Here is a 50,680-nt window from a genome sequence, read left to right on the forward strand (position 1 = left end):
GGTTCCAGAAGTAGCTTGTGGTGGATTACCACTAACAAAACGTTCCAACACAGTCTCGACACAAGGATGACCAAAAGAAAAGACCTTTCGACTGGGTGAGAAGACGATAATAGCAATCTCAGCCCCACATAGAGTGCTCAGTTCACTCGCCTTCTTGAAAAGTCCGGCTCGGCGTTTGGAGAAAGTGACTTGGAGATTGGTTTCATTATTCATCTTTACTATCTCAACCTTTTGTCGTCCCTTACTCTTTCTCGCCATGGTTACAAGTATTGAATATGTGCAGAGAGAAATTAAAAGAGAGACTAATGGAGAGAAATAATTGTATTGAAAGAGGGGGAAATGAGTGATATTTATAGGAGATTTAAATCAAGGTTGTTAATAAATTTTAGGTAGACATCCTGTACATATTTTTCTGTATTAATAAGTTACATCTTTAGAGTTACTTGAGAATCTTCTCTTTATTGAAATATATGGTAGGAAAAATCTGGACAATTAAAGTTAAATTTTAGCTGTACTTTTATATAATTTGCAAAATCATCATTGTTTTAACATTTATAGATACATAGCTAGATGGATATGTATGAAAATTGAACCTTCTTGAAAATTTTACATTTTTTATGTTATATATATGTATATGTATTCTCGATATTAATTTGGGATTGAGAAGGTAAGAGAGCTACTTTTAATTTTATTTATTTGTCTCTTGTTAGGAGACACAATGAATCAAATTGCAATGATAAAAATCCTTAGATTATTTATGTTAAAGTAATAAAAAATATAAAAAGGTATTATAGGATATATTAAAATTTAAAAACTATGATGAATTCTGTATAAAATTAATTGATCATTAGTACAATGGATAATTTTAATTTATTTATAAGCATTAAAGAAGGATCTAAGTTGCAAATTATAACTATCAATTGGATCACATTTAAAATTCAAAGTTTTAAATAATTAAATTTAATTATGACAATCGATTAACCTTCATAACAATAAAGTTTTAATTCGATTGCATGTGATATTCAATTAAACTTGAAATTCATATAATTCATGTTGAGTACTTTCAAAAGGTGACTTACAATTATTTTATTTGTACAACACTTCAACTTGAGCCTGCTTAAACAAAATCCAATTTCTTTGATCCATTTGATTGAAAATTTCTATTTAATACTGTTTGGTCCTAATATAAAATCTTCCTTGTTTACATACTTAACATTTAATGAAGATATTATCCCTACTTGGGATATATATTCCCAAATATATAGATATGTTTACATACTTAGATAAGCACTCTCAATAGAATATTTCCCCTGAATATTACCTAATTTCATTATTGATTTATTTTAAGATTAATTACCCACATCAAACTAGTAGAATTTTCTTAGCTAGCATTTATGTGTTGATAGAATTTTCTTAGCTGGAGCTTATGCATGTGACCCATATAGGCTTAGTATTAAATTATTTATAGGACTTTAACCAATATAATTGATTTATTATGACTAAACACTTTTCATTCATCATCATGATTTATTTATCGCATCAATAAATTGGATGAACATACATGTCACCAAGAGTGTCATCTAATAAATATATCACAACTCTTACAATGTATAAAAATTTGATCATGAAATTTAGTAGTTTGTCTATGGATGCATAATTACCATATAGTTAATTCATTTCATTTATTGTATTTCAGATTAACTCAAGATATGACTTATACCAACCATTATTTAATTGAATAGTTGGTATATTTCTTATTGTACAAGCGATTGTACTTCCTTGTATGTTTTTAATTAAATATTATTTATATTATTTTAAAATTAATGTGTGTATATTAGTTAATTAACCAACACAGGTATTTATTCAAAAATAGACTCATAATTGTCAATGTAAAAACTAACTCACATAAATATGACATAATTGAAGGTATTCCCAAAGATGATCATGTTCTTATCGAAGCACAATTATGTGACTTTAATATCTTATTTTCTTACATTTAGACGTTACCTTTGTCTTGAGTTAATGATTTAAAAATAAATTACTTAAAATATTTTCTCCTATTACAACTCTTAGAATAGCAGGTTGATTTCAACTTGAAAATAAAAATAAATGCATAGATAAAAAAATTATGTTATTATTACACTCTTTGAAAGTACCACAACCCTACAATGAAAAGGAACATGACGAAAACCCAAATGCTAAGGCACCAGATATCTAACATAAATAAAATAAAACAAACTGCAAGTATCGTGTTTACAACTCTTTTTAATTTCATCCTTCCGAGACTTAGTCAAGAAATGAACTTAGTAGAATCTTATTTATCTATTTCCTTGAATATATATATTGGGATTATTATTGAACACATTAGGTATCGTGTTTGGATCATTTAATACATGAGGCATCATGTTTAATTTGTTCTGAATTATAATCATCTCAGCTTCTTTAGTAACTTTCTTCTTCAATTCCTCAAGAGATGTCTTTAAATGCTCAAGTTGTGAGAAACTCATTTCCTGTTTTGGACCCATCCACCAACACTTACTCTCACATATTTTTTGTATTTCCTTAAGCTCTGCATTGCGATTTTTCTCGATTTTCAGTTGATTCATGACCTATTTTCATATGTTTCAAATAATAAGTACAATTCATTATAAGTTTTAATCGAACAAAAGGAAGATCAAATAAGTATAATAAGTTTTAAAATCTAAATATGGTCTACTCAAACCTGTGTGAGGATCATATTGAGCTCATGTATCCTTGAGTTGCGGTGAACCTCAATGAGTGTCATGGCTCCTGAAGTATCTCGTGGAGGATTACCACAAATGAAATCTTCAATCACTTTTTCAACACAAGGATGACCAAAGAAAAAGCCTTTTTACTGGGGGAAAAAATAATAATTGCAATGTCGACGCCACAAAGAGTGGACCATTCACTAGCTTTCTTAAAAAGACTAGCTCTTCGTTTTGAGAAAGTTATTTGGAGGTTGATTTCGTTACTCATCTTTATCATCTCAATCTTTTGACGACCCTTGCTCTTCCTATCCATCTAAAAGTGAAAGAAAAAGACGATGTGAAAAGGAGATAAAAAAGTTGGCTTATAATTTACTAAGAAGTGATAAAAAATGGGTTGTATTTATAAGAGTTATCAGATTGACATTATTATTTTCCACAATGCAACATCAAATATTATTTAAATGGATTTTCTATATAAAATTTTTTAATCTTTAATTACTTACTCATTGGGATTCATCAAATTGGAAATTTTCATTTTGTACTATCCAACAAATAATTTTATTTATAAATTTATTAGCTTTAATTACTTATTCATTTGGAGTCAACAGATTAGACATTATCATTTTGCACTATCGAATATATAACTTGATTTAGATTAATTTTCTATATAAATTTCTTAGCTTTAATTACTTATTTATTTAAAGCAGATTGCATATTATCATTTTGCACCATCTAATATATAAACTGATTTATAAATTTTTTAACTTTAATTACTTATTTATTGGGAATTATTAGGATGGACATTATTATTTTGTACTATTCAATATATAACTTGATTCATTGTGTCTCCTAACAAGAGATAAATAAATAAAATTAAAAGTAGCTCTCTTACCTTCTCTATCCCAAATTAATATCGAGAATATATATACATATATATAACATAAAAAATGTAAAATTTTCAAGAAGGTTCAATTTTCATGTATATCCATCTAGCTATGTATCTATATAAGTTAAAATAATGATGATTTTGCAAATTGTATAAAAGTACAGCTAAAATTTAACTTTAATTGTCCAGATTTTTCCTACCATATATTTCAATAAGGAGGAGATTCTCAAGCAACCCTAAACAAGTAAATTATTAAAACAAGAAAATATATACAGGATGTCTACCTAAAATTTATTAATTCACAACCTTGATTCAAATCTCCTATAAATATCACTCATTTCCCCCTCTTTCAATACAAATTATTTCTCTCCATTAATCTCTCTATTAATTTCTCTCTGCACATATTCAATACTTGTGACCATGGCGAGAAAGAGTAAGGGACGACAAAAGGTTGAGATGGCGAAGATGAATAATGAAAGCAATCTCCAAGTCACTTTCTCCAAACGTCGAGCCAGACTTTTCAAGAAGGCGAGTGAATTGAGCACTCTATGTGGGGCTGAGATTGCTATTATCGTCTTCTCACCCGGTTAGAAGGTCTTCGCTTTTGGCCATCCTTGTGTCCAGACTGTGTTGGAACGTTTTGTTAGTGGTAATCCACCACAAGCTGCTTCTGGAACCATGAAACTCATTGAGGCTCATCGAAACACTAGTGTCCGTGAGCTAAACATGCAGCTCACTCAGGTTATTTTAATTTCTTTCCTCTCTTATAAAGCGTTTTCGGTATAAATAATATATATTAATTTTACTACATGTACAGGTTCTGAACCAACTCGAAATCGAAAAGAAGCGAGGCGAGGAGCTTAACCATATGAAAAAGGCAAATGAGAATCAATGTTGGTGGATGGCTCGCAAGAACGATATGAGCTTGACACAACTTCAACAACTGAAGGCCTCTCTCGATGAACTAAAGAAGAATGTGGCTAAGCAAGCTGAGAAGATTGTGATTCATACCCAAAATAATCATCATCCTCATCCTCATCCTCATCATCATCATCCTAACCATCCTTTTTTTCTGGGAAGTTCTTCCGGTGGAGTAGGTCTTCCTTTTGAGACAAAGCCTGCTGGATTCAGTTCTAGCATTGTTCCATTCAACAATCCGAACATGATACCTCCACAGTATCATGGATTTGGCCAAGGATTCTTCTAAGAAAACTTTTGTTATTTATTTAAAATGAATTTTTAATTTTTCCGGCACAGTAAATGCCTTAGTATTAGTCTTTATATTATGTTGGGTTTTAGGATTTTAGCTTCTAACGAGTAAGGGTTTGTTCTAGAAAATAAGAGGCATCTTATTTTATGTTATTTGTTTAAGTATTTTGTAATCGTTCAGTGATACTGCATCTAGTTCTTAATATAAGTTTTTTTCCTTAAAACCATTTGCGCTTGATTATATATATATATAGATGTATATATCTCAAACATTCTACTACGCTTTTTTTTTTGTCATGCCTTGTGACACTATCAACTGCTACCTATATAACATATCGTAATATCTATTATTTTAATATATAAACAATTATTATCAAAATATTTACTCATTTATATTCACCATACAAAATATAGAACACATATATACAAGAGTTTAGCCTCTTTTATATATATATATGTGTGTGTGTGTATATATATATATAGTGACCTATTATCTCATATTTATTGTACACCATACCTCGAGAGATTGAGGAAAGTTTAGAGCTTGAGGTAAGCATACTAGAATTTTTCAATATCAAAAGCTTTCAGGTTAGAGATAGATATTAGATTACACAAGCATGAGTTTTTGTTCTTCGGGTAAATTTATGGAATAATTAGCATGCACAAGAATTAAATTACGTAAAAATTATAATCCAGTATTTTCTTATGTACAATTTAAACGTATGTATGATACTAAATGACTGTATGAATCCAAATAAAAATAGAACATATAGGTTGTCGAGAAGGTAAGTAGTAGATGTATATATAGATCAACTTTAAAAGTATAATATAGTTAATTTATTCTTATTTAACAAAAAATTTGTAAGAACGACATGATAGGGAAAATAAAAATAAATTATTCATTAAAAAGATGATGCATGTACAAAAGTGCCGTTGTATTGAAATGTATATACGTATTTAATCACAAAGCTTGCGATTACACTCCTATATTGAATTTGGTGCTATTTTGGAATCACAAATCTGCTCAGCATATTATTCTCTTTCTTAATTTTTTTCTTATTTCTATTTTCTATATTTTTACACTGGATCTATAACTCGTGTATGTCTACAATTTATATCTTTTTCACATGAAGACATCCTTCTTTGCTCTAAGTTCGGTGTAGGTATCAAATGTTGATCATATTGTAGCTATTATGTGAAGACAGCTACTGAATTTAGAATAAAAAATTTGCTGGCAATGCTTTTGAAATGCAGGGGACACTGCATATGGATTGGATAGATTGATTATATTGTTAGTAGGAGCTAGTTCCATAGAGATGTCATAGCTTTCTTGAAGACAACTATCGTGCAGTGTGCTCTCACCCGAGCACCATCTGAAGTCGATCCACAGCAGCTAAAAGATCTTTCAATCTAAAACCAATAATCTCTTCTATTTTAAGTCTGAACATATTTCTAAACCAGAGTTTCAAACATATATTTATACGGGAGAATTTGACTCTGCTTCCCGGTTCATGTGATCCATTCAATTTTGATTAACGAGGGTCTTATTTTTGTATACTTATCGTACTATTTTTTAAAAAACTCGTAACAAAGAATGAAATTTTTTCGCTAAGGAAAACATATTTCTTACCAGATGCTTAATCAATGCATATAAGTGTGATATTGAGTCTTAAAATTTTATTTCAAAAGATTTACTGTTAAGATATTTTCAGACTAATTTTGTACACTGAAACTAAATTGCTTTCAATTTTGAGAGCAAAATTAATCTTGAGAGCAACAAAGGAGGCCGATAAAGAAAAACATGCTAATAGATTTAAGATTAAATAGAAGAAAAAAAAAAGAAAGAGAAATAGGAAGGGGCTGCTGAATGATGCGTTAACATGGCAATACTATTATGATAGTTTACATTTTGAAGCCTTATGAAACACAAACAGATATGCATGAAGAACATATTGCGTTCAAGGACAAAAATAGAACAAGAAGGCTGGAATATAAAAAATATATAGACACGTTGTTTATATCAATGAGATTATGTCAAATTCAATAATAATGATACGGGAGAATTTAACTTCTCTCTTGTGTTATACCCAGTGCATGACATATTCATTATCAGATAAGATCATCTTTCTGACCATGATAAAATCGAGCCTTCTGAGTTACTTGAGAACAACTAAATGATATGTTAATACGGGAAATGCATAGAAGGGAAAAACTCTTGAACTATTTCACTTTAGTTAATTTGTGCATGATGTAAGAGCATTAGGTTATATAAATGTTCATAAACTTTCTATTTTGTGTTCGAAGATCGTGGCTATTATGATCATTTCAATGCCATTAATAAATTTCTTCTTTGAGATTGAACCAAACTTGATGCAATAATTTATTCATGAATGCATCTAATAATAAAAATAAAAAAAATACTGAAATAAATAAATAAAAAACAAATAGATAGATCATATCGACGAGACTATCAAATTTATTCAGAGTAAAAACATTTTTAACTTCCCCCTAGCGTTTCACCAAATGAACGACATATTAGTTGTTGGATAAGATCACCTTACTCACCATGATAAAACTTAACTTGTTGATTTACATAAAACAATTACATGAATTGTTAGTAAGTGAAATGCATGAAAAAGAATAACTATTGAACGTTAGTTTGTTTTAGTCAATATTAGAGAATTAGATTTTATACGCTTACGTATACTTTTCATTTTTGTATTTGTCATGATCATTAATGCGCCAAGGATGAATTTCTTCCTCAGTTTAAATCAAGTAGTAATAATTTGTTCAAAAATGCACCAAGTGATAGAAGCTAGATAAGAAGACTGGAACATAAAAAAAATATAAACATATAAACTATTTGGATAAAATTATATTAAAATTCACTAATAATTAAAGAAATTTAACTTATCTCTAGCATTATACTAAATGAATGATATACTAATACTTGAATAAGATCATCTTGACGACCGTGATGAGAACAAATTTTTTTATTTAGTAGAAAATAATTAAATGAACTATGAATAAGGAAAATACATTAAAGGGAATTTAGGTTCAACATGCTTGTGTAAACTTTCTATTTTTATATTCCAATATCGCCGCACTCATATGATCATTGACGGACGAAGAATAAGTTTTTCCCTTGAGATGTAAGCAAATCAAAATTCATAAATGAATGTTTAACTATGTACTAGTAATAAAGGTAAAGAATTCTTGATAGTATCAGAAATTTAAGTTTTGGATTATGTCAAGATATTCCTTACCTTATATTTCAATGAAAAAAGGATTGTAGCCAGAAAGGTAAATGCATAAAAGTTAAGTAAATCCACCTAACTCAACTTGGATAGCCTCAAGTGGTACCTCCAAACCTTATAAATACCTTGCGTAGTTTACAATCGTCAATTGCAATAATAGCATACTTACATCCTCTCATCATAATCTCCATTATCTTCTTCTCAATTTGCCGAGGTTATCTTTTGTTATTTTCAGTTTTAGCAATGGCAGATGAGGGGACATCAAGTAAAAACAAAAGTCATCAAAAGATCGAGTAAAAAAAGATGGAGAATGAAGCCAGTCTCCAAGTTATCTTCTCAAAACATCGAAGTAGCCTTTTTAAGAAGGCGAGTGAACTTTGCACTCTTTGTAGACCAGATGTTGGCCTTATTGTTTTCTCCCCTGGAAATAGGGCCTTCTGCTATGGCAATCCTAATATCGATATTGTGATTGATCGTTTTCTTAGTATTGATGTCCATCCAACTCGAGATCCTGACAACGACAATGATACTCAACAAACAATCAGTAGGATCACTGAGGTGTTAGCAACTTATTTGTTATCTTTTTTTTATAATATCCATTTATGATAATCCAAAAATTATCATGAGTCACTAATACTTAAATCTATGACATTACGTGATATATTTTGAATTTTTTGTTGGACTTTTAAATCTTTAGCCTAATTGCTTATCTAATGTTGCAAATACATGAATATGTGTATATGATAACAGGCTCAAGACAAGAAGGAGGCAGCAAGGAAGCGAGGTAAAGAGCTCAAACAAAGAAGAAAAGGCTTGATGAAAGAGCTTTGGTATACGCGTTCAATGGACAAATTTAACCTAGAAGAGCTTGAAGTTTTGGATGTTGGTATGAAGGCCTTGTGGAATGATGTTGCCGAACTCGCAAAGAAGCTAAAGAAGGAACAAGGTAACTCGAGTTCAGCCGAGGGTTCTCCAAGGGATGACGGGATGTTTTACTCAGATCCAGCAATGAAGACCTTGACTACTCTCCCCATGCCTAGTATGCCCAGCAACCCAACTCATGAATATGCCCCCAGCAGTACTAATTCAACTCCTCCCCTGAGTAGCTTCTGTAACCTAGACTCTGGCAATCCCAACATAATGATGATGGATAACCCGTTGAATGATTCAAGCATGGCGTTAGATCCTGTTGATGACTTGATGGCCATGCCTAGGGATCTCTTCAATAATTTAGTTATGATTGAGTCAGATGATCCAATTGCAGCACTTAATGCAGGAGATAATCCAGACATAATGTCTGATGCCTTCGGGAACCAAATTGCAACAATGGATATTAATATGTCAAATGATCCAAATATCGGGCCTAATGAGTTTTTTAATCCGAGTACTATGCCTCATGCACCAAATGATCCCATTAGCACAACATCCAATCCTCTAAATATGATACGTATTGTGCCAGATGATTCAAATCTAAACTCAGTATTTGATGGCTTCACTCTAGAGATGCTGTTTGCGGATCCATTGGATGATGAGAACTTCATTGTGGACAATCCAAATGAGGCGGCTAACGGTGATAATCCGAAAACAATGCCGCCTCCTCTTGCAGGGAATGTTCTAGGAAGCGGCCAAGGAATTTAATGACTAAGTTTGTTGATTATCTTGAAATGAATCAAGGGCTAGTTTGAAGAGTTTCAGTATCGTGCCTTTTGTTTTTGTTTGTCTTGTCTTTCAAATAATGATTTGGGAATTTGGGATTTTAATTGGCTTGAGTTTTATATTTGCTTACTTTCAGGTGGTGTTCTTGTGCGTGCGTGTGTGTGTGTTTTTTTTTTCTTTATAAATGTTGTTCTTGTTAGTCTTGGATCGAGTTAATAAGTATATGTGTGTTTCATGAGTGTTGTTTATTTTACATTCTTGTTAAGTACAATTCCGCAAATCTTTAAAAATATTTAATCTTCTATAATCACCCTATAAAGTACATTTATATAATAGTTCCGTCTCTTTATATATATGTGTGTATGTATATGTAACACCCAAAAACTCCATTAGTTGTTTTCATGATTTTTACTAACTTTTATTTCTGTGTGGGTAAGTGGTGTGATATTCTTACTGCGCTAATGTAGCTCACTCTTTCATTAACCATTTCAGATCAAGAGTACCAAGATCTAGAGCTCGATCCACATGAATGTTGCGAGTAGGATGTCCAGTTGTTTATTTTTCGTTTATTTTTTTGATTTTTCATTATTTCATTTAAGAGGGTCATTCCCGTAACTCTATTTGAGTAATCTGAATTATTGTGTAAGGAGTGTAAACCCTAACTATTTATTTCGTTTTCGCATTCAATTCATATTTATTTCCTTTCAACTTCACGAGTCATTACAAAAATTTTATTTACTTAAAAAATAATAATTATTAATAATAAAATTAGTAGGTTGAGCAGGGCTCCCCCATAATTGTTGGAGTCAAATTAAGAAATTTATAGGCATGAATAACTTATTGAGAGTCTTACTTCGTTCAATGGTTTCTTTTTAATATTTAATTCATGAGTTAAATAAATAATTATTTTTTATAAACTAATTGTTTTTGTAAATTAATAATTTAATAAGCATAATTAACAATAAATAATTATATATTTAAATTAATTAGTGTATTAATAAAAATATAGTGATTAAATCAGTGAAATTATTATGTTTATTTTCTTTTAATTACAGTATCTGTAATGGGTAAAAACATTAACCTAATTCTTTTGATAAAAAAATTAATAGAAACCATATAATAAAAGAATAGTGATTATACTTTTAACTTTTAATATTTTCTAAATTAAAGATTCCACCGTTGGTTATTACATTAGTCATACAATAGTTTATATCTATAAAAAAGTTCAACCATCAAAATCCAATGCCTATTTTAATGATACGTACTTATCATCACCAGTAAATGGACGACACACATTTATCTTTTTTAATGTTTAAATAATTTATTACATATTTTTTTCTATTTAAAAAAAATACATGTAATAATATATAATTTTGACAATTTATTCTTTTGTTTAGCACCAATTATATTTTATGTAATTAATGCTTATTATGTGAAAATATTATGTATTAATTTTCTAGACTAAAATTGAGTTGATTATGTGAAAATATTTAAAATAATTTTTATAATTAATGATTGTAATAGCACGTTCCTTAAAATAATGCCAATAACCAACATATTTAATCCATTAATTGAATAATTTATATTAACTTAGATATAATTCAATTATTTTATTTTATCATAAAAATATGATTTATGTTGGTGTTTTGTTAATTTTACATTATAAATGTAATATCCGGAATTAATTTTAATATTTTTAAAATTAATGTATAAATATAATTTTTAAATTTTTATTTAATGTAAAAATGAAGAAAAATAGGTAGAGGATGAATTGAAAATAATTTTGAGAAAAATGGGTTAAATTTTGGGTTCTGTGAGTATTTTTAAAAGAAAAATTAGAAACTAGGGGTCAAAATAGAATTTAGAAAAAATTTGCCACATACGACGCCCAGTCAGCAGCCGCGACGAACTGGAGTGCACTGCGTGGTAAGGCACTCTGACGCGGTGCCACGCGGGAGGTCACGCTTGCAATCTACGTGCCTGCGATCGGACAGTCCGGATTTGTTCCTGCACGTGTGGACGGTCTAGATTTGTTCCTTCTTTAAACGCGATCGTAAGGTCCAGATGAAATCACGATGAATGGTTTAGATTCACTTCCTATTTAAACGCAATCGGACGGTCCAGATCAAATCGATGGATGATCTAAATTAAAAGAGACAGATATAAATACCTCACCCCACACCAAACTCTAACCCAAGCCACCAGACCCCCCACCAAAGAAGAAGAAACAGTCACCGGGAACGGAGCCGACCGCCACCCGCCGCCGTGCCGGAGCTACCTCTAACAGTCAAAAGAGGTAAAGATTTTTTCATTTGCTCGAAATTTGATTTCGAACACTCCCATGGCTAAATCGGAGCAAATAGACTATCAGATGAGACAGAAACTGCAGGTAAAGTTTGGCGGTGCCGTCGCAGAAAATATCAAAAAACTGCCTCTGATGAGGCCATTCTCGATTCCCGTTTTGTGTAATTTTTCCATCATTATATTCATCATCTTGTTTCCCACAAGTTGATCAAAGAAAAACGCCTAACCGCTAAGGCGAGCTGGCGGAGCTACCGCACCGAAAAATTTCACTGTCAGTAAGTTTCTATTTTTTGACTTTTTTCGGCTAACCTAAGTCCCTTAACGTATTTTCTTGCATAAATGAGCACAAAACTAGCCGAAATCAGCCGAAACTGGCCAAAAATGGCCAACCTGAGGCAAAGTGCCGTCACCGAAGCATGGCAGCACTGCCGTGCCAGAATCTCAAAATTGGCCAAAAAGGGTTTCTAATACCGATTTTGAATTTTTAGGGTATTTCTAGGTACTTGGAACGTATTTTAATTTTTGAAAAAAAATTCAGGGAAGCCGGGGACCGCCAGTAGGTGTATGTAAAAGTTCAATGTTCGGACACCAATTTGAGTAAGAATCCCTCACTCTATTCCTGGTTATGAAATTGAAGTTTAATTATAAATAATGTGGTATTTTATACAATTTAAAAATATTGATAATTAATCACATGTCATTAATGGAGCTGGAACCAGATTATTATTCACTGTTTATCTTGTTTGATTGATTTTACAATGTCAAATGCATAATAATACACTGAAGTTGGCATGATGATTTGTTGTGTTTTCTTGATGTATGTATTGCTTGTTCTGCATGATTTACAGTTAAATTGTGAAACTGAAAATTAAATGTAAACGAGGAATTGTTTGATTAAGTGATTGAGTGAATGGTAATCTTACTGGATATCCTGGGAGATGGTGGATGGATCGGGTACATAGGGAATCCTACCATGAACGTTGCCTCATATCGGACGAGGTATGGAGGATTGGTACTTTGATGCTCATACCGGACGAGGTATGGGGATAACTCGTTTCACCCTCATATCGGATGAAATATTGAGGGATGATATTTTTGGAGCTCATATCGGACGAGGTATGGGGGCGGCCAGTTAATTGAAAATATTGAATAAGGGTTCACGCATAGTGGGGACATCTCTATGAATCCCCATGGATACCAGTAGGCAGATAAAAGGCGAAAATTGTTATTTTTACTTAATTGTACGTGAGATTATGAGATTGTTTGTGTCATTACCTCTATAGGTCAGGTTTTAAAAATTTTACTACGGTAGATGTATAATAAATAATTTATTTATGATAAATGAATTTACTTAAATTAAGAGCTTCATTAGTAGTTTTCATGATTTTTACCAACCTTCATTTTTTGTATCGAGTGAGTGGCGTGATATTCTTACTAGGTTGGTGTAGCTCACTCTTTCATTAACAATTTCAGATCAAGAGAACTAAGATCCAGATCCCGATCCACAAGAGGGTTGCGAATATGATGTTCAATTATTTACTTTTCAATTTATTTCTTTAATTTTCCGTTGTTCTTTTAAAAGGGTAATTCCTGTAGTCCTATTGTGTAAGAAATGTAAACTCTAGCGCTATTATTTCACTTCCGCATTCAAATTTATAATTTATTTCCTTTCAAGTTCTGGGCCGTTACAATAAATTTTGATAGTGTACAATAATTGGATGATCACTTAATAATCCTTTGATATGATTATTAGGTTATCAATTTTTGTTTAAAACAATTGGTTGATAAATTACTAATAAAAATTTGTTCTTTAATAAAATAGAACAAAAGACATTTGTTTATAATTGCATTTAATTTATTAGAGTAACTATGAAAATTATCCTATAACAAATAGGATACACACAAATTATTGTTGTGAATATTTGTATACATTTAGTGCAACTTTTATTTTATAATTTTATTTAGCATCATTCATAGCAACAAAATCTTACAATAATTAAAATATTCGTATTATATTTAAAAATTACGAGTTTGAATATCATTTAAAATGTAATAAAATGCCGCTTTATAACTATATTATGAATTAGTGGTGACTGATTGTGACGTCTCTGCTCTCCCTTAAAATGATTATAGTCGTCAAACACTAGATATACAATAAAAATTTACTTAACAAAATATTTATAGATTCAAAATATTCATAATTTATCTTTTGACCACATTGCAATATTATTTACAATACACGAGATTCGTGTAACAGAGTTAAGATAAAATAGATATCCGTCTGGTTACAAAATATAATTTCCATCATGGGTGCTCAAACAGTTTCTTCTCGATCCAGTTCAGGGGTAAGATCCTCCTAATCTATAATCAAATCCTCTTGATATGGTAAGATGATAATTTAATGAGATAAACAATTTTAACGCGCTCAGTAAGTATAAGAAACAAGTTACATGATAGGCATGCAACATATAATCAAACAATCAAGTAAAGATGTAAAACTTTTTTTTTTAATCTTTTTATTTGAAAACTATGAAATGCAAATGTAATCAATTTCCTATCTCATCTCTTAAACTCCCCCTAAACTTAGGTATTATCCATCAAAAGTCTCTTAGACTCATTTTTCCTCAAAATCCCTCTAAACTTTCTATTTTTATATTCCAAGATCGTCGTGCTCATACGATCAATGACAAATGAAGAATAAGTTTTTTCCTTGAGATGTAAGCAAATCAAAATTCATAAATGAATGTTTTACTATGTACTAGTAAGAAAGGTAAAGAATTCTTGATAGTATCAGAAATTTAAGTTTTCGATTATGTCAAGATATTCCTTACCTTATATTTTAATGAAAAAAGGATTCTAGCCAGAAATGTAAATGCATAAAAGTTAAGTAAATCCACCTAACTCAACTTGGATAGCCTCAAGTGGTACCTCCAAACTTATAAATACCTTGCGTAGTTTACAATCGTCAATTGCAATAATAGTATACTTACATCTTCTCATCATAATCTCCATTATCTTCTTCTCAATTTGCCGAGGTTATCTTTTGTTATTTTCAGTTTTAGCAATGGCAAATGAGGGGACATCAAGTAAAAGTAAAGGTCATCAAAAGATCGAGTTAAAAAAGATGGAGAATGAAGCTAGTCTCCAAGTTACTTTCTCAAAACATCGAAGTAGCCTTTTCAAGAAGGCGAGTGAACTTTGCACTCTTTGTAGACCAGATGTTTGCCTTATTGTTTTCTCCCCTGGAAATAGGGCCTTCTGCTATGGCAATCCTAATATCGATATTGTGATTGATCGTTTTCTTAGTATTGATGTTCGTCCAGTTAAGATCCTGACAACGACAACGATACTCAACAAATAATCAGTAGGATCAATGAGGTGTTAGCAACTTATTTGTTATCTTTTTTTTATAATATCCATTTATGATAATCTAAAAATTGTCATGAGTCAATAATACTTAAATCTATGATGTAACGTCATATATTTTGAATTTTTTGTTGGACTTTCAAATCTTTAGCCTAATTGCTTATCTAATATTGCAAATACATGAATATGTATACATGATAATAGGCTCAAGAAAAGGAGGAGGCAGCAAGGAAGCGAGGTAAAGAGCTCAAACAAAGAAGAAAAGGATTGAAGAAAGAGCTTTGGTATACGCATTCAATGGACAAATTCAGCTTGGAAGAGCTTGAAGTTTTCGATGCTGGTATGAAGGCCTTGTGGAATGATGTTTCCGAACTTGCAAAGAAGCTAAAGAAGGAACAAGGTAACTCGAGTTTAGCTGAGGGTTCTCCAAGGGATGACGAGATGTTTTACTCAGATCCAGCAATGAAGGCCTTGATTACTCTCCCCATGCCTAGTATGCCCAGCAACCCAACTCATGAATATGCCCCCAGCAGTACTAATTCAACTCCTCCCCTGAGTAGATTCTGTAACCTAGACTCTGGCAATCCAACCATAATGATGATGAATAACTCGTTGAATGATTCAAGCGTGGCGTTAGATCCTGTTGATGACTTGAAGGCCATGCCTAGGGATCTCTTCAATAATTTAGTCATGATTGAGTCAGATGATCCAATTGCAGCACTTAATGCAGGAGATAATCCAGACATAATGTCTGATGCCTTCGGGAACCAAATTGCAACAATGGATATTAATCTATCAAATGATCCAAATATCGGGCCTAATGAGTTTTTTAATCCGAGTACTATGCCTCATACACCAAATGATCCAATTAGTTCAACATCCGATGCTCTAAATATGATACGTATTGTGCCAGATGATTCAAATCTAAACTCAGTATTTGATGGCTTCACTCTAGAGATGCTGTTTGCGGATCCATTGGATGATGAGAACTTCATTGTGGACAATCCAAATGAGGCGGCTAACGGTGATAATCCGAAAACAATGCCGCCTCCTCTTGCAGGGAATGTTCTAGGAAGCGGCCAAGGATTTTAATGACTAAGTTTGTTGATTATCTTGAAAAGAATCAAGGGCTAGTTTAAAGATTTTCACTATCGTGTCTTTTGTTTTTGTTTGTCTTGTCTTTCAAATAATGCTTTGGAAATTTGGGATTTCAATTGGCTTGAGTTTTGTATTTGCTTACTTTCAGGTGGTGTTCTTGTGTGTGTGCGTGTGTGTTTTTTTTTTCTTTATAAATGTTGTCGTTGTTTGTCTTGGATCGAGGTAATAAGTATATGTGTGTTTCATGAGTGTTGTTTATTTTACATTCTTGTTAAGTACAATTCCGCAAATTTTTAAAAATATTTAATCTTCTATAATCACCCTATAAAGTACATTATATGATAGTTCCGTCTCTTTATATATATGTGTGTATATGTATATATATGTATATATATGTATATACAGTAGTCAGTTATCTCGCATTTATTGTAAACTATATCTCGAGAGATTTAAAAGAGTTTAGAATTTGGTATCAACACACTGAGTATATGAAAATATTGAAGCTCTTTAAGTACGTAATAAATTTATTATTTTTAGAAAGTTAATTATTACATTATATATAAATATATGTACGTGTAAATCTGTGACTTTAAAGAAAAAAGGTAAAAGATTATTCCGCATACTCATTTCGCTTCCCTATTCCATTATATGGAAATATATAAATCCTTGGGATATATTTAATTTGGTAGCATGCTTAAGAGTTTGTATAATTTTAACTTGTATTTAATTTAAATTACAATACAAATACCATATATCTGAATTGGAAAAGAGTTATGATTCTAAATCAAATTCAAATTATAGTTTTTAAAAATCTTTAATATGAGTTTGGATTTTGTGATTGTATTAAAAATTCTGAATTCACTGATATAATGTAAAATAATTCAATTGACGTTTAGTCTCAATATCCGAATGTTAAAATGAGAATGCTTTTGTTATTATTAAAAAATATGTAAATAATTTATTATGAAAAATTATATCTGTCATTCTCATATATATTAGTTTCAATATAGATATTCAAAAGGACAATATAGTATTCTCATTACAGTTAAATGTAATAAATTATATGATAGATATAATTTATAATGTATATATTTTTTAAAAAAAAATTATAAGCTATCCAAAATGCAATAGATTGAAAGATCGATCATTCTCTTAAATATATTATTTTTAAATTTTAATATTCAAAATAATAAATAATGTGAAAGAGGTTATGAACTATTTAACTCGTTAGGATCTATTATATTTTCAAAAAGAATTATAATAGGTTATTTACGTATATAATATTCAACATACAAAACTTAGTAAATTAAAGATTTATCATTCTCTTAACTATGGCGAAATACTTTTAAATTCTATTATCTGAAAGGAAAATATAGTATACTCATCGCAATCAGGAATAATAAATTACATGTGTAATAATATGTTAAAATTTATAAGCATTTTGCTATTTATATACTAAGCACATAATAAAATTTGAATGACGCGAGAGATTTCATTTAAGTCAATGTTCATTAAAAAAGATAATTCAATCAATTATTTTTAGTCAAATAAAAAGAATATCTTAGAAGCTCTATGTCAGATTATTTAAGAAAGATTCTAAAAACTTCGAGTGCATTTATTTAGACTACTCTAAATTAGTTAAATTATATTCTCTCCATTATTACAAAATCCTAAAGGAGTAAGTAATTAAGACAGTTAATTTAAATGCAGGAATACTTAAAAATTGTAACTGTCAAATTGAGTAGTCTATAAATATACTTCATTCTACTTCATCCTTATTCAATCATTCAAATCATAAATTAATCTTTTAATTCGTGCTAAATTTATCCATGGAGCCTCCTAAGAAGTTAAAGGGCCCCCAAATGATTGAGATGGTGAAGATCAAGAAGGCGACGAACCTCCAAGTTACCTTTGCCAAACGCCGGGCTGGCATTTTCAAGAAGGCGAGTGAAATTAGTACGCTTTGTGGCGCCGAAATTGCAGTGATTATTTTTTCACCTGTTAAGAAAGTGTTCTTTTTTGTCAGTCCTTCTGTGGAAAAGTTGATCAATCGATTCAGTGGCCCAATAGAACAACATCATTCAGCTAACAGATGTATAATCACTACAATGTCTTCATATATCTATACTATTTGATTTTTATAACTAATTCTTGAATTTTTTTTGGACATGATTATATATAATTAAAGCTTAATGCCCAACTGGATGCTAAAAAGAAGTGAAGTGTGGAGCTTAAGAAGGTGATGAAGGAGAATACAAGTAAAGCCTGATGGATGGGATCCATAGATGACATGAACCTTTCACAGCTTCAGCAATTTCAAGCTGCTCTTGAGGAATTATACGAGAATGTTATAAAAGTCGCCAAAGAAAATGATGCTGAAGAGAACAATATTAATCCTAATTCTGATGATCAACTTTTTCTTGGAAGCTTTTCCAATGGAACAGGACTTCCATTTGAATCTATCCCCTTAAATGCTATCGGTTGTCCCATAAACATGGTTAATCCGAACAAGAATAGGGTTAATTCAAACAAGGTTAATCCAAACGTGATTAGTCCCAGCATGATTAATCCTAACATGGTTAATCCTGCAGCTTATATGAAGATACTTCGTGACATGCTCAACAACAATAATCCAAACATTCCCTTGTCCAATTCCATGATTCCCAATAATCCAAACATGGTCTCTAATGTCATGCCTATCAGCAGTAACCCTACAAACATGATGCTACCGGCGGCAAATCTGATGATCAACAATGATCAAAACTTGGTTCCAGCCGATCATATGATGATGAACAATGACCAGAACATGATGGTGGGGGCATCGGATGCGATCAACGATTAAAACTTGATGTATACCAATGGTCTTAACAATGTGAACATGATGCCAGCTACAGGATATAATATGACTCAGAATAATGGTGGAAACGGGTAGGAGTTTTTCTAAATTTGAAATTTGTGGGAATGTGTTTTGATTAGTAAGGTCACAGAGTGCTCATACAGTTTGACTTTCATATTTAAGTTATATTATCAATGGAATGTAAAGTGATATATTTTATAAATAAAAGATCTATTTGCTTTCATCTTAACTCTAATTTTACAGTACTAAATGCTATGCATGCATTATAAATCTTATATAGACGTGCACTGCTTAATACACATTAGGGCTTAGATTTCACCCCAAAAGAGAGAGCGAGCGAGAGAGAGAGAGAGAGAAACAACAGATACAAAGAATCAAAATGAATTTGTATTTACATATCCAATATGTTCTATTAGATGTTATATGGGGTGGCAGGTTCTTGAAAAATCATCCATGAAATATTAATTATTTACCGATCTACTGTTAAAACAGATGTATGGTGCGTAATGGCTGTAATAATCCAATGGAAAATAGAATATATAGCTTGTGGAGAAGATATATAGTGGATATATATAGATCAACTTCGAAAGTAAAACACAATTAACTTATTCTTATTTAATAAAAAATTTTAAGAAATACATGGCAATGAAAGTAAAAATAAATAGTAAATTAAAAATGCATTATGCAAATACGGATTCAAGTGCACGTTATATTAAAATATCTATGCGTACTTAATAAATTTACTATGCAACGTGTTATAGTTTATACTAAAAATATGATATTTTAATAAATTATAAATAATCGAGTGTTGTTAAAATAATATCTCAGATTGAAAAAATTAATTGAAAAATTACAATCATGTTCTATATTTATAAAATTTTTATAAAACATATTGTGCTTTTTCATTAGCATAACTACTACTTATGATGAAAATTGGGAGGAACCCCAATTTCTTTGGAAAGCTCTCGAAGACAGATTCCTTCAAGAAAATATTAATTCCAATTGAGAATATTCGATTAAAAACATGACTATCTAAATCCTTTCATTTTGTTGCAAATTTATTGGGAAGAATGACGAGATTAATGAAAAAGCAAACATAAAAATTTAGTTAGATAATCCTAAAATTCTGACTAAAATATCTCTCGTGGAAACACTTTTAAGTCCCTATGAATTCAAATAGAGTATATATCATTTTGAATCAATGTAGAGAAGATTAATAGAGAAGATGAGCAATCATCAAAAGCATCAAGAAAGATAACATACTATGAAAGACAACTCACCATAGTGAAGAATTGAGCCAAATTGGAATAGTTTTATATGGAAGCTTCATCAAAACCTTTTATGGCTAAGGTTGAAAAGAGGAAAATTGTTATTAAAATAATTAGTAGATTAGTAATTGTATGATATTCAGTACTTTGGGATTTTTTTATAATTTTAATTTCTTTTTATATATAACATGTTAAACTTCATGGTGGTTTCGCAATATTCGCTATAATTTTATTACCAAGTTTGTAATTTTTGTTGACTAACTTATTATTCATGTATGGAGAAACATCAAAAATATTTTCATTATCTTCCCAAATTTGATATATATATATATATATATTAGGAAATAGGTTGGTAATTATATAATACTGTGTATTGGGATGTGTTCTTCAAATTTTATTTATCCGTGCATAGATGTTGACACTATTTTCATTATCTTGTCAAATTTGATAAGCAAGAAAATGTAGCTGCTAATAACTATTTCTAAGAATATTCATCTCATTTCATTCTACAAGCAATGATGATTTGGAAATGGTAAATTCGTATAACTTAAAGGTAATATTATATCAATTTTCAAGATTTTTTTACTATATATTTCAATGAGGTGATTGTAAAGCATTCCAAACAAATAAGTCTTTAAAGTCGATATATTTACAAAGAAAATTCGTCTAAATCAAATTATATATTGAACAAAATAAAATAAAAATGCCCAACTTGGTGACTCAGAACGAGTAAGTCATCAAAACCAAAAAAAAATTATATAAAAAATTCATCTAAATCAAGTTGTGTTGGATAGTGAAAAGTGATAATTTCCAACTTGATGATTCCAAACAAGTAAGTTATTAAAGCTAATAAATTTGTATAGAAAATTCATCTAAATTAAATTATGTATTGGATAGTGCAAAATGATAATGTCAAACTTAGTGACTCCAAATGAGTAAGTAATTAAAGTTAAAAAAATTTATAAAAAAAATTCACCTGACTCAAGCAATATGTTGGATAGTGCAAAATGATAAAGTCAATCTGGTAACACCAAATAAGTAAGTAATTAATTTAAGAAATTTTTATAGAAAATCTGCCTAACTCAAACTATAGGTTGAATAGTGTAAAATGATAATGCATAGCCTGATGATTCCAAATGAGTACGTAATTAAAGTTAAAAATTTTATACAAAAAATCCACCTAACTCAAGCTATATGTTGGATGGTGTATAATGATAATGCTCAATCTTGTGACTCCAAATGAGCAAGTAATTAGAACTAAGAAATTTATGCAAAAAATCTATTTAAATCAAGTTATATATTAGATAGTGCAACATAATAATGTCAAACCTAATGACTCTAAATGAGTAAGTAATTAAAGTAAAAAATTTATATAGAAAATCCATCTAAATCAGATTATATGTTTGATGGTGAAAAATGAAGATCCTTAACCTGGTAACTCCCAATGAGGAAGTAATTAAAGCTAAAAAATTTATATAGAAAATCTCTCTCAATCAAGTTATATATAGAATAGTGCAAAATAATAATGTCCAACCTAATAATTCTCAATAAATAAGTAATTAAATTTTATAAGTCAGTTTATATATTAGATGGTGCAAAATGATAATACACAATCTGCTCCAAATGAATAAGTAATTAAAGCTAAGAAATTTATATAGAAAATTAATCTAAATCAAGTTATATATTCGATAGTGCAAAATGATAATGTCTAATATGTTGACTCTAAATGAATAAGTAATTAAAGCTAATAAATTTATAAATAAAGTTATTTGTTGGATAGTACAAAATAAAATTTTCCAATTTGATGAATCCCAATGAGTAAGTAATTAAAGATTAAAACTTTTATATAGAAAATCCATTTAAATAATGTTTGATGTTGCATAGTGGAAAATAATAATGTCAATCTGATGACTCTTATAAATACTACCCATTTTCTATCACTTCCTAGTAAATTATAAGCCAACTTTTTTATCTCTTCTTCACGTCGTCTTTTTCTTTCACTTTTAGATGGATAGGAAGAGCAAGGGTCGTCAAAAGATTGAGATGATAAAGATGAGTAACGAAATCAACCTCCAAGTAATTTTCTCAAAACGAAGAGCTGGTCTTTCTAAGAAAGCTAGTGAATGGTCCACTCTTTGTGGCGTCGACATTGCAATTATTATTTTTTCCCCCAGTAAAAAGGCTTTTTCTTTTAGTCATCCTTGTGTTGAAAAAGTGATTGAAGATTTCATTTGTGGTAATCCTCCACGAGATACTTTAGGAGCCATGACACTCATTGAGGTTCACTGCAACTCAAGGATACATGAGCTCAATATGAACCTCACACAGGTTTGAGTAGACCATATTTAGATTTTAAAACTTATTATACTTATTTGATCTTCCTTTTGTTCGATTAAAACTTATACTGAATTGTACTTGTTATTTACAACATATGAAAATAGGTCATGAATCAACTGGAAATCGAGAAAAATCGCAATGTAGAGCTTAAGGAAATACAAAAAATATGTGAGAGTAAGTGTTGGTGGATGGGTCAAAAACAAGAAATGCGTTTCTCACAACTTGAGCATTTAAAGACATCTTTTGAGGAATTGAAGAAGAAAGTTACCAAAGAAGATGAGATGATTATAATTCAGAACAAATTAAACATGATGCCTCATGTATTAAACGACCAAAACACAATACCTAATGTGCTCAACGATAATCCCAATATATGTATTCAAGGAAATGGAAAAATAAGATTCTACTAAGTGCATTTCTTGACTAAGTCTCGAAAGGATGAAATTAAAAAGAGTTGTATACACGATGCTTGCAGTTTGTTTTATTTTATTTATGTTAGATATCTGATGCCTTAGCATTTGGGTTTTCGTCATGTTCCTTTTCATTGTAGCGTTGTGGTACTTTCAAAGAGTGCAATAATAACATAATTTTTTTATCTATGCATTTATTTTTATTTTCAAGTTGAAATAAACCCGCTATTCTAAGAGTTGTAATAGGAGAAAATATTTTAAGTAATTTATTTTTAACTCATTAACTCAAGACAAAGGTAACGTCTAAATATAAGAAAACAAGATATTAAAGTCACATAATCATTCTTCGATAAGAACATGATCATCTCTGGGAATACCTTGAATTATGTCATATTTATGCGAGTTAGTTTTTACATTGACAATTATGAGTCTATTTTTGAATAAATACCTGTGTTGGTTAATTAACTAATATACACACATTAATTTTAAAATAATATAAATAACATTTAACTAAAAACGTACAAGGAAGTACAATCTCTTGTACAAGAAGAAATATACAAATTATTCAGTTAAATAATGATGAATGAAAAGTGTTTAGTCATAATAAATCAATTATATTGGTTAAAGTCCTATAAATAATTTAATACTAAGCCTATATGGGCCACATGCATAAGCTCCAACTAAGAAAATTCTATTAACACATAAATGCTAGCTAAGAAAATTCTACTAGTTTGATGTGGGTAATTAATCTTAAAATAAATCAATAATAAAATTAGGTAATATTCAAGGGAAAATATTTTATTGAGAGTGCTTATCTAAGTATGTAAACATATCTATATATTTGGGAATATATCCCAAGTAGGGATAATATCTTCATTAAATGTTAAGTATGCAAACAAGGAAGATTTTATATTAGGACCAAACAATATTAAATAGAAATTTTCAATCAAATGGATCAAAGAAATTGGATTTTGTTTAAGCAGGCTCAAGTTGAAGTGTTATACAAATAAAATAACTGTAAGTCACCTTTTGAAAGTACTCAACATGAATTATATGAATTTCAAGTTTAATTGAATATCACGTGCAATCGAATTAAAACTTTATTGTTATGAAGGTTAATCGATTGTCACAATTAAATTTTATTATTTAAAATTTTGAATTTTAAATGTGATCCAATTAATAGTTACAATTTGCAACTTAGATCCTTCCTTAATGCTTATAAATAAATTAAAATTATCCATTGTACTAATGATCAATTAATTTTATAAAGAATTCATCGTAGTTTTTAAATTTTAATATATCCTATAATACATTTTTATATTTTTTATTACTTTAACATAAATAATCTAAGGATTTTTATCATTGCAATTTGATTCATTGTGTCTCGTAACAAGAGACAAATAAATAAAATTAAAAGTAGCTCTCTTACCCTCTCAATCCCAAATTAATATCGAGAATATATATACATATATATAACATAAAAAAATGTAAAATTTTCAAGAAGGTTCAATTTTCATATATATCCATCTAGCTATGTATCTATAAATGTTAAAACAATGATGATTTTGCAAATTGTATAAGAGTACAGCTAAAATTTAACTTTAATTGTCCAGATTTTTCCTATCGTATATTTCAATAAAGACAAGATTCTCAAGCAACCCTAAAGATGTAACTTATTAATAGAGGAAAATATGTACAGGATGTCTACCTAAAATTTATTAATCACAATCTTGATTTAAATCTCCTATAAATATCACTCATTTTCCCCTCTTTCAATACAATAATTTCTCTTCATTAATCTCTCTTTTAATTTCTCTCTGCACATATTCAATACTTGTAACTATGGCGAGAAAGAGTAAGGGACGACAAAAGGTTGAGATGGTGAAGATGAATAATGAAAGCAATCTCCAAGTCACTTTCTCCAAACGCCGAGCCGGACTTTTCAAGAAGGCAAGTGAATTGAGCACTCTATGTGGGGCTGAGATTGCTATTATCGTCTTCTCACCCGATCGAAAGGTCTTTTCTTTTGGTCATCCTTGTGTCGAGACTGTGTTCGAACGTTTTGTTAGTGGTAATCCACCACAAGCTACTTCTGGAACCCTGAAACTCATTGAGGCTCATCGGAACGCTAGCATCCGTAAGCTCAACATGCAGCTCACTCAGGTTATTTTAATTTATTTCCTTTCTAATAAAATGTTTTCAATATAAATAATATATATTAATTCTACTACATGTACAGGTTCTGAACCAACTCGAAATCGAGAAGAAGCGAGGCGAGGAGCTTAACCATATGAAAAAGACAAATGAGAATCAATGTTGGTGGATGACTCCCAAGGAAGATATGAGCTTAACACACTTCAACAATTGAAGGCCTATCTCGATGAGCTGAAGAAGAATGTGGCTAAACATGCTGAGAAGATTGTGATTCGTACCCCAAATAATCATCATCCTCATCCTCATCTTCCTCATCCTCATCCTCATCATCATCATCCTAACCATCCTTTTTTCTGGGAAGTTCTTCCTGTCGAACAGGTCTTCCTTTTGATACAAAGCCTGCTGGATTCAGTTCTAACATTGTTCCATTCTACAATCCAAACATGATGCCTCCAAAGTATCATTGATTTGGCCAAGGATTCTTCTAAGTGAACTTTTTTTATTTATGTAAAACAAATTTTTAATGTTTCCAACACAGTAAATGCCTCAGGATTAGTCTTTAGATAATATTTGGTTTTAGGATTTTAGCTTCTAATATGAGTAAGGGTTTGTTCTAGAAAATAAGAGGCATCTTATTTTATGTTATTTGTTCAAGTATTTTGTAATCGTTCAATGATATTGCATCTAGTTCTTAATATAAAATTTCTTCCTTCAAACCCTTTGCGCTTGATTATATATATATATCTCTCTCTCAAAGATTCTACTATTCTATTTCTTTTTATCTTCCCTTGTGACACTATTAAATGCTACCTATACAATGCATTATGCAAATACGGATATAAGTGCACATTATCTTAAAATATATATGCGTACTTAATAAATTTACTATGCAACGTGTTATATTTTATAAAATTAATTGAAAACATTACAACAATGTTCTTTATTTACAAAAATTTTATAAAATATATTGTGCTTTTTCATCAGCATAACTACTACTTATGACAGACACTGGTGAGGAACCCCAATCTCTTTCGGGTTTGAGTTTTTTCCAAAAAAAAAAAAAACTACCCTCGAAGACAGATTCCTTCAAGAAAATATGAATTCCAATTGAGAATATTCGATTAAAAACATGAGTACCTAAATCCTTTCATTTTGTTGTAAATTTATTGGGAAGAATGACGAGATTAATGAAAAAGCAAACATAAAAATTTAGTTAGATAATCCTAAAATTTTGACTAAAATATCTCTCATGGAAACACATTTAAGTCCCTATGGATTCAAATAGAGTATAAATAATTTTGAATCAATGTAGAGAAGATTAGAGAAGATGAGCAATCATCGAAAGAGTCAAGAAAGATAATGTACTATGAAAGATAACTCACCGTGGTGAAGAATTGAGCCAAATTGGAATAGTTTTATAGAGAAGCTTCATCAAAACCTTTTATGGCTAAGGTTGAAAAGAGGAAAATGGTTTTTAAAATAATTAGTAGGGTGGTAATTGTATGATATTCTGTACTTTGGGATTTTCTTCTTTAAATTTTAATTTCTTTTATATATAACTTATTAAACTTCATGGTGGTTTTGCAATATTCGCTATAATTTTATTACCAAGCTTGTAATTTTTTGTTGACTAATTTATTATTCATGTATGCAGAAACATGAAAAATATTTTCATTATCTTCCCAAATTTGATATATATATATATTAGGAAATAGGTTTGTAATTATATAATACTGTGTATTGGGATGTGTAATTCAAATTTTATTCATCCTTGCACATATGCTGACACAATTTTTCATTATCTTGTCAAATTTGATAAACAAGAAAATGTGGCTGCTAATAACTATTTCTAAGAAGATTCATCTCATTTCGTTCTACAAGCAAGGATGATTTGGAAGTGGTAAATTCATATAACCTACTTATATCAATCTTCAAGATTTTTTTACTACATATTTCAATGAGGTGATTGTAAAGCATTCCAAACAAGTAAGTTTTTAAAGCTGATAAATTTACATAGAAAATTCGTCTAAATCGAATTATATATTGAACAATATAAAATAATAATGCCCAACTTGGTGACTCAGAACGAATAAGTCATCAAAATCGAAAAAAAATTATATAGAAAATTCATCTAAATCAAGTTGTGTTGGATAGTGAAAAATGAAAATGTCCAACTTGATGATTCCAAACAAGTAAGTTATTAAAGCCAATAAATTTGTATAGTGAATTCATCTAAATTAAATTGTGTATTGGATAGTGAAAAATGATAATATCAAACTTAGTGACTCCAAATGAGTAAGTAATTAAAGTTAAGAAATTTATATAAAAAATTCACCTAATTCAAGCAATATGTTGGATAGTGCAAAATGATAAAGTCAATCTGGTAACACCAAATGAGTAAGTAATTAAATCCACGAAATTTTTATAGAAAATCTACCTAACTTAAACTATAGGTTGAATAGTGCAAAATAATAATGCACAGCCTGATGATTCCAAATGAGTACATAATTAAAGTCAAAAATTTTATACAGAAAATCCATCTAACTCAAGCTATATGTTGGATGGTGTATAATGATAATGCTCAATCTGGTGACTCCAAATGAGCAAGTAATTAAAGCTAAGAAATTTATGCAAAAAATCCATTTAGATCAAGTTATAGATAGTGTAAAATAATAATGTCTAACCTGATGACTCCAATGAGAACGTAATTAAAGGCAAAAATTTATATAGAAAATTCATCTAAATCAGATTATATGTTTGATAGTGAAAAATGATATTGCCCAGCCTGGTAACTGCAAATGAGGATGTAATTAAAGGTAAGAAATTTATATAGAAAATCTCTCTTAATCAAGTTAAATATTGAATAGAGCAAAATGATAATGTCCAGCCTGATAATTTCCAAAAAATAAGTAATTAAAGTTAAGATATTTATAAATCAGTTTCTATATTGGATAGTGCAAAATGATAATATAAAATCTGCTCCAAATGAATAAGTAATTAAAGTTAAAAAATTTATATAGAAAATTAATCTAAATCGAGTTATATATTCGATAGTGCAAAATGATAATGTCTAACCTGTTGACACCAAACAAGTAAGTAATTAAAGCTAATAAATTTATAAATCAAGTTATATGTTGGATAGTACGAAATGATATTTTCCAATCTGATGAATCCAAATGAGTAAGTAATTAAAGATTAAAAAATTTATATAGAAAATCCATTTAAATAAAGTTTGATGTTGTATAGCGCAAAATAATAATGTCAGTCCGACGACTCTTATAAACACTACACATTTTCTATCAGTTCCTAGTAAATTATAAACCAACTTTTTTATCTTTTCTTCACATCGTCTTTTTCTTTCACTTTTAGCAATGGATAGGAAGGGCAAGGGCCGTCAAAAGGTTGAGATGGTGAAGATGAGTAACGAAACCAACCTCCAAGTAACTTTTTCAAAACGAAGAGCTGGTCTTTTTAAGAAAGCTAGTGAATTGTCCACTCTTTGTGACGTTGATATTGCAATGATTGTTTTTTCCCCTGGTAAGAAAGCTTTTTCTTTTGGTCATCCTTGTGTTGAAAAAGTGATTGAATATTTCATTTGTGGTAATCCCCCACGAGATACTTCAGGAGCCATGATGCTCATTGAGGCTCACCGCAACTCAAGGATACATGAGCTCAATATGATCCTCACACAGGTGTGAGTAGACCATATCTAGATTTTAAAACTTAATATACTTATTTGATCTTATTTTTCTTGGATTAAAACTTATACTGACTTGTACTTATTATTGGAAAAATATAAAAATAGGTTATCAATCAATTGGAAATCGAGAAAAATCGCAATGTAGAGCTTAAGGAAATACAAAAAAATATGTGAGAGTAAGTGTTGGTGGATGGGTCCGAAAAGGGAAATGAGTTTCTCACAACTTGAGCATTTAAAGACATCTCGTAAGGAATTGAAGAAGAAAGTTACTGAAGAAGCTGAGACGATTATAATTCAGAACAAATTAAACATGACGCCTCATGTATTGAACGACCCAAACGCGATACCTAACATGTTCAAGGATAATCCCATTATATATATTCAAGGAAATGAGAAAAAAAGATTCGACTAAGTACATTTCTTGATTAAGTCTTGGAAGGATGAAATTAAAAAGTGCTATAAACACGATGCTTGCCGTTTGTTTTATTTTATTTATGTTAGATATCCGGTGCCTTAGCATTTGGGTTTTCATCATGTTCCTTTTCATTGCAGTGTTGCGGTACTTTCAAAGAGTGTAATAATAACATAATTTTTTTATCTATGCATTTATTTTTATTTTCAAGTTGAAATCAACCAACTATTCTAAGAGTTGTAATAGGAGAAAATATTTTAAGTAATTTACTTTTAACTCATTAACTCAAGACAAAGGTAACGTCTAAATATAAAAAAAAAGATATTAAAGTCACATAATCGTGCTTCGATAAGAACATGAATCATCTTTGGGAAAACCTTCAATTATGTCATATTTTTGCGAGTTAAGTTTTTACGTTGACAATTATGAGTCTCTATTTTTGAATAAATACCTGTGTTGGTTAATTAACTAATATATATATACATCAAATTTAAAATAATATAAATAACATTTAATTAAAAACATACAGGGAAGCACAATCTCTTATATAGGAAGAAATATACCAACTATTCAGTTAAATAATGGTTGGTACAAGTCACATCTTGAATTAATCTGAAATATAATAAATGAAATGAATTAACTATATGGTAATTATGCATCCACGGACAAACTATTGAATTCCATGATCAAATTTTTATACATTATAAGAGTTGTGATGCATTTATTAGATGACACTCTTGGTGACCTGTATATTCATCCAATTTATTGATGCGATAAATAAATCATGATGATGAGTCAAAAGTGTTTAGTCATAATAAATCAATTATATTTGTTAAAGTCCTATAAATAATTTAATACTAAGCCTATATGGGTCACATGCACAAGCTCCAGCTAAGAAAATTCTTGTAACACATAAATGGTAGCTAAGAAAATTCTACTACTTTAATGTGAGTAATTAATCTTAAAATAAATCAATAATGAAATTAGGTAATATTCACGGGAAATATTTTATCGAGAGTACTTATCTAAGTATGGAAATATATCTATATATTTGGGAATATATATCCCAAGTATGGATAATATCTTCATTAAATGTTAATTGTTTATTTAACTTATTCAATTATATGAGATATAATTTAAATAAAAATTCCCTAAAAAATGCATAGAAGTTTTTATATTAGGACCAAACAGTATTAAATAGAAATTTTCAATCAAATGGATCAAAAAAATTGGATTTTGTTTAAGCACGCTCAAGTTGAAGTGTTGTACAAGTAAAATAATTGTAAGTCACCTTTTGAAAGAGCTAAACATGAATTATATGAATTTTAAGTTTAATTGAATATCACACGCAATCGGATTAAAACTTTATTGTTATGAAGGTTAATCGACTGTCACAATTAAATTTAATTATTTAAAATTTTGAATTTTAAATGTGATCCAATTGATAGTTATAATTTAATTTGCAACTTCGATCCTCCCTTAATGCTTATAAATAAAATTAAAATTATCCATTGTACTAATGATCAATTAATTTTATAAAGAATTCATCATAGTTTTTAAATTTTAATATATCTTATAATACATTTTTAAGTTTTTTATTACTTTAACAGAAATTATCTAAGGATTTTTATCATTGCAATTTGATTCATTGTGTCTCGTAACAAGAGACAAATAAATAAAATTAAAAGTAGCTCTCTTACCTTCTCAATCCCAAATTAATATCGAGAATATATATACATATATATAACATAAAAAATGTAAAATTTTCAAGAAGGTTCAATTTTCATGTATATCCATCTAGCTATGTATCTATATAAGTTAAAATAATGATGATTTTGCAAATTGTATAAAAGAACAGCTAAAATTTAACTTTAATTGTCCAGATTTTTCCTACCATATATTTTAATAAGGAGGAGATTCTCATGCAACCCTAAACAAGTAAATTATTAAAACAAGAAAATATATACAGGATGTCTACCTAAAATTTATTAATTCACAACCTTGATTCAAATCTCCTATAAATATCACTCATTTCCCCCTCTTTCAATACAAATTATTTTTCTCCATTAATCTCTCTATTAATTTCTCTCTGCACATATTCAATACTTGTGACCATGGCGAGAAAGAGTAAGGGACGACAAAAGGTTGAGATGGTGAAGATGAATAATGAAAGCAATCTCCAAGTAACTTTCTCCAAACATCGAGCCAGACTTTTCAAGAAGGCGAGTGAATTGAGCACTCTATGTGGGGCTGAGATTGCTATTATCGTCTTCTCACCCGGTCAGAAGGTCTTCTCTTTTGGCCATCCTTGTGTCCATACTGTGTTGGAACGTTTTGTTTGTGGTAATCCACCACAAGCTGCTTCTGGAACCATGAAACTCATTGAGGCTCATCGGAACACTAGTGTCCGTGAGCTAAACACGCATGGCAATGAAAGTAAAAATAAATAGTAAATTAAAAATGCATTATGCAAATACGGATTCAAGTGCACGTTATATTAAAATATCTATGTGTACTTAATAAATTTACTATGCAACGTGTTATAGTTTATACTAAAAATATGATATTTCAATAAATTATAAATATTCGAGTGTTGTTAAAATAATAACTCAGATTGAAAAAATTAATTGAAAAATTACAACCATGTTCTATATTTATAAAATTTGTATAAAACATATTGTGCTTTTTCATTAGCATAACTACTACTTATGATGGAAATTGGGAGGAACCCCAATCTCTTTGGGGTCTGAGTTTTTTTCAAAAAAAAAAAATGCTCTCGAAGACAGATTCCTTCAAGAAAATATTAATTCCAATTGAGAATATTCGATTAAAAACATGACTATCTAAATCCTTCCATTTTGTTGCAAATTTATTGGGAAGAATGACGAGATTAATGAAAAAGCAAACGTAAAAATTTAGTTAGATAATCCTAAAATTCTGACTAAAATATCTCTCGTGGAAACACTTTTAAGTCCCTATGGATTCAAATAGAGTATATATCATTTTGAATCAATGTAGAGAAGCTTAATAGAGAAGATGAGCAATCATCAAAAGTGTCAAGAAAGATAACATACTATGAAAGACAACTCACCATAGTGAAGAATTGAGCCAAATTGGAATAGTTTTATATGGAAGCTTCATCAAAACCTTTTATGGCTAAGGTTGAAAAGAGGAAAATTGTTATTAAAATAATTAGTAGGTTGGTAATTGTATGATATTCAGTACTTTGGGATTTTTTTATAAGTTTAATTTTTTTTTATATATAACATGTTAAACTTCATGGTGGTTTCGCAATATTCGCTATAAATTTATTGCCAAGTTTGTAATTTTTTGTTGACTAACTTAATATTCATGTTTGGAGAAACATGAAAAATATTTTCATTATCATCCCAAATTTGATATATATATATATATATTAGGAAATAGGTTGGTAATTATATAATATTGTGTATTGGGATGTGTTATTCAAATTTTATTTATCCGTGCATAGATGTTGACACTATTTTCATTATCTTGTCAAATTTGATGAGCAAGAAAATGTGGCTGCTAATAACTATTTCTAAGAATATTCATCTCATTTCGTTCGACAAGCAATGATAATTTGGAATGGTAAATTCGTATAACTTAAAGTAATATTATATCAATTTTCAAGATTTTTTTACTATATATTTCAATGAGGTGATTGTAAAGCATTCCAAACAAATAAGTCTTTAAAGCCGATATATTTACAAAGAAAATTCGTCTAAATCAAATTATATATTGAACAATATAAAATAAAAATGCCCAACATGGTGACTTAGAACGAGTAAGTCATCAAAACCAAAAAAAAATTATATAAAAAATTCATCTAAATCAAGTTGTGTTGGATGGTGAAAAGTGATAATTTCCAACTTGATGATTCCAAACAAGTAAGTTATTAAAGCTAATAAATTTGAATAGAAAATTCATCTAAATTAAATTATGTATTGGATAGTAAAAAATTATAATGTCAAACTTAGTGACTCCAAATGAGTAAGTAATTAAAGTTAAAAAATTTATAAAAAAGATTTACCTGACTCAAGCAATATGTTGGATAGTGCAAAATAATAAAGTCAATCTGGTAACACCAAATAAGTAAGTAATTAATCTAAGAAATTTTTATAGAAAATCTGCCTAACTCAAACTATAGGTTGAATAGTGTGAAATGATAATGCACAGCCTGATGATTCCAAATGAGTACGTAATTAAAGTTAAAAATTTTATACAAAAAATCCACCTAACTCAAGCTATATGTTGGATGGTGTATAATGATAATGCTCAATCTTGTGACTCCAAATGAGCAAGTAATTAAAGCTAAGAAATTTATGCAAAAAATCCATTTAAATCAAGTTATATATTAGATAGTGCAAAATAATAATGTCTAACCTAATGACTCTAAATGAGTAAGTAATTAAAGTAAAAAATTTATATAGAAAATCCATCTAAATCAGATTATATGTTTGATGGTGAAAAATGAAGATCCCCAACCTGGTAACTCCCAATGAGGAAGTAATTAAAGCTAAAAAAATTTATATAGAAAATCTCTCTCAATCAAGTTATATATAGAATAGTGCAAAATAATAATGTCCAGCCTAATAATTCCCAATAAATAAGTAATTAAATTTTATAAATCAGTTTATATATTAGATGGTGCAAAATGATAATACGCAATCTGCTCCAAATGAATAAGTAATTAAAGCTAAGAAATTTATATAGAAAATTAATCTAAATCAAGTTATATATTCGATAGTGCAAAATGATAATGTCTAATCTGTTGACTCTAAATGAATAAGTAATTAAAGCTAATAAATTTATAAATAAAGTTATTTGTTGGATAGTACAAAATGAAATTTTCCAATTTGATGAATCCCAATTTGATGAATCCCAATGAGCTCAATATGATCCTCACACAGGTTTGAGTAGACCGTATTTAGATTTTAAAACTTATTTTACTTATTTGATCTTCCTTTTGTTCGATTACAACTTATACTGAATTGTACTTATTATTTAAAACATATGAAAATAGGTCATGAATCAACTGGAAATTGAGAAAAATCGCAATGCAGAGCTTAAGGAAATACAAAAAATGTGTGAGAGTAAGTGGTTGTGGATGGGTCAAAAACAGGAAATGCATTTCTCAGAACTTGAGCATTTAAAGACATCTTTTGAGGAATTGAAGAAGAAAGTTACTAAAGAAGCTGAGATGATTATAATTCAGAACAAATTAAACATGATGCCTCATGTATTAAACGACCCAAACACAATACCTAATGTGCTCAACGATATTCCCAATATATATATTGAAGGAAATGGAAAAATAAGATTATACTAAGTGCATTTCTTGACTAAGTCTCGGAAGGATGAAATTAAAAAGAGTTGCAAACACAATGCTTGCAGTTTGTTTTATTTTATTTATGTTAGATATCTGATGCCTTAGCATTTGGGTTTTCAACATGTTCCTTTTCATTGTAGCGTTGTGGTACTTTCAAAGAGTGCAATAATAACATAATTTTTTTATCTAAGCATTTATTTTTATTTTCAAGTTGAAATCAACCCGCTATTCTAAGAGTTGTAATAGGAGAAAATATTTTAAGTAATTTATTTTTAACTCATTAACTCAAGACAAAGGTAACGTCTAAATATAAGAAAATAAAATATTAAAGTCACATTATCATGCTTCGATAAGAACATGATCATCTGTGAGAATACCTTCAATTATATCATATTTATGCGAGTTAGTTTTTACATTGACAATTATGAGTCTATTTTTGAATAAATACTTGTGTCGGTTAATTAACTAATATACACACATTAATTTTAAAATAATATAAATAACATTTAATTAAAAACCTACAAGGAAGTACAATCTCTTGTACAAGAAGAAATATACCAACTATTCAGTTAAAAAATGGTTGGTATAAGTCATATCTTGAGTTAATCTGAAATACAATAAATGAAATGAATTAACTATATGGTAATTATGCATCCATGGACAAACTACTAAATTTCATGATCAAATTTTTATACATTGTAAGAGTTGTGATATATTTATTAGATGATACTCTTGGTGACATGTATGTTCATCCAATTTATTAATGCGATAAATAAATCATGATGATGAATGAAAAGTGTTTAGTCATAATAAATCAATTATATTGGTTAAAGTCCTATAAATAATTTAATACTAAGCCTATATGGGCCACATGCATAAGCTCCAGCTAAGAAAATTTTATTAACACATAAATGCTAGATATGAAAATTCTACTAGTTTGATGTGGGTAATTAATCTTAAAATAAATCAATAATGAAATTAGGTAATATTCAAGGGAAATATTCTATTGAGAGTGCTTATCTAAGTGTGTAAACATATCTATATATTTGGGAATATATCCCAAGTAGGGATAATATCTTCATTAAATATTAAGTATGCAAACAAGGAAGATTTTATATTAGGACCAAACAATATTAAATAGAAATTTTCAATCAAATGGATCAAAGAAATTGGATTTTGTTTAAGCACGCTCAAGTTGAAGTGTTATACAAATAAAATAATTGTAAGTCACCTTTTGAAAGTACTCAACATGAATTATATGAATTTCAAGTTTAATTGAATATCACGTGCAATCGAATTAAAACTTTATTGTTATGAAGGTTAATCGATTGTCATAATTAAATTTAATTATTTAAAACTTTGAATTTTAAATGTGATCCAATTGATAGTTATAATTTGCAACTTAGATCCTTCCTTAATGCTTATAAATAAATTAAAATTATCCATTGTACTAATGATCAATTAATTTTATAAAGAATTCATCATAGTTTTTAAATTTTAATATATCATATAATACATTTTTATATTTTTTATTACTTTAACATAAATAATCTAAGGATTTTTATCATTACAATTTGATTCATTGTGTCTCGTAACAAGAAACAAATAAATAAAATTAAAAGTAGCTCTCTTACCTTCTCAATCCCAAATTAATATCGAGAATATATATACATATATATAACATAAAAAATGTAAAATTTTCAAGAAGGTTCAATTTTCATATATATCCATCTAGCTATGTATCTATAAATGTTAAAACAATGATGATTTATCAAATTGTATAAAAGTACAGCTAAAATTTAACTTTAATTGTCTAGATTTTTCCTACCGTATATTTCAATAAAGAGAAGATTCTCAAGCAACCCTAAATTATTAATATAGAAAAATATGTACAAGATGTCTACCTAAAATTTATTAATCACAACCTTGATTTAAATCTCCTATAAATATCACTCATTTCCCCCTCTTTTAATACAATTATTTCTCTCCATTAATCTCTTTTTTAATTTCTCTCTGCATATACTCAATACTTGTAAGTATGGCGAGAAAGAGTAAGGGACGACAAAAGGTTGAGATGGTGAAGATGAATAATGAAAGCAATCTCCAAGTCACTTTCTCCAAACGTCGAGCTGGACTTTTCAAGAAGGCAAGTGAATTGAGCACTCTATGTGGGGCTGAGATTGCTATTATCGTCTTCTCACTCGGTCGAAAGGTCTTTTCTTTTGGTCATCCTTGTGTCGAGACTGTGTTGGAACGTTTTGTTAGTGGTAGTCCACCACAAGCTACTTCTGGAACCATGAAACTCATTGAGGCTCATCGGAACGCTAGCGTCCATAAGCTCAACATGCAGCTCACTCAGGTTATTTTAATTTATTTCCTTTCTAATAAAACATTATCAATATAAATAATATATATTAATTCTACTACATGTACAGGTTCTGAACCAACTCGAAATCGAGAAGAAGCGAGGCGAGGAGCTTAACCATATGAAAAAGACAAATGAGAATCAATGTTGGTGGATGGCTCCCAAGGAAGAAATGAGCTTAACACACTTCAACAATTGAAGGCCTCTCTCGATGAGATGAAGAAGAATGTGGCTAAGCATGCTGAGAAGATTGTGATTCGTACCCTAAATAATCATCATCCTCATCCTCATCTTCCTCATCTTCGTCCTCATCATCATCATCCTAACCATCCTTTTTTCTAGGAAGTTCTTCCTATGGAACATGTCTTCCTTTTGATACAAAGCCTGCTGGATTCAGTTCTAACATTGTTCCATTAAACAATCCAAACATGATGCCTCCAAAGTATCATTGATTTGGCCAAGGATTCTTCTAAGTGAACTTTTTTTATTTATGTAAAACAAATTTTTAATTTTTCCAACACAGTAAATGCCTCAGGATTAGTCTTTAGATTATATTTTGTTTTAGGATTTTAGCTTCTAATATGAGTAAGGGTTTGTTCTAGAAAATAAGAGGCATCTTATTTTATATTATTTGTTCAAGTATTTTGTAATCGTTCAATGATATTGCATCTAGTTCTTAATATAAAATTTCTTCCTTCAAACCCTTTGCGCTTGATTATATATATATATCTCTCTCTCAAAGATTCTACTACGCTATTTCTTTTTATCTTTTGTTGTGACACTATTAACTGCTACCTATATAATGCATTATGCAAATACGGATACAAGTGCTCGTTATCTTAAAATATATATGTGTACTTAATAAATTTACTATGCAACGTGTTATATTTTATATCAAAAATATGATATTTCAATATATTATAAATAATCGAGTGTTGTTAATATAATATCTCATATTGAAAAAATTAATTGAAAACATTACAACAATGTTCTATATTTACAAAATTTTTATAAAATATATTGTGCTTTTTCATCAGCATAACTGCTACTTACGACAGACACTGGTGAGGAACCCCAATCTCTTTCGGGTTTGAGTTTTTTCCAAAAAAAAAAACTACCCTCGAAGACAGATTCCTTCAAAAAAATATGAATTCCAATTGAGAATATTCAATTAAAAACATGAGTACCTAAATCCTTTTATTTTGTTGTAAATTTATTGGGAAGAATGACGAGATTAATGAAAAAGCAAATATAAAAATTTAGTTAGATAGTCCTAAAATTTTGACTAAAATATCTCTCATGGAAACACATTTAAGTCCCTATGGATTCAAATAGAGTATAAATAATTTTGAATCAATGTAGAGAAGATTAGAGAAGATGAGCAATCATCGAAAGCGTCAAGAAAGATAATGTACTATGAAAGACAACTCACCATGTTGAAGAATTGAGCCAAATCGGAATAGTTCTATAGAGAAGCGTCATCAAAACCTATTAAATCTAAGGTTGTAAATATGAAAATTCGTTTTTAAAATAATTAGTAGGGTGGTAATTGTATGATATTCTGTACTTTGGGATTTTCTTCTTTAAATTTTAATTTCTTTTATATATAACTTATTAAACATCATGGTGATTTTGCAATATTCGCTGTAATTTTATTACCAAGCTTGTAATTTTTTGTTGACTAATTTATTATTCATGTATGGAGAAACATGAAAAATATTTTTATTATCTTCCTAAATTTGATATATATATATATATATATTAGAATATATGTTTGTTATTATATAATACTGTGTATTGAGATGTGTAATTAAAATTTTATTCATCCTTGCACAGATGCTGACACTATTTTTATGCTGACACTATTTTTATTATCTTGTCAAATTTGATAAGCAAGAAATTGTGGCTGCTAATAACTATTTCTAAGAAGATTCATCTCATTTCATTCTACAAGCAAGGATGATTTGGAAGTGGTAAATTCGCATAACTTATAGGTAAATATTATATCAATCTTCAAGATTTTTTTACTACATATTTCAATGAGGTGATTGTAAAGCATTCCAAACAAGTAAGTTTTTAAAGCCGATAAATTTACATAGAAAATTTGTCTAAATCAAATTATATATTGAACAATATAAAATAATAATGCCCAACTTGGTGACTCGGAACGAGTAAGTCATCAAAACGGAAAAAAAATTATATAGAAAATTCATCTAAATCAAGTTGTGTTGGATAGTGAAAAATGATAATGTCCAACTTGATGATTCCAAACAAGTAAGTTATTAAAGCCAATACATTTGTATAGTGAATTAATATAAATTAAATTGTGTATTGGATAGTGGAAAATGATAATGTTAAACTTAGTGACTCCAAATGAGTAAGTAATTAAAGTTAAGAAATTTATATTAAAAATTCACCTAACTCAAGCAATATGTTGGATAGTGCAAAATGATAAAGTTAATCTGGTAACACCAAATGAGTAAGTAATTAAATCCATGAAATTTTTATAGAAAATCTACCTAACTTAAACTATAGGTTGAATAGTGCAAAATGATAATGCACAGCTTGATGATTCCAAATGAGTACGTAATTAAAGTTAAAAATTTTATAGAGAAAATCCACCTAACTCAAGCTATATGTTGGATGGTGTATAATGATAATGCTCAATCTGGTGACTCCAAATGAGCAAGTAATTAAAGCTAAGAAATTTATGCAAAAAATCCAAATAGGTCAAGTTATAGATAGTGCAAAATAATAATGTCTAACCTGATGACTCAAAATGAGTAAGTAATTAAAGGCAGAAATTTATATAGAAAATTCATCTAAATCAAATTATATGTTTGATAGTGAAAAATGATAATGCCTAGCCTGGTAACTCCAAATGAGGATGTAATTAAAGGTAAGAAATTTATAAAAAAAATCTCTCTTAATCAAGTTAAATATTGAATAGTGCAAAATAATAATGTCCAGCCTGATAATTCATAATAAATAAGTAATTAAAGTTAAGAAATTTATAAATCAGTTTATATATTGGATGGTGCAAAATGATAATATGCAATATGCTCCAAATGAATAAATAATTAAAGTTAAAAAATTTATATAGAAAATTAATCTAAATCGAGTTATGTATTCGATAGTGTAAAATGGTAATGTCTAACCTGTTGACTCCAAATGAGTAAGTAATTAAAGCTAATAAATTTATAAATCAAGTTATATGTTGGATAGTACAAAATGATATTTCCCAATCTGATGAATCCAAATCAGTAAGTAATTAAAGATTAAAAAATTTATATAGAAAATCCATTTAAATAAAGTTTGATGTTGCATAGCGCAAAATAATAATGTCAGTCCGACGACTCTTATAAACACTACACATTTTCTATCAGTTCCTAGTAAATTATAAACCAACTTTTTTATATTTTCTTCACATCGTCATTTTCTTTCACTTTTAGGAATGGATAGGAAGGGCAAGGGTCGTCAAAAGATTGAGATGGTGAAGATGAGTAACGAAACCAACCTCCAAGTAACTTTCTCAAAACGAAGAGCTGGTCTTTTTAAGAAAGCTAGTGAATTGTCCACTCTTTGTGACGTTGATATTGCGATGATTGTTTTTTCCCCAGGTAAGAAGGCTTTTTCATTTGGTCATCCTTGTTTTGAAAAAGTGATTGAATATTTCATTTGTGCTAATCCTCCACGAGATACTTCAGGAGCCATGACGCTCATTGAGGCTCACCGCAACTCAAGGATACATGAGCTCAATATGATCCTCACACAGGTTTGAGTAGACTATATTTAGATTTTAAAACTTAATATACTTATTTGATCTTATTTTTCTTGGATTAAAACTTATACTGACTTGTACTTATTATTTGAAAAATATAAAAATAGGTTATCAATCAATTGGAAATCGAGAAAAATCGCAATGCGGAGCTTAAGGAAATACAAAAAAAAAATGTGAGAGTAAGTGTTGGTGGATGGGTCCGAAAAAGGAAATGAGTTTCTCACAACTTGAGCATTTAAAGACATCTCTTAAGGAATTGAAGAAGAAAGTTACTGAAGAAGCTGAGACGATTATAATTCAGAACAAATTAAACATGATGCCTCATGTATTGAACGACCCAAACGCGATACCTAACGTGTTCAAGGATAATCCCAATATATATATTCAAGGAAATGGGAAAAAAAGATTCTACTAAGTGCATTTCTTGATTAAGTCTTGGAAGGATGATTAAAAAGAGTTGTAAACACGATGCTTGCAATTTGTTTTATTTTATTTATGTAAGATATCTGGTGCCTTAGCATTTGGATTTTCATCATGTTCCTTTTCATTGTAGTGTTGTGGTACTTTCAAAGAGTGTAATAATAACATAATTTTTTTATCTATGCATTTATTTTTATTTTCAAGTTGAAATCAACCAACTATTCTAAGAGTTGTAATAGGAGAAAATATTTTAAGTAATTTACTTTTAACTCATTAACTCAAGACAAAGGTAACGTCTAAATATAAAAAAAAAAGATATTAAAGTCACATAATCGTGCTTCGATAAGAACATGAATCATCTTTGGGAAAACCTTCAATTATGTCATATTTATGCGAGTTAATTTTTTACGTTGACAATTATGAGTCTCTATTTTTGAATAAATACCTGTGTTGGTTAATTAACTAATATATATATACATCAAATTTAAAACAATATAAATAACATTTAATTAAAAACATACAGGGAAGTACAATCTCTTATATAGGAAGAAATATACCAACTATTCAGTTAAATAATGGTTGGTACAAGTCACATCTTGAATTAATCTAAAATATAATAAATGAAATGAATTAACTATATGGTAATTATGCATCCACGGACAAACTATTGAATTTCATGATCAAATTTTTATACATTGTAAGAGTTGTGATACACTTATTAAATGACACTCTCGGTGACCTGTATGTTCCTCCAATTTATTGATGCGATAAGTAAATCATGATGATGAGTCATAATAAATCAATTATATTGGTTAAAGTCCTATAAATAATTTAATACTAAGCCTATGTGGGTACGATGCACAAGCTCGAGCTAAGAAAATTGTTGTAACACATAAATGGTAGCTAAGAAAATTCTACTACTTTAATGTGAGTAATTAATCTTAAAATAAATCAATAATGAAATTAGGTAATATTCACGGGAAATATTTTATCGAGAGTACTTATCTAAGTATGGAAATATATCTATATATTTGGGAATATATATCCCAAGTATGGATAATATCTTCATTAAATGTTAATTGTTTATTTAACTTATTCAATTGTATGAGATATAATTTAAATAAAAATTCTCTAAAAAATGCATGGAAGTTTTTATATTAGGACCAAAGAGTATTAAATAGAAATTTTCAATCAAATGGATCAAAGAAATTGGATTTTGTTTAAGCAGGCTCAAGTTGAAGTGTTGTACAAGTAAAATAATTGTAAGTCACCTTTTGAAAGAGCTAAACATGAATTATATAAATTTTAACTTTAATTGAATATCACACGCAATCGAATTAAAACTTTATTGTTATAAAGGTTAATCGACTGTCACAATTAAATTTAATTATTTAAAATTTTGAATTTTAAATGTGATCCAATTGATAGTAATAGTTTAATTTGCAACTTCGATCCTTCCTTAATGCTTATAAATAAAATTAAAATTATCTATTGTACTAATGATCAATTAATTTTATAAAGAATTCATCATAATTTTTAAATTTTAATATATCTTATAATACATTTTTAAATTTTTTATTACTTTAACATAAATTATCTAAGGATTTTTATCATTGCAATTTGATTCATTGTGTCTCCTAACAAGAGACAAATAAATAAAATTAAAAGTAGCTCTCTTACCTTCTCTATCCCAAATTAATATCGAGAATATATATACATATATAAAACAAAAAAAATGTAAAATTTTCAAGAAGGTTCAATTTTCATGTATATCCATCTAGCTATGTATCTATATAAGTTAAAATAATGATGATTTTGCAAATTGTATAAAAGTACAGCTAAAATTTAACTTTAATTGTCCAGATTTTTCCTACCATATATTTCAATAAGGAGGAGATTCTCATGCAACCCTAAACAAGTAAATTATTAAAACAAGAAAATATATACAGGATGTCTACCTAAAATTTATTAATTCACAACCTTGATTCAAATCTCCTATAAATATCACTCATTTCCCCCTCTTTCAATACAAATTATTTCTCTCCATTAATCTCTCTATTAATTTCTCTCTGCACATATTCAATACTTGTGACCATGGCGAGAAAGAGTAAGGGACGACAAAAGATTGAGATGGCGAAGATGAATAATGAAAGCAATCTCCAAGTCACTTTCTCCAAACGTCGAGCTGGACTTTTCAAGAAGGCGAGTGAATTGAGCACTCTATGTGGGGCTGAGATTGCTATTATCGTCTTCTCACCCGGTCAGAAGGTCTTCTCTTTTGGCCATCCTTGTGTCCAGACTGTGTTGGAACGTTTTGTTAGTGGTAATCCACCACAAGCTGCTTCTGGAACCATGAAACTCATTGAGGCTCATCGGAACACTAGTGTCCGTGAGCTAAACATGCAGCTCACTCAGGTTATTTTAATTTCTTTCCTCTCTTATAAAGTGTTTTAGGTATAAATAATATATATTAATTTTACTACATGTACAGGTTTTGAACCAACTCGAAATCGAGAAGAAGAGAGGCGAGGAGCTTAACCATATGAAAATGGCAAATGAGAATCAATGTTGGTGGATGGCTCGCAAGAACGATATGAGCTTGACACAACTTCAACAACTGAAGGCCTCTCTCGATGAACTGAAGAAGAATGTGGCTAAGCATGCTGAGAAGATTTTGATTAGTACCCAAAATAGTCATCATCCTCATCATCATCTTCCTCATTGTCATCCTCATCTTCCTCATCCTCATCCTCATCATCATCATCCTAACCATCCTTTTTTTCTGGGAAGTTCTTCCAGTGGAGCAAGTCTTCCTTTTGAGACAAAGCCTGCTGGATTCAGTTCTAGCATTGTTCCATTCAACAATCCGAATATGATGCCTCCAAAGTATCATGGATTTGGCCAAGGATTCTTCTAAGTGAACTTTTTTTATTTATTTAAAATGAATTTTTAATTTTTCCGGCACAGTAAATGCCTCAGTATTAGTCTTTATATTATGTTGGGTTTTAGGATTTTAGCTTTTAACGAATAAGGGTTTGTTCTAGAAAATAAGAGGCGTCTTATTTTATGTTATTTGTTTAAGTACTTTGTAATCGTTCAGTGATACTGCATCTAGTTCTTAATATAAGTTTTCTTCCTTAAAACCCTTTGCGCTTGATTATATATATATATGTATATATCTCAAACATTCTACTACGCTTTTTTTTTTGTCATGCGTTGTGACACTATCAACTGCTACCTATATAACATATCGTAATATGTATTATTTTAATATATAAACAATTATTATCAAAATATTTACTCATTTATATTCACCATACAAAATGTAAAACACATATATACAAGAGTTTAGCCTCTATTATATATATGTGTGTGTGTGTGTATATATATACAGTGATCTATTATCTCTTATTTATTGTACACCATACCTCGAGAGATTGAGGAAAGTTTAGAGCTTTAGGTAAGCATACTAGAATTTTTCAATATCAAAAGCTTTCAGCTTAGAGATAGATATTAGATTACACAAGCATGAGTTTTTGTTATTCGGGTAAATTTATGGAATAATTAGCATGCACAAGAATTAAATTACGTAAAAATTATAATCTACTATTTTCTTATGTACAATTTAAATGTATGTATGATACTAAATGACTGTATGAATCCAAATAAAAATAGAACATATAGGTTGTAGAGAAGGTAAGTAGTAGATCTATATATAGATCAACTTTAAAAGTATAATATAGTTAATTTATTCTTATTTAACAAAAAAAATTGTAAGAACGACATGATAGGGAAAATAAAAATAAATTGTGCATTAAAAAGATGATGCATGTACAGATATAAGTGCGCGTTTTATTGAAATGTATATACGTATTTAATCATAAATCTGGCTATTACACTCCTATATTGAATTTGGAGCTATGTTGGAATCATAAATCTACTCAGCATATTATATTCTTTCTCATTTTTTTTTATTTCTATTCCATTTGAATTTCTATTTTCTATATTTTTACACTGGATCTACAACTCGTGTATGTCTACAATTTATATCTTTTTCCCATGAAGACATCCTTCTCTGCTCTAAGTTCGGTGTAGGTATCAAATATTGATCATATTGTAGCTATTATGTGAAGACAGCTACTAAATTTTGTAATAAAAAATTTGCTGGCAATGCTTCTAAAATGCAGGGGACACTGCATATGGATTGGATAGATTGGTTATATTGTTAGCAGGAGCTAGTAAATAAGAGATGTCATAGCTTTCTTGAAGAAAACTATCGTACAGTGTGCTCTCACCCGAGCACCATCTGAAGTCGATCCACAGTAGCTAAAAGATATTTCAATCTAAAACCAATAATCTCTTCTGTTTTTAGTCTGAATATATTTCTAAACCAGAGTTTCAAACATATATTTATATGTACGTGTATATCTGTGACTTTGAAGAAAAAAGGTAAAAGATTATTCCGCATACTCATTTCGCTTCCCTATTCCATTATATAGAAATATATAAATCTGTTGGTATATATTTAATTTGGTAGCATGCTTAAGAGTTTGTATAATTTTAACTTGTATTTAATTTAAATTACAATACAAATACCACATATCTGAATTGGAAAAGAGTTATGATTCTAAATCAAATTCAAATTATAGTTTTTAAAAATCTTTAATATGAGTTTGGATTTTGTGATTGTATTAAAAATTCTGGATTCACTGATACAATGTAAAATAATTCAATTGACGTTTAGTCTCAATATCCGAATGTTAAAATGAGAATGCTTTTGTTATTATTAAAAAATATGTAAATAATTTATTATGAAAAATTATATCTGTCATTCTCATATATATCAGTTTCAATATAGATATTCAAAAGGACAATATAGTATTCTCATCACAGTTAAATGTAATAAATTATATGATAGATATAATTTGTAATGTATATATTTAAAAAAAAAATTATAAGCTATCCAAAATGCAATAGATTGAAAGATCGATCATTCTCTTAAATATATTATTTTTAAATTTTAATATTCAAAATAATAAATAATGTGAAAGAGGTTATAAACTATTTAATTCGTCAGGATATATTATATTTTCAAAAAGAATTATAACGAATGACATACTAATAGTTGAATAAGATCATCTTGATGACCGTGATAAGAACAAATTTTTTTATTTAGTAGAAAATAATTAAACGAACTATGAATAAGGAAAATACATTAAAGGGAATTTAGGTTCAACATGCTTGTGTAAACTTTCTATTTTTATATTCCAATATCGCCGCGCTCATATGATCATTGACGGACGAAGAATAAGTTTTTTCCTTGAGATGTAAGCAAATCAAAATTCATAAATGAATGTTTAACTATGTACTAGTAATAAAGGTAAAGAATTCTTGATAGTATCATAAATTTAAGTTTTGGATTATGTCAAGATATTCCTTACCTTATATTTCAATGAAATAAGGATTGTAGCCAGAAATGTAAATGCATAAAAGTTAAGTAAATCCACCTAACTCAACTTGGATAGCCTCAAGTGGTACCTCCAAACCTTATAAATACCTTGTGTAGTTTACAATCGTCAACTGCAATAATAGTATACTTACATCCTCTCATCATAATCTCCATTATCTTCTTCTCAATTTGTCGAGGTTATCTTTTGTTATTTTTAGTTTTAACAATGGCAGATGAGGGGACATCAAGTAAAAGCAAAGGTCGTCAAAAGATCGAGTAAAAAAAGATGGAGAATGAAGCCAGTCTCCAAGTTACCTTCTCAAAACATCGAAGTAGCCTTTTTAAGAAGACGAGTGAACTTTGCACTCTTTGTAGACCAGATGTTGGCCTTATTGTTTTCTCCCCTGGAAATAGGGCCTTCTGCTATGGCAATCCTAATATCGATATTGTGATTGATCGTTTTCTTAGTATTGATGTTCGTCCAGCTCGAGATCCTGACAACGAAAATGATACTCAACAAATAATCAGTAGGATCACTGAGGTGTTAGCAACTTATTTGTTATCTTTTTTTTATAATATCCATTTATGATAATCTAAAAATTATCATGAGTCACTAATACTTAAATCTATGACGTTACGTGATATATTTTGAATTTTTTGTTGGACTTTCAAATCTTTAGACTAATTGCTTAACTAATACTGCAAATACATGAATATGTGTATATGATAACAGGCTTAAGACAAGGAGGAGGCAGCAAGGAAGTGAGGTAAAGAGCTCAAAAAAAGAAGAAAAGGCTTGATGAAAGAGCTTTGGTATATGCGTTCAATAGACAAATTCAACCTGGAAGAGCATGAAGTTTTGGATGCTTGTATGAAGGCCTTGTGGAATGATGTTGCCGAACTTGCAAAGAAGCTAAAGACGGAACAAGGTAACTCGAGTTCAGCTGAGGGTTCTCCAAGGGATGACGGGATGTTTTACTCAGATCCAGCAATGAAGGCCTTGACTACTCTCCCCATGCCTAGTATGCCCAGCAACCCAACTCATGAATATGCCCCCAGCTGTACTAATTCAACTCCTCCCCTGAATAGCTTCTGTAACCTAGACTCTGGCAATCCCAACATAATGATGATGGATAACCCGTTGAATGATTCAAGCATGGCGTTAGATCTATTGATGACTTGAAGGCCATGCCTAGGGATCTCTTCAATAATTTAGTCATGATTGAGTCAGATGATCCAATTGCATCACTTAATGCAGGAGATAATCCAGACATAATGTCTGATGCCTTCGGGAACCAAATTGCAACAATGGATATTAATCTGTCAAATGATCCAATATCGGGCCTAATGAGTTTTTTAATCCGAGTACTATACCTCATGCACCAAATGATCCAATTAGCACAACATCCGATGCTCTAAATATGATACGTATTGTGCCAGATGATTCAAATCTAGACTCAGTATTTGATGGCTTCACTCTAGAGATGCTATTTGCGGATCCATTGGATGATGAGAACTTCATTGTGGACAATCCAAATGAGGCGGCTAACGGTGATAATCCGAAAACAATGACGCCTCCTCTTGCAGGGAATGTTCTAGGAAGCGGCCAAGGATTTTAATGACTAAGTTTGTTGATTATCTTGAAATGAATCAAGGGCTAGTTTGAAGAGTTTCAGTATCGTGTCTTTTCTTTTTGTTTGTCTTGTTTTTCAAATAATGATTTGGGAATTTGGGATTTTAATTGGCTTGAGTTTTGTATTTGCTTACTTTCAGGTGATGTTCTTGTGTGTGCGTGTGTGTGTGTGTGTGTTTTTTTTCTTTATAAATGTTGTCATTGTTAGTCTTGGATCGAGTTAATAAGTATATGTGTGTTTCATGAGTGTTGTTTATTTTACATTCTTGTTAAGTACAATTCCGCAAATCTTTAAAAATATTTAATCTTCTATAATCACCCTATAAAGTACATTTATATAATAGTTCCGTCTCTTTATATATATGTGTGTATGTATATGTAACACCCAAAAATTATATTTTTATTATTTAATATATTTTAATTTTTATTAGAATTTTTGTTTAATTTTATTCTATTTTAATATTTAATTTATAAGGTTTTAATTTAATTTAATAGAAATAAAAATAATAATGGTAATAAAATAGGATAAAATTGTTTTTGAGATTTAATTGAAATTAATTTTTGGAAAAAGGGGTGAAATTTTAGATTATGGGGGTGTTTTTGAAAAGCAAATCGAAAACTGAGGGTCAAAACACAATTTTAAAAAGTTGTGCCACGTCAGCAGCCATGTCGGCAGCCCAGTCAGTAGCCCCGACCAACCAAAACACGCCGCATGTCAAGGAAGCTGACGCGGAGGCCACGCGGGATAGAGCCAAGTGGGTGATCCGCGTGCACGCGATCGAACAATCCAGATCTCACGCGTGCGGACAACCCAGATCTCACGCGTACGGACGGCCCAGATCTCACGCGCACGGACAGCTTAGATCTCATCGCGATGGACAGCCCAGATTTATTTCCATTTTAATCGCGATCGGACAACCAAGATTAAATCGTGATAGACGGCTGAGATTAAAAGGGAAATATTATAAATAACCTCACCCACACCCAACCCCAAACCCTAGCTGCCAGTACCCTCGCCGGAGAAGAAGAACCAGTCACCGGAGGAACCGGCCTCCGCCACCCACCGCCGCACCGGAGGATTTCTCGACCGCCAAACAAGGTAAATTTTCTCCCCTTGGCTCGTTTTTCGATGCTGAGTCTGCCTATGGCCAAATCGGAGCCAAACCACCGGCCAATCGGCCGATAAACATTGCTGAAGTCCAGCGGCACCGCTGCGGCTTCCCTCAATTTTTGCCTCCGATGAGGCCCTTCCTGGTTCTCGTTCGATGCAATTTTTACACCACTGTGATCACTGTCCTTCTCTCTACAGGTTGACCGGAGTAAAATATCAAATCACGACTCGCACTGGAGAAGCTGTCGCACCCGAGAACTCCGCCGCTAGTAAGTCTCAGTTTTTCGTTATTTTTTGGCCCACCGAGGGCCCTAGGGTTGTTTTATCACAGGAACCAATGCAAGTTTGGCCGAAAATGACCAACCTGAGGCGGATCACTGCTGCAGATGGGGGTGTTGTCGCCAGAGCACGACAGAGCCGCCGTACCGGAATTTTGATATTGGCCGAAAGGGCCCTGGGTCTGATTTTAGGTTTTTTGGGGACACGTGCAGGTATCGGAAGCGTGTTTCAGTTCCCAAAAAAAAATTCAGGGAATCTAGGGACTGCCTGTAGGCGCAGTGTAGAGCCGATTTCAAACCCTGAAACAAGTAAGGATTTCTCACCCTATTTCCTATCACGGTATTAAAGTTCAATAAATGATAAAACGGTATTCGTAAAATTAATGGATGTGTATAATTGCTTAAGGTTGCTAATGGAGCCCGAATCTGGTGTATTTATCGGTCAGTTGTTGTTTCATCTATTTTACAGTTTTAAATGCAGTATGGTACTTGATTTGGTTATTTTATGATTTCGTATGCATGAATCCCGATTTCATTTATTATGGTTTAAATTATGGTGAACTCGATGTTGTGTTGTTTGTTTGGTGTTCATTACTAGTTTACGTATTTATGTTTGACTGGATAATTGAGACCAAGAAAAATGGGAAAAA

At 29.9% G+C, this 50,680-nt stretch overlaps 9 pseudogenes; 8 read left to right on the forward strand and 1 right to left on the reverse strand.

Moving 5' to 3' along the window:
* LOC110825823 (agamous-like MADS-box protein AGL62) overlaps nt 1-261 on the reverse strand; it is a 728-nt pseudogene extending 467 nt beyond the window's left edge.
* A 3,768-nt stretch (nt 262-4,029) lies between these two features.
* LOC110825136 (agamous-like MADS-box protein AGL62 pseudogene) lies at nt 4,030-4,822 on the forward strand (annotated as a pseudogene).
* A 17,815-nt stretch (nt 4,823-22,637) lies between these two features.
* On the forward strand, nt 22,638-23,377 carry LOC148270397 (agamous-like MADS-box protein AGL62 pseudogene; annotated as a pseudogene).
* Nucleotides 23,378-25,219: 1,842 nt separating this feature from the next.
* LOC110825833 (agamous-like MADS-box protein AGL62 pseudogene) lies at nt 25,220-25,998 on the forward strand (annotated as a pseudogene).
* A 2,904-nt stretch (nt 25,999-28,902) lies between these two features.
* On the forward strand, nt 28,903-29,229 carry LOC110825832 (agamous-like MADS-box protein AGL62 pseudogene; annotated as a pseudogene).
* A 2,528-nt stretch (nt 29,230-31,757) lies between these two features.
* LOC148270398 (agamous-like MADS-box protein AGL62 pseudogene) lies at nt 31,758-32,093 on the forward strand (annotated as a pseudogene).
* A 4,938-nt stretch (nt 32,094-37,031) lies between these two features.
* LOC110825551 (agamous-like MADS-box protein AGL62 pseudogene) lies at nt 37,032-37,557 on the forward strand (annotated as a pseudogene).
* Nucleotides 37,558-40,812: 3,255 nt separating this feature from the next.
* Nucleotides 40,813-41,139, forward strand: LOC148270399 (agamous-like MADS-box protein AGL62 pseudogene; annotated as a pseudogene).
* Nucleotides 41,140-43,647: 2,508 nt separating this feature from the next.
* Nucleotides 43,648-48,191, forward strand: LOC148270400 (uncharacterized; annotated as a pseudogene).
* The last annotated feature ends 2,489 nt before the right edge of the window (nt 48,192-50,680 follow it).

This window comes from Carica papaya, chromosome 1 (genome assembly GCF_054855325.1).
Source record: "Carica papaya isolate Zhongbai chromosome 1, ASM5485532v1, whole genome shotgun sequence".
Taxonomy (NCBI): domain Eukaryota; kingdom Viridiplantae; phylum Streptophyta; class Magnoliopsida; order Brassicales; family Caricaceae; genus Carica; species Carica papaya.